The 72,089-nt window shown below is 38.8% G+C and overlaps 1 protein-coding gene across 1 annotated transcript; it reads left to right on the top strand.

Annotated features, from left to right (window-relative positions):
• The first annotated feature begins 28,323 nt into the window (after nucleotides 1–28,323).
• Nucleotides 28,324–62,319, top strand: MRPS9 (mitochondrial ribosomal protein S9). The gene is made up of 11 exons (XM_041418199.1): nucleotides 28,324–28,410; nucleotides 35,146–35,325; nucleotides 43,766–43,828; nucleotides 43,919–43,949; nucleotides 46,188–46,267; nucleotides 52,476–52,558; nucleotides 55,284–55,359; nucleotides 58,032–58,200; nucleotides 59,603–59,711; nucleotides 60,546–60,715; nucleotides 62,122–62,319. The coding sequence occupies exons 1-11, from the start codon at nucleotides 28,345–28,347 to the stop codon at nucleotides 62,211–62,213; spliced, it is 1,119 nt and encodes a 372-aa protein (XP_041274133.1). The 5' UTR covers nucleotides 28,324–28,344; the 3' UTR covers nucleotides 62,214–62,319.
• Nucleotides 62,320–72,089: the final 9,770 nt, after the last annotated feature.

Raw genomic sequence — 72,089 nt, 5'->3', positions numbered from 1 at the left:
CCAGGTTGGCAGCTAAATTTTCCCGGGGTACCAAACAAATAAGTGACTGCCCAAATCCTGATCCTTCTTTAGCTCTGCCTCTGCTCTCGTTTCAAACAAACATGGGAGAGGTGTTTCCTGCTTGCCTCGATCATGTTTCACAGCACTGGCTGTTCCCTTTCTGTCCAGACACAGGCATTTTAATTCCTGAGGAAACCACAGCATAGGATAGAAGAAGGAGGATCCATCTACACACAGGTCTCATCCCTGCACACAGCCAGATATTGCCAGAATCCACATCTGAATCCAAAAGCTTGTGAGCACTTGTGGCCCCATGATTTAGGTGTTGCTCAAGTGCTGCTAGAAGAGTAATGTATACACAGTTTACAGAAATTGAGCTTTTTTATGAGATGCTTTTCCCTTTCCATCAGTAAAGGCAATAGAGGGCTCTTTCTCCTCTGGAGTTTCAGGCCCTGGAGTTCATTTTGAAATGGTCCCAGTCTTTTGAGGTTGACGGAGTTCCAGCTATTGATTTTCTTGACTTGTTCATATTTACCATAAATATCTTGTTGAGAAAATGAAAAATAAAACCACATTTTCAAAACAGCAGAAGCTGGTGAGATAATGAACCAGACACAACTTTAAACAAGACAATTTAAGGACCATTAAACCTTTTTCCCCCTTTTAAAATTAGTGGTAAAAATTAAAAATGAAAAATAAGTGCCCCTAAACCTGAAGGGTGATAAGCAGTTTTTATGGTTGAGTTCATTACTGTGGTTATTTTGAGAGAGAATACATTTTTTTCTTAATTTATGAGCCAGACATGAGATCTTTGGAGGCTGTAGTAAAAAGATCTTAAAAATGACTGCTAAAAGATGACTTTGCTAGAAAATTCCAGCTGGTTCAACCATATCCAGATGCCTAAGAAGCTTGATTACAGCTTGACTAACTCTCACCTACCCTCATCAAAGAACAGCCAAGACCAGGATTTCCTAGGAACAAGCACCCCACCAGCAGCAGCACAGCAAGTGAAGCATGTGATGGGCTGGAGCACCATGAGCAAAGGCAATGGCTTTGGCTGTGGGGAAAGGTTGTGTTGCTGCAGCCCAGCTGGTTGCTAACGCAGAGCCCTGGCTTGCTCCTCTCCAAACTGCAGAAACTGGAGCTCAGTTTGTAGCCCCAGTGTGGATTTTGCTAGTCTGCTGGTCTGGGATCCCACACTTGCTTGTCACCATCTGCTCTGGAAATGGCAGCAAACCTCACTCACCCCCTTCCCATCTCCCCAGCCCCTTGCTGGGGAGGGCTGCTGACAAACTCACCGACAGGGAGGGCAATGCATGAAAGAAAACACAGAGCCGACAGAAAAACGAAATGCACATGGTGGGGAATAATATTTCATTTGTGCAGTAGCAGCCCTGCTCAAGCAGTGTAAATAAAGCAGGTTACTGAGATGTGAATATACCACTGTTTATAAATACTAGCCCTTCTGCCCAGAGACGTGCGTGAGGAGAGCTGGACACTCGTGAGGTCACCCCACCACATTTTATGATTTACATAAATCATGTCAACACCGTGAGCAGAAACGGCAGGCGAATGGTGCTGCATGAAGTGAACCATTCAGCCTCCTGTCACAGGTCTTAAAACAGGTAGAAGCTGTTAACGGGCCCACCAAATCTCTTAAAATGCAGAGGGGATGAGGGATAATCCAGTCAAGGAAACAAGGCATTCACCCACCCAATATATCTCAGCTGACAGAGACCTTCCTGAGCTCTGGGGAACAGAAAGCCAGCCAAAAATAGGGTGCTAGCAAAGGACAGGAGCTAAACTTATGATTAATATTCACCTTCACAGAGGGTAGTGTGTCCCACCAGGCAACTGCTCTAATGAAGAAAATGCCTGCATGCCTGGCAAAAGTGAAGAAAACACCCCAGATTTTGTTGCATGTGGACACTTCCTCCCCTTATTTACCAAGCACATTGAAAACGTGATTTTTCTGGCATAGGAATCAATATTCTGGGATTAAACGGAAGCCCCTCTGTAGGTTTGCCTTGCATCCAAGTACCTGTCATTTGGGGGCCAGAGATGAAGGCAGTGGGGACAGACGCAGGAAAGCAATGTGCAGCTTCCTGTGAATTTTGTTCAACTCCCCAACAGCGCTGTGTCTAAGTGGGATCACACTACAAAAGGCCAAAGATGCAGCTAAGCATAAAAGCAGCGGTAACAAACAATTTCCTTTTCCTTGCGATTTCAAAGTCATGGATCTCTCTGGGGTTGTTCTAATTTCAGTGGACAGTAGTCCCTTTTGGTCCAATTTGCCTGTCTCAGGAGACAGATGATGCCATCAGAGTGGGTGCCTGAAACATTGAGGATCTGGCTTGCAGTCTTTAACTATGCCCAAATTTCAGCTCTAATAACATGTAATTATGTAAAATAATTGTAAAAATTACAATCACACATGAATCGTGTATAATTATGCAAAAGAAATGTAAAAAATGTAAAAGCGGTACAAAATCCTTATGATACATTGCTGGTATATGGACATGTGCTATTCACTACTCTTAAATACAAGTTGATTTAAAAATATTATTTTGACCATAAATCAACCGTGTTCTATGCGATTCCTGTTGGTCTACAGCTGTGACACATTCTCAGAGAAGAATAGATGTAAATATTAGGCAAAATTGGGAAGTGTTCCGCAAAGTGTTTTTCACTTGAAGATGCGGATTTGTCAAAAGCAAAGCCTTAGGGAGGAAATGGGATTTTTAAAATTAAAATGCCATATTCAAATACAATTGGAAAATGTTTTTAAAAATTATCAGAATATCCTCTTTCTGTAACTTTCAAAAGAAAATATGCAATTTTCACACTGAAAGTAAGTTTCTGTTTTGAAATTTAAGTAAAATTAGACCAAAAACATCAGGAAAAAAAATACTTAAGTCAAAACACTTCAAGGCTTACCAAAAACCAACATTTTCTATCTGATAGAAACCAAGAATTTTCTATCTGATACAAATTTTTGCATTTTACTCTTTAAATTCAACTTCTGCACATGCAAAAATTGATAAATGCAAAAACCTCTGCAGATCTATAAAAAATGTGTTTTCATCATTCAGATCACAGACCACACAAATGGTCACAGACAGACCATACAAGCGTCAGTACCTTTTCCAGAGAAGTTTCACCCATCAAGAAGGCGGCGGGGGAGAATCTCAATCCTTCAGCCCTGGGTGGGTGGGATCCTTTCTTGCACAGGTGGGTGACCTCTGTCTTCTAATCTGGTCAAAGTCACAGCTTAGAGAAGCAGGTTCCTGCTACCTGAAATGAAACCCTGAATGAAAACGAAAATATTTGGGGATTAATACTGTGCCTTCCTGACAGTGACATCTTTTCAGGGGCAATTAAATGCTAAGCATTGGTCTGTTAAATTTAGTGGCAATTTCAATTGTATGTGGCATCAAGTCAAGGACAATTTCAGTTTCAGGGCAGTTTTTATTTCATGTTTTGAAACTGCAAGTGCTTTTTATTCAAGAGCAGCTTTTGTTTGAAATAGTATAGCCTAGCTGTTTCTCTGTGGTCCTGATCCTGCATCTCAGAAAGGACCTCCCTCACATCCAGAATCCTACTGATAATCAGGTATTTTCAGCAGGGAGACTGATGTGCCCTAAACACAGGCTGAGGCCTGCTGTGCATGTCTGTTTTAGTGTGGGGAGGTTTTTTAAGATCTAGAGTTTTTCTCTTTCTAAGGTCCCCAACCCACCTGTCGGCAAGACTGAGAAGAGTCACCCACAGGATTTGACTTCAGACGCAGACCCAGATCAGAGGTTTGCAAAGGCATTTCATTCAGGCATACCATTGGGTTCCCTGTAGGAGAGGGTTTGTGTACCCACTCATCCATGTCTGCATAGCCATATTTCATCTGTCTACAGGCAACAGATTCCCTGAGTTGCCTTCCTTAAGACTCAGGTTTTATATTACCAGGTAAATTTCCTTTCAGTTTGATTTGCATGGAGCAAGAGTGACATTCTGTGGCCGGTTAGATTTATGGCAGTATTTCCTTACTCTTTTTCCCATCCTATAAATACCTCGGGGTGTAAACCATCCTCTTTTGTTTTGTTTGTGGCTTCTATCATAGTTTGTGAGAAATAAATATAGAGGAATTCTCAAACACATTTCTGTGGCATATAATCCTTAGGGACTGCTTTACCGTGAATTCCTGACAAATTCAGATGTCTATGTACTGATTACTATTTTATGAGAGCAATGTCCGATTATAATGTAAGAAACCAGAAGCATGAAGAGACTATGACATGCTCCTCGGGCTCCACTCTAGCTGGCTAAGCCTGTTGTACTTGGAAGGGATGAGGAAACCATGTTCCAAAACCCCATAAAAAAATAAAGCGGAATGCTGTTAAAAACAAAGCAGTGGGCTTTTTAGGCACTTATGTGCTCCAGATAATACACCAATGACACTAAATTGAACTCATTTAGCTGTAAACATGATATTACATTTGACAGCTTCCAGTGGTAAAATCCCAGACAGTCCATGCTGAGGACAAAAGAAACAATATGGAAGGAGAAAAACTCATCAAAAAAGAAGCCACAAAAGGGCCAATGGGGAAAAAAAATACCCAACAAAACCCCAGCATTTTTCAGTGGTTACAGTCATAACTCAGTACAGACACGCATGGTACCAAAAGCAACCTGCCCAGTTTAAACAGCGGAGAGCAGGCGCTGGAGTTTATGTTGTTCCCCTGTTTATTAAAAACGGATGGGAGCACTTGACAGAAAAATCAAACTTCTGGTCACAGCTCATTAATCTCTGTTGTATCTGTCAGATATGTGTGTCTAGAGTTTCAACAAGGCTCTAGAATCAAGATTACTGCTGAGCTCTGTTGTTTTCTCTAATTTTGAATGAGGGGAAATGCTGCCAATCACCCTAGGCAAGAGGCGAGCGCAGGGCCATGGCTGCAACCCTTTGCAGCCGGCATCTCCTTGCCCAGTCGTTTGGATCTGATTTCAGAGGCAACAATTCATCTTTCCCTTCCTCACCACAGCCAGTTTTGGCTGGTTGCCTCCCCTCCCTTTCCCCTGAAAACCAGACTCATTGCCCACCACCAAAGCACATGCCTGTCAGTGTTAAGGTGATGACGAGGTAGATCTGAGGCAGTGGTGGATGCTCCTTCATCCCTGAATTCTGCTCTCATACACAAAAGCGGTAATCCCATTAATCTACTGAAGACAGTGGAGCTCCTCCTGTGTAAAACCAGGGTAAGTGATGGGCTCAGCAGGCCTAGAGTGGGCTCAGCAGGCCTGAGACGAATATGGTATGAAACAATTAGCTGCAGATGGTATAGGAATCTCGTTTTCTGGAAATACAGATTTTGCCTGGAGATTTTTCTATATATATTGGATTTGTCAAACTGATAATGACTTGAACATTTGGAGGGAGAGGATAACCCACCGCAGGGCCAGATGCAGCTGTGATGGGGAGGATGGAGGATGTATATTAGCCTCAAAATGTGTCTGTCTCCCCATCACGTTCCTATGCCGATCTATGGGGTGGGAGGATGGATGAGGCCCTGAGCAGAGCAGGGCAGAGGAGCTCACCCGCTGCCTCCCCTTATGCCATTACTTTTCTTGTTTGTTTTGGACATTGCTCATTTCTTCACTCATTCTTTTCTTACCCCCTTTCTTCCTCTTTAAATTGTCAGTGCTGCTGTTTCCAGAGACAGAAAAACTGATGGGCACTTAGAGACTGAGGCAAAAGATTTAGCAGTGGCTTCGCTTAAATGCAAAACACAGGCAGTTGTTAGAGGAAGTTTCCAGCTCTGCCTGCCAGAGGACAGGCTGGGGATTCCTTTCAATCTTGATACCACAAGCACTGTTCTTCAGGCAGGAACAGTGGACTCACACAACACAAGCATAGACGCAGACAGAAAAATAGCAAAGAAAATATGATGTTTTACCACTGCAGGTACTCCACTAGCAGACTGCCTGACCCTCACTGCTCACCAACTGTATATGGCAGTAGCAGCACTGTGTAAAAGCCTCGCTTGCCAGCTTCCTTCTCAATGAAACACATGGAGGTTTCCTCCAAGGGATGTCTCTCCTGCCTGCCAAAGTCTGCCCTCAAGATCAGCCCTGCCTGCTGCGCCAACTGCAGGATTGCAGGCATGGCAGCCACATGGTGTTTCAGATCATATGGAAAGCCATATTCCTGGGGATGTTCAGACATGCCAGAGAGCCTGTCTGCATGGCAGTCAGCTGGATTGGGAGTGGGCAGTAGGCAAATGGCAAAGAGCAGCACTTACCCTCTGTGCTGCAGCTCGCTGTTTCTGAGCACAGGCACAGCCCAGTATTTCAGCCTTAGGAGAGCTTACCCATGCAGAACACTTCCCAAGACCATTTTGAAGATCAGATTTATAAAGCTAGACCTACTAAGAAACAGAATGTCTTACTACATCTTAACAGACAGGGTGAATCTAGTTGCCTGCTAATCTGCCTGCAATGTGGTGGACCCTGCTAATCCCAAGAGCAAATTCCCATTGTTTTAATGTTAGCTCCTATCACTTAAAATATTTTCCAGTGGGTTTTTAGGAATCCGGGTTATTGGACCAAGAAATCTGGGTCTCCTGACCCGTTTATTCCTGCAGACATGTGAGTGGCTATTCCAGTTACTATAACTTGCTGTTGCTCAGACAAGACTGTGCATCTCTGTCTCTCTCTATACACATATAAATATTTGCAGCATTTCTGAAGCTTCTCTGTATTTAACACTTAATTTTTTTCAATAAAGGGTATATGATGTAGGAGTCATTTTCTACAGCGACTTCAGCACTTAAGCCTGGATCCTTTAAGCTATTCAAGCAGTTATACATATATATATATATACACACATCTCAGCAGGTTAGATGAGTAGCTTCCAGTGAAATCTGCCCCGAATTCCAGCTTCGCCTCAGTTGCTTAAGTTGTTCTCTTTGGATTTAGACACTGAGATGACAGGTACCTAAAACATGCAATAGCTGGATGACATACATAACGTAAAGATGGGTGTTTGAACACTGTCGGATGCAGGATCATCTTTAGCTGAGGAACAGCTTAGGAAAAGCCCTCCTAGGTATCCTTGGTCACAAATAGCCCTAGAGTAAAATTGTCAGTCAGTATATGCTGACAGGTTTCTTGTTACACGCTTGGGTATGCGAAATTTCTTGTGCAGATACAGAAGGCACAGCACAGGGAAAATCTCCTTGCTAGCCAGCTTATTGGGAGCCAAGTCATAGTAGTGAACCTCTACTGTGAGTAGTGCAGGTCAGCTCAGGTGTAACCGAGAGGAAAGAAGGGACCCAGACATCAACCTGGCAGAAATAAGGGCTGGTTTCATTGAAATAGTGGGGGCATTTTTAATGGCAGCCTGTCAGGAAGCTATACTGTATTCCTCAAAAAGCAGTTGTAACTGCTGCCAGATAGGGAATAGCTGAGAGGGCTTGTTGGGCTGTATCGCTTCCTGACTTTGTGCATTGGTCAAACAAAGTCACTAACTATGGACCCAGGATGTGTTATCTTCTTCCATCCTTTTAAGTGTTAATTTTTTTTCTAGGAGACATAGAGAAAGCTGAGCTAACAGATCTGCTCCAACTCTACTCCTGTCTCCAGGATATAGACAGTACAGGAGTCCTTAGTGTCCTTTACTGCATGGTGTGACAGCAGCATTCCCTTTATTCTCAAAAAGACTTTGTGTCTCCTTGGACAGAATCACAGAATCCTAGAAGGGTTTGGTTGCAAAGGACCTTAAACGGTCATCTAGTTCAATCCCCTGCAATGAGAAGTCAGGAGGTTCCTTTGGTGATGTAATTTGGTACTGCTGTGTACCAAGAATAACATTTTTAAGCAGCCACCATGTCCCTTGTCTTCACAGTTTCCTTTCTCCTCTCTTGCTGGTAATCTTTTTGCATGCATCTGTTATTTGAACAAAATAAAATGTTTTCAAGTGAGTAAGTATATGAAATCAAGTTACTTGTAGTATGCTGGAAAGGTTAGTGGAAGGCAATTACAAATGTTTTAATGCTTAGCAAAATATAGCTGAAGATGTTATTTGCTTTGAACTGCAAAATCAGAAAGCACAAACCCTTTTGTTATTTGAGAGTGTCACTAAATAAAAAAATCTTTTTATGAAGGTAAAGCAAAAAAACTCAATGATATTCTATTCAGTTACTCTGAAACTGCAACCTTTCCCTCTGCATCTCTGTTTCTACCATCAGCCATAAAAAGCCCTTCTTCTTAGCACAGAATATATCAACTGCAGGTCTCCAGTTAACTCAAGTGTGAAATGTGCTTGATACTAAATGAATGGATGATCATAAAAACAGCGTTCCTTTTTCCTGGAAACAAAAAGCAGTGGTGATACATATTGCTTCTGTTTTCAGCCAAAGACTATAGTACCAGATGGCTAACACAACCGTAACAGCTAGCTGCATCTGGATTAAAAAGTTTGAAGGGTGTGAGCTAATCTTTAAAAAATGCCAGATAACTTTTCCCTCTTTAAATCTTGCTACTGCTCACACCATCCTAGGACTGCTCAAACACGTCTTAGTCATGTTCATTAAGCATAATTAAACTGAACAAAAGGAGAATAACTATCTTGGTCAAGTCAGAGGCCATCTTTTGGGATATGATCCAAGATCCACTGAAGGCAAGGGAAGATGTCTCACTGTTTTTCGTGGCCTTGAAGCAAGAGTGTAGTGGTTATTTTTCATTGTCCACATTGATTACAGCTGCAGATGAAACATATACTAGTTAAGGTTCTTTTCCAACTTGTTTCTTTACATGACATGACTTGGCTTTTCAAACTCAAATGTACTTTTTCCCATGACAGCAAGATGGTAACAATGTTTGTAATCCGAATACTGATCAGCTAGAGAAGAAATATATCTTTTTGCTCTATATGATTATGAGATACCTGAAACAATAACTTGTAGTGATGCCCTGGGCTTAGCTACAGGTACTTGCATTGCAACAGTCAGGTACCATTTCAAATTTCTTTTATTTCAATATCTTTCATAATCAGCTGGGAATGAAATTAATACACTGTTGGACAGAAGAGTTTGCAGTGCCTTTAAGGAAAAAAGCATTTTTATTTTGTGAACAGCAAGGCTGAAATGTGTGGATGATGGACTAGATACACAGCCACAGTTCTTTTTTTCCATTTACTGTGCCAGGCTACCAAAGTTCTGAGTGCTAGCTCTTGGACCAGTTTTGCTTTTCTTCCCTCTCTCATTTTCTTTCCTGTAATGGTAGCAGCATACCTCAAAATTCCACAATTTCTCACCCTAATCTTTGCTATATTGTCAGACACTCAGTGGGAAGAGTTTCACAATTGTTTCATGGTGTTAAAATGTCATAACCATTCCAGTATTTTTTCATGTGAGAACATCTACAAAACTTCATGACTCACCCTACCAGGACAGAGAAAGAGAACAGCCTTGCAATACCTTAAGCCATTCCTAAAATGTTGGCTATCCTAATGGGCTCAGCAGTGACATTTGTCTTGAAAGCCACCCAGTAACAGCAGGAAGTTCTCATACAGTCTTCCTCACAGATGGTGAGACCTGCCAGCGGTTTTATGGCTCAGCAGTGAATGGCTCTGCAGCTGTACGGGCATACCTGCTGGAAGGCTGCCTGAGGGATGCAGACAACACGTGCAGAAAAAACCCCAGCACCACTGGTGGCTTCCTTTGTTTAATCTTCCTCCAGCAAACAAAAAGTGACGTGGCTTCAAAACAATGGGAGGGAGGGAGAAAAATAAGGGGAGAGGGTGCTACTGAAAGATTTAGTTAAAGTCTATTCTTCTCTGGTATTTCTCAGAGTAGGGGTCAATGGTTTAAGCACAACAGGCTTGATTCACTGCCTGGATGAAGCAGATGGGGCAGATCGCCAGGCAGCAGCTTCCAAATAAAAGCTGTGGAAGGCAGCTTTAACTTTCCCTGCAGACCAAAGGGCCATTATAACACTGAGAATGTGGGACCTGACCTGACTCAGCCTTCACTTCCATCTGCTCCAGAGAATCCTTCATACAGCAGTTTGGGTCAGAAGGACCACCTGGACTATCCCTTTCCTCCTCCACCAGCATCTTGAAGATCCAGTAGAGGAATTGACAGACAATCTGCACAGGAGAATACAGTGATTGCCTAAGACAATCAGCCCCAGTGTGTTGATTTATACTCTCACCTGGAGCCCACAGTTTACTGCAAGAAAAGGTGCTGCACCAGCAACTCACAAAAGGTCCTCTTGCCTGAAAGAGGAGAAAATCTAAGAATGAAACTAGAAACAGCATTGGGAACACGGACACTCAGAGGGGAAACACAAAGAAAACAAGAGCTGACATTGTTCAGCATCATACCCAGCAGCCTGACTGTTGCTGTAGGGGTTGTAGGCCTTGAGATGCTTTTAAAGCAGGGAATGAGGTAAGCTTGCAGACATCTGCTGGGAATTCTTCCCAAGAGAAAGATGAGCAAAAGGGTAAAAGTACTTATTTGGAAGTGCAATAAGTGAGTAATAACTGTGGTTTCATGGGACAAGGATGCAAGATTTAAAACAATACTAGGCAGTGAAGATCCAAGAGACTGGAAACAAGCAGCTTGTATCAAGAACCAAGATGGAAACCAGAAGAGAGAAGAAAAAATACTATGTCAATATGCAGTCTAGAAGAATTTTTTTTTTTCAGTTGAAGTCAAAATATGCTTTTGTGGCATTCAGCTTTCCATGATTTAGCTATGATGCTTATAGCTGTTTTCCAAGGCTCATTTCCCTTCTCAAACCTGGAATAGACCCTAAGAAATCCCTCAGGGACCTGATAGAGGAGTACCTGGAATTAACACACACAGACAGCTACTTCTTTTTGAGGTTTTCATCACTGATGGTCTTAGTGTCACCATCAGTCTACAGAGAAGCCTCCATTTTATACTTTTTCTAGGTTTTTAGAGACCCTGACTTTGAGCTACTAGCACCCATGATGTTTTCCAATCTTTTGTGAATCTTGAATTATGAGTGTGCATGGTGATACGCAGCTCTGATGAAAGGGTATTGTACAAATTCCTATCCCATGTATGGAAACGTGGATAAATCTTTCCATGTCTCTTTGGGCTCATGTATTATTAGCAGATAGTCTGAAAGAAAAATAGTTAAAAATAAAGCATTCAACACATTGTGTGTCCAGAATATTCTACTGTCAGTAAAGTAACACATATTTCTATAATATCTTTATTTCATTTGTTGATTCATAATGTTTTCAGTTCTCTCACACCAAACTCTGCTTGTTTCTCAAGTCTCTGAACAAGCACCACATAATTACCTTTCATATGTCCAATATCTACCACTGCCTGTGCTTTTCACAAAGTTTCCTAGACACCAAAACAAAGCATTCTTTAGTACGTGCTCAAGAGCTTTGCTCTCATACATCACTAGCTGGGCATCTAGTTCCCACATAGTTCTGTGCTCTACTAATCCTGAAGAAAACTACTCCTGCCCAACTCCAAAAGGATTTTAATTTGGAATTCCTGTTTTCCATGGGAGTTACGTATGGACCAGGCTACAGATATTCAGCCACAATGAAGAGAAATGTGCAAACTACATCTACAGGAGAAGAGAACAACGATGATTTGATTCCATAGTCCTGGGACAACAAGAATACCAGAACTAGGTAAAGTCATAATTTCTGCCTTCTGCCCTGTCCCTGTACCTTATCATCAGCATGTAATTCTTCAATTACCTGTGTATTGCAGTGATGAAACCTTGACTATTTTGACTTCAATGGATTTTGAAGAACTGGGTCAGAATGCATGTATGACAGATAATAAGCCTTAACTATAAAAGCAATAAAAATGCAGAAGGTGCTTTCTGTGTAATACAGTTCCATTAACATATCACACTTAAAATCTTAATTTTGGAATTTCCTGAGGTAATTTTAACTATGCAGTTTTCACTTTACGTTAAGAGTCCTCCTTGTATAACACCCAGGGTGGCACAGCAAGTGTAGAAGGAACTGAAACGTGGGTTTCTGAGCTTAGTGACTTTAACCTCTGCTGCCTGAGCTTAGAGATGGCAGACAGGAGTGACACAGGGTGCCAGCGTGGGTTACAGTAGCATATTCTTTAGTTTTCCGCTACTCACACCCTTGTTTTCACAGCAGAAAAGGAAGATCAACAGGCCTGAAGGAAATTGGGTGGAAGTGTTCCTAGACTCAAAATAAAATAGTAAGACTTATTTTGAGTATTAAAACACATATGCATATATGGGGGTTGGGAGTGAGGAAAAGAAAAATACTCAGCATGGGTGTTAAGGAGAGAAAAACAGTGTCTGCTTTGACAGTTAGTATTTGGTGCCCTCTTCTGCACCCATCCGTATTTTTGAAGTTCTTTAGAATGAGGAGAAGAGCATCTGTCTGTCGTCCATTTCTACATAGCAGTGCTTTGCTGCGAGGGGCAGGGGGTCATCCTAGCAGATGTCAGCCATCATGGCGATAGGAAAAGTAGAATCTTTTTTTAGGTGAGAGGAAATGAGTGTGTTAATAGAGAATAAAAGGCTGTGAATAGAAATTAAAAATATTTAACTGAGATCTCAGTTATGACAGCTAAATTATTATATTAATAAAAGAAGGTTGTATTTTGATTGTGACTGAAAAAGAAGCATACCATGTATATAAGGTATATAATCAGTTTAATCATATGCTGATCCCAGGACAATCTCCTTCCAACATTTTATGAAATTACAAATAATATATAGCACACACAATTCTTCATAGTAATTTAAATGTCACTTTGCTAAATGAACTTGAAGACAGATTTGCACTTCTTGAATGCAGAATCATTTCAATATTAATTTCTATTTTTTCCATTACTGAAAGATAATTTTATGCTAGAATTTCAAATACTTAAAACCAAATGGTTCACTAATTCTGGTCTCAGCTTTTGAGTCTCAGTTTGAGTTTCAAATTCAGTTGGAAAGTTTCCTAACTACCTTTTTCTTGAACTTTATTTTATCTGCAGATGCATGAAGCATTGCAAACATATTCTTTCAGCATTCTCTACCAGTCTGCCACAGCCTGGGCAGCTCTTATTTCCTGCAAGATTATTCATTTATTTTGAAGAGGAATGGTATGGAGGTTATAATTGTGCCAGCTCACAGCCCCTCTGCTGAGAACTGAAGAGAGCAGTATCTAAATTATAGATGTTGTTATGAAAATGACAAGCCTCAGGTTCCTGTACAACAGTCCACCTGAGCACCTGACCCTGGGCAGAGCTACTCAGAAACATCATGTGAGCAAGAAATAGCAGACCGAGGTCTAGTTTTACCCTTCCAGGTATGTTTCTGTTCCTGTTTATTGCTGGTTGACTTCATGAGAAGAAATCCATTTGACATTTTAAGATTTTCTTTCTTGGATACATAGGTTTGAGCAGCTGCTGCTAACCTCCCCTACAGTTTTGAAGCCAGTTTGTTTTCTGTCAAGTTAAACCTTAGAGCCAAAACTGTCAAACTTGGGTGACTACATTCCACAGAGAGACATGAAAGCAATTGGCCAGATTTTTGAGGATGGAAAACATTCTGAGTTTGGATCAACTTAGCACCTCCAAAAGTCAGGCCATTCATTTAAGTGAGCAAATATGTATTTAGATTCCCAAACAGATTTTTTTTTTTTTATTTGGAATAGCTGGATATTGTTTTCAATTTCCTCCAACAGTGAACTACCATTCTCAGTAACCTGTCCTGAAAACTGTTACCTTCTTTCTTATTTTCAAACTTTGGAGTAGAGAAGAGACATGTTTAGTGCAATGACTAAGTTTTATACATATGTCAGAGGATAGATAAAATGGGGTATATCACAGAAAAAGGCTCAGCAAAATACGCAGACTATTACTCTAAGCAGGCACCTGACCTCAAAAGCAGCAGTCACAGTGCACCCAGGCAAGCTCATCCTGAATCTGACATTTTATTGTCACTAAGCAGATCTGAGCAATATAAGGAAATCTTGCTATACTAGATCTGCATCTTACTGTGCAGGAGGGCAAATTCCAAATGAATGAACATCTCTGCAAAGCTAATTTTAGCCTAAATGTTCCCCAAGTTTAACTAGGGTCCCAACTTCAGCATGGTGAAGCCTGTGGCTCTAACTGGCTGGCCCACTAATGGATGCAGTCTAACAACAGATCTCCCTGTAGCAGAGACATATGTTTGCTCTGTGGGAAAACTTCAAGGGTATACAGTCCTTCTGCTCATCTAAAGAGGTCAGCCTTTTCTTATAAACAATTAACTGGGGATGTTTTGTTTTGTTTTGTTTTGCAGCTTGCTCCAGTACAGAAATCCATAGGATGCCCATCCACAACTGTTAGTATTACATACAAGCATAGCGTGGACAAAACAAACTCTGGTGTTATTTCACAGTGTGGTTGCTTTCATGCAAACAGAGCTTATACAAACAGAGTAATTCAAGCACGGATAATTCATGTTAACTCTTCATGAAGGCACATCCATCAGTGGTGCATAGGAAGTGATTTTACCCTTGCTTTGTTTTCACTTAGGTTACTAATTAAGAGAAGTTAATCTAAACAAGTATGAACTGGATTCAAAGTGTCATCCTCATGGATTTTTTTTAGTTTACATAGATCAAATAAAATTAATTAATGCAAACTTCTGGAACTTTTCTACTGAGGACAAGATTCTGTGAAACAGAAAATATGAGCACAGATTGCAAAAATAGATTCCAGAGCTTACAGCACCTCTTTTTGTGATGACTTATACTTTTATATCATTTGACCATCTGCAGCTAAGTGGAGCTGGCCATTTAACAGAGGGACTAGTCAGGTCACTGAAATATGGAGTTGCCCTTTGCTTGTATTTGGATAACTCAGATGGATAAAACATTGCTGAACATTATTCAGGAATGACATCAAACATTTTGCCTCTGTACACAAAAAATAGCAGTCTAGACTGAGAGGAGGCTTTCAGCATTCTTGTTTTCTACTCAACTTTGCAAAAAAAAATCTTTTTGAATTAATTATTGAATGAAGGCATTTAAAAATAATAAACCAAAGCTGCATTTAAATTGCAAAGAAGGATGAAGCACCTGTGGAAGGAGGAAGGACATTTCCTCCTTTTACCATGGTACCTCACAGTTTTTGAAGCTGATTAACTATTGAATGCTCTAATATTAAAAGGATTCTTAAAAGGCATTTTATTGTGAGGATTCCTGATTTAAAGAGGTGCTTCAGGAAGTAATCAGCTGTTTTACTATCCTGTTGAGATAGCTATCTCTGACACTGTAAGCTCAAGTAATATTCATATCAATGTAAGCAATGTTATGGCATACAATCGCAGATTAAACTGTGTGGAAAGCAGCTTCTAACATTGCATCATCTACACTGTAAAAATATATGCCATTAATAGAAGGTACTTACAAAGACAACAAACAAATACGATAGGTAGGCTGTTTAGGAGAAAAAGGCTTCATCACTATGTCATCACCATATTCCTCTAACCTAACAAAACAAAATAACTTTGATGAGTTAAGAACATGATTTCAGAATAAAACCACTTGTGTTTTCTTTTTCTGTGTCAGTCTGTACACAGCAGATCAACTGCCTTGGCATTTAAACTGCTTGCCTCTTGTCACACTGCATCAACCAAGACAGGCAGAGCGACTTGTGCTAAAAGTCTCTTCTTTGAAAAGGAGAAGTCTTGAAGGGGGTGAATTTCAGAGGAGTTACCTTGATTTTGGAAACCATTCCCTGTACCAACTGGTTTATCTAGGCTATTTTGTTTGAGTCTGTCCTTACAGATTTCAGAAGTTAGTTATTCTACTAGGCCTGACAACAAGGCTCTGAAAAATCCCCTTTTAAACTCAAAACATCATCCAGAATCTAAAAGCTAAAGCAATATTCTCAGCCCAAAACTCATGAGGAAAACACTCTGACCTGCTTCCTAAGGTGACTCAGCATTGATCAAAGAACATAGGTTCCTGAGGAGAAACAGTTTAATTGATCTAATTCTAAATCTATAATATTCTGCTTACATATACAGATAAAAGGATTGAGCCCAAGATCAAAAGTATCTGGTAGTTGCATACTGAGAAATTAGCTTGGATCTCATCTGAATAGGGTGAGCTCTGGAAGTGTGTGTTGTCACACAGCTCCCCAGAGCTCGGGGCAACTGTCACCTTATTTAGTGTTAACCACCTCAGCCCCTCAAGGCAGACTGATATCCCCTTCTAAGCCCAGCCCACCCAGCCTGCAGCATGGGGACAATACCTCCAAGCAGAGGCAAAACCTGTGCACAGGGACCTCAGTGTCATCATGAGTCTTAAAATCAGTAGAGGTTTTCTCCTAAATGTCCTAAAGCCAGGACACAGAAATCAGACTCACTGGCCTATGTCTATGTGATTCCTGGTACCCTCTTCCTGATCCAATATTTAGGGTTATATATTGCTAAGTTAAACAGTGCCAGGCAAAGTTCTTGGGTAGGCGAAGTCCATCAGCTATATTGTAAAATTACAGCTAGAATAGTTTAGAATAGTTGGAATAGCTGCAAGCACAGCTTTGGTCTCACCATATAGGACTTCCCCAGCCATATTTCAAGATTTAGTACAGCCCTGGTACCAATTCCAACAGCTGGTGTGGAGGTGGATGCCCTTTGCTGAAGGGTGACTTTATTAATGCAGTTGCAAGACACTCTGTGACAGCTGGCCTTAGTGCCAGAACAGGGCCCCAGGATGCTTTGCTTAACACCAAACACAGTTTAAGCACTTGCCAGGTGAAGACATACTTGCCCTCTTCACAAAATCAGGACCAGATGTGAGGCATTCTCCAAAGGTTTTGAGACACTGAGAGAATGGATGATGAAGTGCACCTCTTCAGTCACCCTCAGTACTCCAGCGCACTCTCTGACACACCTCTGGAGAGCAATACCTTTACATGGCTATCAGAAATGGAAGGGGAAGCACCATGAAGCACAGGTTTGCTGCTGTTATAGGCAATATAAAAAAGAAAAGGTTATACATCTTCCCACCTAGGTGCCCATCTCCATAGTTGTAATTTTCAGATGAAAGGATATGTCCTGTTGCAGTCTTAACTTCCAGTAAACAGAGATATGGTTTTTAATAAATGCATACTGTGGCCCATAGAAAGTACAAATCATGTCCCTTGCTACTATGCAATAAACCTTCTGGATACCTTTTATTTAATTAATCAATGCATAGTGAGATTTTTATTTTAACATCAAGTCACTCCTTAACTATTAGAGCCCACTCCCTGGAGAGAAATGTCCCCAATTATCATAATTATCGTATAGTTCAGCTCCTGCAAATTTTATATCATGCATTTAACTTCTGGCATCATGAAATGTGAAGTGCAAAGTACACATGATGTGCCCTCCTTCACAGCTGAAGAGTAGCATCACCTACTTCCTAGATCTGTGCCCTTTTTGTACTTTCGACAGGGAATTACATTAACATTAGCCATTCTTCTCTGTTGCTGAAGTAGGAGAAAACATTTCTTTGCTTCAAAACTACTTGCTCTAAACCTTTCCTCCATGATAGCAACCATTCAAAAACTGTATATTCAAGTTTTAGAAAAATTCCTGGAGAAATTTCTGAAATCATCATAACAGGCTAGTTTGTAAACTTTTATTTTGGAGATTACATGTATAGAAATTTCTCAGACAAGTTTCCTACCTACAGACACATTTGTTCAACTTGCCTGACTTTCTACTCACTCATCTTTAAGAGGTAGGAGCTGTCTCTGTTACAGTGGCACTGACATACCAGGTCTACTCCCAACAATAGTTATGTATTAAATGCTTTCCAAGAAAGAATGCTTTCTCTGCAGTGGTAGCCTATTTACCGCATAAGTTATCCCAGAAATTCACTATGTGAATAGACTTAATCTTCTGGAGTTTCTTCAGAAGTTTTTCAAAATATTTACTTGAGGAAAGGTCAAGATAGATCATAGTTGGAAATTTTAAGATAATCCTGCCATTTGAAATGTTGAGTTGCATTTTTTAATTAAAAACAATTCTTCTGCATTTGGTACTTTTTATATTAGATGCTTTGAATCCTCGGTAGCAACCTACGGATGTATTTAAGATTTTTTTCCTTTGCATTTAAGAATAAGAGCTTTTATTCTCAGTCTTGTTTATTTAGGTGCTTTGGACACATACTATAGCTTCCTTTCTGCCACAGGCTTCTGTCTCACCACCATCACCCATTTATTTTTACTCCTAAATGAACATTTGGAATTGTCACTTAAGAGAAAGCATATTTTGTCAACGTCCTTCTCTGTTCTACATTACTCAATTCTGTTTATTTTCTTGCCATATCTTCACTTACATTTCTTTAAATATTGATTTAGAAATTCTTTAAATCTTAACTAAGAAAAAAGACAGACTTCTTTATTGGTTTGTGTTAGAATTGCTCATAATGTACTATATATGCCCATGCAATAAAATAAATTTTAAAAAACAGATTTTGTTCTAAATCAAGAAAATCTAACACAAATAGAAGCATAACAGCTTGTTAGCAGACAGTGAGAATATTGCTGTGACACAAAGGTTTCTAGATTTTTCCAAAGACAAGTAAAACAATGAGACAGTGGTGTGAAAAGGAAGAATCTTCAGACATGGATTATGGAAGAAAGCTCAAGAATGTGGGTTCACTTGGAGCTACCAAAAATATTATCGTATTCCAACAGTAATGTTTTTATAGATTAAAATGAAAATGATAAGTGGCATTTTAAGGAGAAGTTATTTTGAAAATATGAACCATCTCATTATAAAATTAGTTTTGGTTCTTTAAACACATTTGGCTTCCATCTGCTACAAATTATAAAGCAAACAGCGAATAGGTACAGAAGACAGAATATTAATTACTCTTTTTACTCTTTTTTTTTTAAATTTATGGATATGATCTTGTTTTAGTATAAACAAACACTATATATTTTGGTATAAGGAGAAAAATTTCAAGTAGAAAGATGATATTTCCCTGCCCACTCCCTTTTACAGCTCCTCTTTTGGGTCAGCTTGCTCAGACATCTTCAGCAGGGTTTAAAAAGGCTGCAAGCTGCTTGTACATAACTTCTTAACTTCTACCCCAACTATGTATTGGGCAGCACCCACAAAAGGTAGGTAGATTTAACACTTAATCACTAGTATGCTTGCCATCCTGACAAAGCAGCTGATGACTTTCTGCTGGCAAGACAGGCATCAGACACAGGGGAAAAGGCGAATCTCCAGGGCTCCCTGAGGATGGTCTCTCAGCATGGCAGAGCTGCCATCTTCTACCACAAGCCGAAAGCTCCTGGCCTGAAAAAATTCCATTAATTTATCATGGAAATTCTTAGGACCCGGTTTGAAATTCCTTCTCGTGGTTCACAGCACTGAACAGTGTGCCATTAATGGCAACAGCTTTGCTCACCACATAAGAAGTTCTTTAAAGACATACAGCAGCAGAAACCTGGCCTTGGCTCACTGCTAAAATGAATTTCAAGATAATGGAATCGTCCCATTTTTGCAAATATGTCCAAATAGGTTCAAAAGTGCAGCACTATTTACATTGAATTTTCTTATAATCTTCCACCCTACATTCTCATTATTTTGCTTCACTAACCTTAATTTCTGAGGATTCCTAAATTTTACATTTTTCTGAATACCGTGCCCCTGACCAGTCACAGCACTGCCACTACTCAGTGATAGTGATAAGCTGTTCTATGTATTTGATCAGCTAAATCTAGAACTAAACCTTAACTGGGAGATTAACTGAATATTGAATAGAAGGTTTGAGAATTTGTGAAAGTCCTCTAATATTTGAAGGCAGAAGACTAATTCAGATACGTTGATTTTTTTTTTGCTAGATTTGTTCTACTACTGGAGTAAAGAAGCAAAACATCCTCTGATTTTCAGCATGAACATAAGAAGAAAAAAAAAAATATTTTTATCAAGAATTTCAAACTATTCCAATTTTGTACATCAAATATTTGCATTAATCTGAGAAAAAATTGAAGACCAATGTGTGTTTGCAAACATTCTCAATATAATTAGAAGGTGCTTAACATGCTATTAGAGTGCAAAACCCTCTTTCAATAAACATAAATAGGCAATTTAAAGTAATAGTTAAACTACATATCATTTGCAGAAAATTTAAAACAGAAAAAGGCAAAGCAAATTTTGTTTCCCCAAGCCTGCTCCTCATTGCAACACCAATTATTTTTAGTCTCCAATAAGGTGTTTAAAATTTGATCTGAGCACTATTCCGAATGTACTTTACCAAATAATTACTCATTTAATTTCATGAAACAGAAGAATTATATGTAGTTGACTCATCTCCCCTTTTATTTTTAATGTTTGAAACTGTAGTTTTTATTTTGAATAGTATCACATTTTCCCTGAGAACTTCACTCAGAAATAGACCTTCTGAGGCTTCTTGCATTTAAAAACTGTATTTGCTCAGAACCTCTATATTCTAACAGAAACTCTACTGAAATTCCAGTCTGATTCACTTTTTTTAATGTATTCAGAAGAGTGGAAAACTAGCAGTCATATCCCAGGGGACAGTGAAGTCCTTTCCCAAGAGATATTTAACAAGCTTATTCATTTTGCTGTACTTTAAAAAAATTATTTCCTTTTTAAGTAAATGGAAATAATGTAATCTGGTTAAATCATATTGTATCTATAAGTACAGATTGACCTTTCCATGTAACTTTATAAATGACGGAGAAGGCTTGGCCAAAGAGACAAAATGTCTGGCATCTTTAAAATATGCTGGAGCCTACTTACCTCCACAAGGTTCAGGATAATTTGCTGCCAGCCAGCCATGTCCGGCTGTATTGTGGCAGCACATTATAAATGACACATGACTTATGACATCAATAAGTAAGTAAATCAGTCAGCTTGTGACTATGATCACAGCAGCTGGAGTTTCCTTCTCTTTCCCTTCTCAAAATCTGCAAACTTTCTCTTCAGTATCACCTCTGATTTAGAAACAGGCTTATCAGAATATGAGAAATACAGTTGCTAGCTGCAGATGTTCAGATTTAGGCTGACATGCAGTATTATATTCTCACATGCAAGGAGGTGATGATTCAGACAGTTTCTACTGATACTGATCATAATCTCAATTACATGTGCTATTTCATGAGTGAGATCCAGACTGTATCATTCACCCTCTTAAGTGATTTCTTTGATGGCTAAAGATGGCAGAGCAACAGATGTCAAAACAGGAACTGCCTTTCTCCCTGTAGGTCAGGTTGAGAAGAGCAAGTATTCATTAGTGCTTCCTACTCTTCTCAGGATTATTTCCCACAGTTGGAACTTGGCTCAAAGTGCTCACTGTCTGACAGGTGCTCCAGAGGCAGGCAGAAAACACCTGTAAGTAAAACTACTTTTCAGGTGCCAGCTTAGTTCTCCAAGAGCAGTGTACTATTTCTGCAGTTGGGTTATCTCTTGCACTGATGTGGAATGCCAAAGAAGCTTTGCATGCTTACGTCCCTCTCCAGCCATATCCACACAGCATTTCTGTGGATTAAGATCCGTGCTTGTGCAGCAGAACAACTTCCAGGTGTCACATTGACTGGGTTTTCAGTACTGGCACCCACAGGGTAGACTGTAGGTAGTACCTTGTTGCTGCAGTAAGAGAGCAGCCAAAAACGATCAGTTCCTTACTCAGAACATCTGGGAAAGACATCTGCAATATGTTAGATAGGTGGTTTTGCTGGACACTTTATGGTCTTGACATAGATTCAATACAGGCACATTATTTGCTTGTTTCAGTAAGTTTTACAGCAGACAACTGCAAACTATTTTCTTTGTTATTTGAATATAATGGTCAGAAAGTAAGAACAGTGATTTGTGGTGCGTTTTTTTTTTCCTTAATCCAGATCCAATTTGTCATTCTCTTTCCTTGTTCTTTCTGGTAAAGATGCATTGTATTTATTTCTTTAGATTTTTCTGTGGAAGCCCTGATGACTCAGAAGCTTCTGTTGCTACAGCTGTTTTAAAACCTGAAATCATTTAAGTCATAATTTCTTGTACTTCATTATTTCAGAGACTAGTTCAAAGCCTATTTAAAGTAAAGTTTCCTTTTCAGCTCTGAATGGGATAGCATTTTATTCACTAGTTTCATCTTGAGGGCAGAAAAAATTTATTTCTGAATAATCACTCGGTCCTCTTTAGAATCTCCAAGAAGCAGGGGAAAGTGCAAGGTGCTGTATCTGCCATTTCCTGAACTCCAAAGACACTGAGAGGACCACTTCTATTATCTAACTGTTCAGCTCCCATCCAGTTCTCAGAAGGTGAATGCAGTCTTCTGTTAGACTGGTTTGTGGCCAAGGTGACCACAGCTTCCAGAACCTGGTCTGCTCAGCAGGATCAGCTGAGTGTCTGGAATCACAGCACTCTATGGGACAGTGCTTGGTCACTGACCATCATGGACCTGCATGAATTTTAATCCAGCAGGAAAGATGCGAGGCCACAGGAAGACATGTGCCAACCTTCAAAACAGAGAGCTTGCAGTCTGACAAAGATATTGATGGAGCTCACAACCTCCAGCAGCATCCATAAATTGTAGAATGGCCAGTTCCTCATGTTGTCCCAGGAGGGCATGCTCTGAAATGTATTTTCTGGTTATCTGGTGAGGCAGACAGGACTTACAGTGTCCACTCCCCGCCTACAAATGAATCTTGAGAAGCACACACAATCTGAAGTATTAATGTTTTCACCTATTTATTCTGAATATATGTTTGTACCTAGCCCTTAAAAGAATCACTAAACTGAACAGGTTCAGTAATGGGGATAGCAATATATTTCCTTCTGTGGGATAAAGGGATAAAACTACCACTGCCCTGTGTCCAGACGAGGGAGATTATTCGCATTTCTGGTTTTCTTTTGGGGTCTTCCAAGCAGCAGTGCTATACAGGGAAGGTGGCCCTAGTCAATGCTTATGTGACTTGATCGAGGTCACTTTGTCTCTAGGCCAGACCTTAGGCCTGTTATTAGAAGCATAGGCACAGCTTCTGGATATAATGTCAGCTCTGACTCAAAAGATGCTGCTAGGATCAGCAATGACTTTAGTCTAATTATATTGAGACAAAAAAATCTGATGCAAACCCTATGCTAAAGAACAGCTCCAAATGATTCTATTATTGAAATACTGAATCAGCAATAGCAACAGTGATAAACACATGGAGGCAAAGTGTATGGTAGACAAATGACAAAGACACATTACAGACTCTAAAAGCACTTGCCAACTAAAAATAGGCGTAGACACTGCATTTATATATCTTTGAGCTGACTCTGGTATTCATGTGGGATAAAACTATCTTCAGATGCCTCTTAATTACGTCCATATAAGTTCTCTTTCTTGGAACTGTTTGTAAATTCAGTGGGGTCTACCCAAGCACATAAATTATGGCAGAGCTGGAACATCATACTGCAGAAAAGAATGTTCCCCAAAATGCCTTGCAGTGCTCTATGATACCCACAAACTGTGGGGGAAAAAACCCCAGGCAGCAACCTTCAGACCATGAAGAAAGACAAAACAGATGCAGGGCTGTGATCCAAAGTGCAATGAAAATCTGGGTAACACTTCTTTCATGAAGAAGGAAAGTTGTGGTGAGGAACAAAACAGGGGGCACTGCTTTACAAGTAAGGGTCTCTGGCTACTCTTGATTGACTTTTCCTAATTCTAAGGTCAGTCCAAACTACTTTCGCTATAAAATTAAATAGGATGCCTCTGTATTTGGTGTTGTCAGGTAAATTTGCTTTATTTTTACATTTGATAGTGTTGGAATAAAGATTCTTGAAATCTCTCTCACTACAGAGTTGACTGACAGCCCCCTAAGTGCTGTGCCTTTTATAGCGTAACATAATTGACAACCCTTAGGTAGCTGGCGTATGCAGTCTATGAAACGAAGTGTGCTCGTTCCACATCTGAAGAAAAGTAGGTGCAATGAAATAGCTGTTGTTATTATTAGCCTTTTAAAACAGAATTTATGTGTTTGCATTAAAGAAAGCATGACTTCTGGATATATCAGCCTCAAGCCTTTCAATAGTGATGAGGAAGACCAATGCAAAACAATTTCTGTGTCAAAAAGCACACACATGTCATAAAAAATCTGGAAATTACTTAACTGGAACAGAGTTAAAATACTGCTGAATTGTCTGCATTTTTAACATTCATTTTGTTATTTTTTTTTCAAACACATACTGATTAGCTTCTGAAACACAAAGCTTTCTGCCACGACACTCTTCTCCAGTGCTCTCCCTAGACAAAATCTCCAATTTTTTGTTCAGCGCTGGACCTGGGTGTTCCTAAACTTCCCTGGACACAAAGGCAATCCAGCAAGTGCTCCTAATTAGGCTCTAAGAAATGTTCTTGGCATGTGGGTACTGTAATATCCTGAGATTCTGTCACCCAGTCAGCCCCTGTTGATTGCTGTCCCTTTTGGCACACGCGCCCCAGAACTTCAGCCTAAGTACTTATAGCTTAAGGAAGAAAGGTGCAGGGGAAAGAGAACAGAAAACACTCTATAAGAAGAATAACTTTAGTTCAGAATCTTTTTCTCTGTATATCTGCCCTGTCTTTATACCTCATCACAGTCTACAACTTCCTTGTGAGGGGATGAGGAGGGGCAGGCACTGATCTCTTCTCTCTGGTGACCAGTGACAAGATCGGAGGGAACAGCCTGAAGTTGTGCCAAGGGAGAGTTATAGGTTGGTTATTACAAGAATGCTCTTTCCCCTTAGGGCAGCTGGGCACTGGAACAGGCTCTCCAGGGAAGTGGTCACAGCACCAAGCCTGACAGAGTTCTAAAAGCATTTGGACAATGCTCTCAGGCACATGGTGTGACTCTTGGCAATGGTCCTGTGGAGGACCAGGAGTTGGACTTGATGATCCTGATGGGTCCCTTCCAACTCAACATATTCTATGATTCTGTAAGTACCTATCACTGGTAGAGTGAAGCCATCAGACTCAATGGATCTTTAGGCTGCCCCAGATTCTTGCCAATTTTCGGACTGCTTCTATGAGGCAGTGAGCTGCAGAGTCATACGTCTCCAGCACTGCCACTGGGATACCTGTTCCTCAAGCAACTGGTTTTCACACTACCCATACTACTAACCTGAATTCATGCTATCTGCAAATCCCATCTCTGAGTACAAAAGAACACCTCAAATCTCACTTCAGGATTGTCTGCATGTAGGCTGGTAGCAATCAGCAACTTTGGACTAGAGCTCAGCCCTAGGTTTGTGCTTAAGAATTTGCATATACTACAGATGTGCCCCTCCAGCTATCCCCAACTCATTCATGTGACAGGCTCAGCCTGGTTTCCTTATCTGCTTTCAGTGATTTTTCACTTCAGAAACCACAAGCCCCTCACAGAGGCAACCTTTTCTTTATGTCAGCCCATCCCCAAAGACAGCACTCCAAAGCTTTGAACAGTCCCAAATGATATGCTTACCCCTCATTATCTGAGTCTAAAAACAAAAGCAGGTAATGTGCTGCAGGCAACAGTCCCCAGTTCTGTGATTGCACAGAGCATGAATAGCAGGTTACACAAGGACATGGGTGATCAGGCTAACACCTGAAACAGGTCCCCAGAGCAAAACATTGCCCAGCTGGGCTCAAGAAGGACATTCCTGCCACACAAGTGACTAAAGTTCCTCAGAGGGCTTAGTGAAGCATTGGGGTAGTTTGCATGGATTAGGTAAGCATCTACAGTCTGCCAACTAAACACAGAGACAGAAAAAGAAGCCCTTTGGAGTTAATCTTGGGATAAGTAGATTAAACATGGTTTTCTTGCATTTCCCTGTCTTAACAAATTTTGACAGAGGGATGAGGTGCAGGTGGTTGAGCATGTAAATAACCTCTGCTCATTTTTATCCTACCTTCATTTGTGCTAAAAAATTATTTTGAACAGGCACACCCAGACCCCTGCCACCCAAGCAGGAGCAGAATCTTTTCACTAGAAGGAATCTTTCTGGAACATGCTAGCCATGCCTACCACAGAAGTACATTTCCTTCAAAGCATCCCAAGCAATAACTACATGTATTCCTGATCAGTCTAGAAAATGGTCACTCAGGGATCTCTGTACAAGTGCCTCCTAGGGGCAAGCAAGCACAGGTAAACTCTTTGGCAGAAGCAGGATGGTTGGGAAATACACCTGAAATTTGTGCAAAAATCTTCCACCTTGAAGGGGCAGCCATCAGTTTCTAAGGGCTGACAGCTCTAATGATCCAAGAGAAACACAACATAGCCCTTAATTGCTGGACTTCACATACACCACAGTCTCTATTCAGCAATATGCAAGAGCAATTCTGTAACCTCCAGCTGAAACCATGGGCTGTATGAACCTCAATGTCTTTGAAATCATGCTCCAGATTGCAGATGCATTTAGGATTTTTCTCACAGTGAGCACAGGAGTAGAAAAATGTAAGAAATCAAGGAAGTTGTATTTACATCAACTAGTTACCAAGAATAAGTGGGCGATATTTTATAGGTGGCCTCCTCCTCAAGCTTAATTGGTGATTAATTATATGTAGGGAATAAAACCCATTCACTCCAGCGGTGTTTTGTTTCTGTAGAGCTGACGGGGTGAGAAGTAACAATTGCTGCGCACAGTGAGGACTGAAGATCTCCTCTGCTGCTGAACAAAGCCAAGCTGCGGGGCGACAGATGGCAGATGGGATTCACCGTAGGCCGCAAAGAGGCCATACTCATCGCTGGCATTCTCCACCCCTTCAGCTCTGCTGGCTGCTCCAGAAGGTGGGTCAGTGGGACTGTGACCCTGAACCAACCCCCTTTTTCTCTTCTGAGAACCAGCTAGCAGCTAAATGCCATCCCAACACACCCTGTGACTGAGAGCGTGACTGCAGTTCCCAGCGCTTGGCCAGGTGTGCACAGGAGAGACACTTCACTGCTCTCCTTCAGTGCAGCGTTCATGGCAATCATTTGCATGTATCCATGTCAGGAAAACTGTGGATGTTTTCACTTTCACAGCTGGCAACTGCAAGAATGAATGCACCTTTCCAGGCAGCTCCTCCTTGACCTCCCTGTGTGGATGACTTCCTTTGCCCACGGCCAGTTTTCTTATAAGCTCTTTTATAACCCAGGAAATCATACTTTCATCTGAATGGGGGGAAAAAGGGCAATCCATGAAAAACCTAAAAAAAAAATAAACCTGGAAAAGCAGAGATTCATTTCCAGAATTTCCTCTCAAATAGTAACTTCTCTTAAAAAGAAGGTTCCTATAAGTCTAAAGAAAAGCTTAAATTCAGTTTTTAATTAATTTCTACTTCTCCCGTGGTAGAAAAAACAACCAACAAAATCCAATCACCTATAAGGGTATATCATATGTAACTCAGAGAAACTAGGAACATTCTCAAGCTCCAAGGTTCAGCATCCAGAGACACTGTCATCACCTTGGGAGGTGACAGGATTGACAGCAGCCTCCCCTCAGCAAGAGATGACTGCTGCGTCTCTAAAATATTTCATCCAGAGAATGGCAACAGAGCTGGTGAAAGGTCTGGAGCACAAATCCTATGAGAGGCACCTGGGGGGGCTGGGGCTGTTTAGCCTGGAGAAGAGGCTGCCCAGGGGGACCCTCTCACTCCACTCCCGCCTGAAAGGAGGCTGTAGCCAGCTGGGGATCAGCCGCTTCTCCCAAGCGACCAGCGACAGGACAAGAGGACATGAATTTAAGCTTAAACCACCGGGGGAGGTTTAGGCCGGACATTAGGAAGAATTTCTTCCCAGAAAAGGTGATTAGACATTGGAATGGGCTGTCCGCGGTGGTGTCGGTGTGGGAGTCGCCGTCCCGTGAGGCGTTTCAGGAAAGGCTGGACGCGGCACTCTGTGCCATGGTCTGGCTGACACGGCGGTGATTGCCGCGGGCGGGACCCGCTGACCCCAGAGGTCTTTTCCAACCTAGTTGATCCTGCGATTCCTTGATTTTTTTTCACCATGGGAAAAACCCAAACAAACCAGTTCAGGGCTAAGGTAAAATCTGTTTTTGTTACAAATCTCCAGAGCAGTGCTGTTGCCCCAGACACGCTGCAAGTCCCAGCGCTGCATACTCGAACAGGAGTCCTGCTTTCAGCGCTGTCCCTCCGAGACAGGAGGCTGCGCCGGGGACCTCCTGCTGAGCTGGTGGCCACTGTGAATGCAACTCCAGGTATAAACCACTCTCCCGACGGGCTGGATTTCAGGAATGCCGACGCGCCGCTCAGCCAAAAGCGGCGCCAGCTCGGAGCCGCGGCCACAGGCTCAGCGGCTGCAGCAGTGCGCAGGCGCGACCCGGCCCCGCCTGCCAATGGGCGGGCGCAGCGCCGCGGTCATGGCGGCGGCCGTGGGGCGCGTGCTGCGGCTGTGCCGCCGCTGGGGCGCGGGGCCGCGCGCGCAGGTGAGAGCCGGGCGGGCGTGAGGGACCGGGAATGGCCCCGAGGGAATCAGTCAATGGCCCCGAGGGGCGACATTGCCTGGGAGGCCCCGGTGTGCTGCTGCCCCTGCTCTTGGGCCGGCGGGGCTGAGGCAGCCCTGCGTGGGGAGTGTCGAGGGCTGTGTCGTGTGTTCCGTGAGCCGTGTTTGTTTCCCTTGATGTGGAGCAGAAGAAGCTTGGTTAAGCCTGGAATTATCAGATCGGTATATAGAGCAAAGCCAGCGCAAAAGATGGCAGGTTTTAGGTTGGTAATTTTGAATGATAAACTAAAACACGAGAAGTTCCAGCTCAACATGAAGAAGAACTTCTTTACATTGATGTTGGCAGGGACTGGAGTCTCCCTCCCCGGGGACCTTCCAAAGCCGCCTGGAAGCGTTCCTGTGTTACCTGCTCCAGGTGACCTTGCCTTGGCAGGGGGGTTGGACTGGATGATCCCAGAGGTCTCTTCCAGCCCTGACAATGCTGTGATTCTGTGAATGCTGTTCGGTCAGCAGGTGAGTAGATCATGAGGCACAGAATCACAGGAAGATTGGGGTTGGAAAGGATCTTAAAGACCATCTAGTTCCAACCCCTTTGCCATGGGCAGGGGCATGTCCCACTAGACCAGGTTGCACAGGGCAAGTCTCTGAATACCTGCAGTGGAGAGAGAAATGTGCTTCACAAGTCAGGTAATTTCTGATTAAGCAGAATCATTTTGGGGGGGTAGGGGTGTTCAGCTGATTGCCATTTAATTAAAAAGCTTAGCTGCTGTCAGTATTGTTTGTGCAGTGGTATTTGATACACCTGTATATATATTTAATCAGTGAGCAGCAAGTGGATAAAAAGGCCTGCTGGTAATGCTTTCAAGTTACAGAGTAATTTAGGATAATATGGGCTGAAGAACTGTTGGTGACTGAACTAAACCAAACCATGGGGTAACAGAAGAAAGATGCAGTAAGAAAATGAAATGTAATACCGGAAGGAGCAATTTGAGTTATTTATATTGGTTACATCTAGATTAACTTTACTCATTAGGGATAAAGACTTGGTGCCCATGTGAGTAGTTCTTTATGCAGTAGTCAGGAGTACATGCTCTTAAGGTGTGTAAAGAATGACAAAGAATAAAGCTGCAAATATTCTAATACTTGATTTCATTCTCAGTTGGAATAGTTTGTGTTGCTTTTGTTGTCGTGTGTCAAAAGTGTGATGATGATAGTAACTTGGTTTTTCTGGTGAGGCACATCCTTAAGTTTTAAGATTTGTATTGTAAATGAGAGAATGTTCTCAAAGGAGGAGTCCCAGAGGAAGGCAGAACCGGAAGGGGCCTTGAGGGATTATTTATCTATTCTTCTCACCCCCAGAGAGGGGATCAGTACCTAAGCCTGTGGCTATACACAAATTGTCTGGCTGTCTGTGGCCCAAAGGATATGAAGAGAACTAATGGGAGACAGGCCCCAGAAACCTTAGAGACTCTTCTGTCCATTAGGTGTAGTTAACTTGTGGAACTGTTTGGTGAGAATGTTCAGGATGGCAAACGTTTGCGTGACTACAAAAAGCAAGTTGAGAAACTTGGAAGAACGTTCCACTGAGCACCATTAAAAAAGAAGATAGTGGCTTGCCTGAACTGCAGATTGCTGGAAGTTAGGCAAGGGCCCTGGGAAAATTATCACTACCTGTTTGTCCTGTCCTTGTGCCTCTCATACAGGCTGTGTTTGACAACAGGGTAGAAGTTGATGTATCCATGTTCTGACCAGCTATAACCATTTCTTACGTTAACCACTTATCTTTCCTGACTGTTTGGAAATGTTTTCATGATGCTTGTCCTAAAAATACCTTGCAGTTGTTTAGTTCATTACTTCTTGTCTTAGTGAGAGAAAATGTTTGATTTCTTAACTTTAAAGTTTCTTGCATCAAGAGGCAAAATGGAAGAGGAACTTTGTAATTCCAGTTCCCTTAGCACTGACTGAGCAACAGGTGTAGTTTCCTATTCTTCCAATAAGCAAATGGCAGAGATGTAGTGCTAGTTATAAAGAAAAAAGGGTCTAGCTTGGTTGCTATCTGTCGTTTACTCTGATGTGATTGAATAGCTATTCTGAGCAGAAGAGTTCAGAGTTCCTATTTAATTTGATTGGGTTGAGTACTTTATCTAAATCACTGTGGATGTTATATGTATCAATATCAGATAAAGAGCGTATGGTACTTTGGTGACAGACTTTCAGAACCACATACTTGAAATGTAAGAGAAGCCTTTTTTGCAGTTGTTAACTAAGATACAACTGAAAAGCCTCTTAGTACCTGAAAATTTGAGCCTAAAACCAACCAGATTTGAATTCTGTTCCTTGTTCTGCACATCTGACTTTTGCTATGCATTGATGCATTTAGAGCTGTTTTTTACTTCCCCGTGATACAGCAAAATTTAATGTGTAGATTTGGTTAAACATGCACAGAAATAAGGTTTTCTGAGCAGGTGAGGTGCAGTTCTGTGGTTATCTGCCAAAGGACTTAATTTTGAAAATAAAGTTTCTTCTGATTAAATACTTTTGAAATCAAGTATAAAAAATGACATCAAATCACTTATGCATATTTGCTGACATCTTGTGATGCTTTCCGATGTGTTTTGCAAAATGCTTCTGAGACATCAGTCTGATACTGGTTCACATAATTAGTTTGTAGGCCAACTAAAATCTAAGGTTATATCAATGTTGTTTTAAATAAATCAATTAAAACACATTTTTGTGAAACAGTGCTCTAGAAATCCAACACTCACTTACTGAGGAAAAAGCAATTCTTCCGAAATTGCGGTGGCTCTAGCATTTAAATTCTGTATAATTGCTGTGTAAAAAATGATTTTTCTTGTGCGACAAGGACACAGAGGACTGTCTTGCATGTCTGCTGGGTTCAGTTGCAGCAGCTGTGCCAGTAGCTAGAGTATTGGACCATACTGATGTGGTTATACAGCTCCAGTTCCATGTCTCTTAGTGAAGTCCTACCCCAGACTTGTACCCCAACTTCTTGGTACAAATTTGTTTGGGCACTGTATGGTTTTTGAAAAGGAGGTGGTTGAAGTCTGCAGTTTAGAGCATGGAAGAATCATGAAAATGGTGCAACAGTATATGTGCCATGTCATTTGGTGTCATCTTCTGCCTCTGTAACTGTGTCTTGTTGTAAAACGAAAAACTTTCGGGCTTGAATTTAAATCTCCTGACTCTAGTCCACCTTTCCTCCCATTCTAAAAGTATGGGAAACTTGACTTCTCGGTTTGTTGGTTTGGTTTATATCCATGTAACTCCAGTGAAGCAAAATGAACAGGAGAGTAAACAGAGTCCTAGTTACTTCTCTTCTTGGAAGAAAATAGGCCAGAGAAGTTGAAGTTGTCTGAAAACGCTATTTTTTTTTCTAAGGCAAATTTAACATAAGCTGATTTTCTATAAGTTATGGTTTCCCTGTAAAGTCAGGATTTGCCAAACAGTTTCAGTTCTAGGTTGCTCGGATAGGAGTTGGGAAGGAAGGGTTAATCACAATGAGTTGTGTCCAGAAGTAAAGGCTTTCCCTTCTCCCATGTTCTGGTGGAAGAGCATATTATTTCATGACCATTGTTAATGAGCATTAATATTATTTTTAAAATGGTGAGGCTGCTGTTTCAGTAATGCTTTATGAAATGTGTGAGAAGTGAATGTAAACCTCTGTGGTTTCCTCTGCAAAGTAGAGGAGCATGCTTTCTTGTTTGACTGAAATGCCAGAAGCATTTAGCTGTGCTTTGCAGTTTCTGCCCGTGCCACCCATGAAATAGTGCTCTTATCCCAGAAGAGGTACCCAATACAATAGATATTAATTTACATAAGAGGCTGTTTTCTAATTATGAACAGTTTGTGTGTCCAGGGACTTTTGATTAGTGACGAGTTGAAACTAGGGAAGAATATGAATAGCTTGAGGGAAGAATGACAAAAATGAGAAAATTACAATAGAAATTGACAGGAATAAGATGAAAGCAATCTTTTTTAAAGTATTCTGTTTAAAGCATACCAGAGAGAAAGCTATTTTGGGCCAAGTAATAAGGAATCATATGTTCATTAACAAGAATTACAAATAATTAGTTACTATTAAGACAAGTTAGACAGAAGATGAATTGAATTCTTTCCTGAGGAGTGACTGGGAGAGAAGAATAGGGAATACATGGAGATACCTTTGCTTCCCTCACTGCTTTATAAGGAAATCACCAGAGCTTTGCCTGTGGAAAATGTGTACATTTAAAATTTTGATTATTTTTCTTTTAATTCTGTGTATGTCAGTGTTTCCTCACAGGAAACATGAATCTTAAAGAGAAAAGAAAAGGGAAGAGACAAACCAGGATTAGTGCTGCATGCAATATATATAAGCTCTGGAGAAAATGAAGCAGCAACAGGCTCTTCATCACCAAATTCTACTTTAGACCTGTTTTAAATCTTTTCTAGCAGAGGTATGTGTTACTTTCCTGAGGTTCATGCCCTGAAGGGCAGATCTTTTCAGGTAAAAGCATAGAGGGTCAGTCCTTTCTGACTTATGTGATATTATTCAAAGATTACCTTCTATATCAAACGTGGTTGAATTCATGGGACCTATCTTGCAGCCCAGACATGGGCTATATACAGGTTTAAGGCTGCATATTGTAGTCTTCATTTCAAATTGAAATTTCAAGGTGAGTTGTTATGTTTTGTGTATTGAACACTGGCACAGGCTTGGGTGGGTAAATTGGTCATGAGCAGCTTTATGTATGTGCAGCAAATTAGATGAGTTGGATCAGTTCATCCTGGACTGCCAGATGTCTAAAATACCAACTGGTTTCTGTGAAAGTACAAAGAAAAGCCATGTTTCATTTCCTTGTAATGTAGGACTTGACCGTGTAATGGAGAACACCAAAAGCTTCTTGTTACAGGAGAAGTTCTTGTAAGCTAACTGACGTTGCTAACAGAAGGTACAAATTTCATCTGCTTTTCTGTTTGTCTTGCAAATACATTTAATGTAATCTTGTTTTGATGAGACATGTGTTTGTATTGTTGTGGTTATAACTGGGTTTTGAGATTACTGTTTTATTTGTCTTAGTTACAGGAAGGTAGCAAGTATTTTATTTATATCAGCTGAGGTCAGAAGGGTGAAATCCATGAAAATTCTCAGCATGTGTAAATTGTGGTTTGAAGACAATTCTTATGACTTGGAGAACATTGAATAATTTCGGATACTACCTTTGTTCTCTTCCTTGTAATCAGAACCCTATTTCACATTGATGCATGTGTTTGGTTTTTAATGTTTTGCTGAAAGTAGACTGAGGCTGCAGCTCCCAGAGCATCAGGGGCAATTTAATCATTTGCTCAAGGAAATGAGGGTAAAGAAAGGACTCCCTCTCTACTTTCTTTCTCCCAGTTGAGTGTTTCAGCCACCTTCTTGTTGCAGCTTTGGCAATTCTCTGCAAAGTGATCTCTGAACTGCTCAGACTTAGCAGCTCAGCTAAGAATTGCCTGCCTGATGAAGCAGAAGTTAGTGTTCTGGCCTGTGTAGGCAGCTGAGTTGGCTTGCAGAGGAGTCCTGTGCCAGAGCTGGCACAGGGAGAGTAAAGGGAGTGGAGCAAAGAATGCTGGCAGGGGTGAACGGTGCCATGGGTGCTCTCTGCCTTGTGAGGCTGCACTGTCTTCTCACAAAGCCTAGCCTGGCATGTTGAAGGGATGGGGGTGAAGCCTTTCAGAGTACTGTGTGATGAACAAAACTTGGCATTTTTCTGAATCAGAAGTGATTATTTTTCTGTCTTTGCTTTTCTGTCTCACATTGCTTTCTTTCTTGTGATTCCCTCCCTTCCCTCCCACAGAAGACCACACAAATAATCAGTTCTCATTCAGTTCATAGAATAATTAAGCTGCTGAGAACTTTAATACTAATGTTGAAGAGCCAAAATAGTGCATAATATTGACACTAGGCCAGAATTGAGACATTACAGGTCTGTCAGTGAAGCTCCTGTTTGTCTGGCAGACAGCATCAGTGAAATTAGTCATCTTAACAGCTGATTGTCTTCATAGAAGTGGGATCAAACCTGTGTGCCCGAGAAGGTACCTGCCGTCTGAGTTGTGACTTGAGCTGGTACAGTGCTCAGTAGTATTGGGTGCTGGACTACCATACTAGTTTTCTAATTGGTCTACTGGAGACAGTGAAGTAGCTTAAGAGCCATTCTGGCACCACAAACAAGGAAGGAGCTTGCCTTGGCCTTTCCAGAGCTTTTAGCAGTATTTGGCTGGTGGCTTCTGAAAAGCCACTAGACAGCTGCCCTACATATTCTTATCATTCTTTGTTGTGGTGCCATCACTTTAGGTGAAGGCAAAACCTGCTTATTTGCTGGTGTTTTTTGTTTTCTTTTGTGTTGGGATCTGTTGATCAGTGCTGTTCCTTGCTTTTGCTGGAGGATGTTCCTGACTTAGGGTATGCTGTGTATCCTTCTGTCAAAAAAATCTTCTAAATTAATTGTAATGTGTGAAAATGTAAAGGTTTTAGAATGTGTTTATCTGTTCATGGACATTAAACCATTGGAAGAAAATGGTTTAATGAGTAATAATGCTTTTCCTGACTTATTGCTGTGATGTGTTGAATCTTGTTATAGGTATAAATAACTTGTTATAGTATTCATGCATTCATTTTATTTAGTGCTCACTATGCCAGAAATGTAAAATAAATCTCTCACTTTTTTTTTTTTTCTGTTAGACATTAAGGCTGATCTGTACCACTACAGCAGTGCAGAGGAAAAATGCAGGAGCCTCAGGACCTGAAAAGTACACAGAGGCATTTATTAAAAAACAGATTGAAGAGTTCAACCTAGGAAAGAGACATTTAGCCAACATGATGGGAGAAGATCCAGAAACTTTTACCCAAGAGGATATTGATGTAAGTACAGTTGCTCTGTTGGAGAAGTAATTTACTGTAGAGTTTCAGATATTGAAAGCACTTTACTTCAGCATGAGCCCCTCAGCTCTCTGTGAATTTTAACCAAACTGTCAGAATAAGCAAGAATGCTGCTATACATTGCAAACATTGCAACTGTGACTCTGAATAGGCATTCTACTGCTACCATGTGAGGTCAGACATCCCAGTATAGAGCTGCATACTATATCTTGTTAAAGCACAGTAGGTTCTTTTTAAAAGTGCTAATGGATAATCCCCTTGATCTCAGGTTAGAAGAGGCACTGTAAAGGTTTATGTAGCATTTCAAAACATTTACACACAATTTGACCTGCTGTGTATATTTAGGGTTTTCTTCTGTGATACAGTGGTTGCTGGTAACATATATTAAATTTTATAGGATATTTTATAACCAATGCACTGGTTTAGCTTGAGGATTTTAATGTAGATGTGAATTTAAGCTCATATCAGTATCTACAAACATACTGTTTTATTGTCATTCTCTCTCATGACTGGCAGATGGGTGGCCTCCTTTTTCTGTCATTTAGGCTCATGTAAAGATAAGCTCCCTTTCACTCAGAAAAATGTTTTGTTGCAAGAATGCTTCTTTTTTTTCTTCTTTTTTTTTTTTAATGTCTCACCTGGCCTTCACTTCTGTCATATCTGTCTTATTTTATCATACATCAGAGGTAGGAAGGAGAAATGTCATTTGGTGACATTCACTCTTAGGTGAAGCTGTGTGAAGTCTCATGGCTCAAGTTTTCTTTGCACAGCAGCAACACTACTGCCGTAGCCAATGCAGCCCAGTGTGCCAGCAGATCCCTTAGGATAGAGGTAGTGATGTGTAAGTGCAAATCAAGAGGTGTCCGTGGTTCAGTTTTTTCAGGGAGAGGAGATTTGTTTGTTGCCTCTCTCAGTGGCAAAATTCTGTCTGTGTAGCTGTGTCCATGTAAAAGGTTTTGGCAGTGTGCTTGTGCCAAGAAATGGTATGTAGGTTGTGACACAGGCTCATTTCAAACATGTTTGACAGGCTTCAAAACTAAGTTCTAAAAATAGGCAGTAAGGTAAAGCGATCCAGAGTAATGGCCTGTTGAGAAAAAGGCTGAAATGAGACTTGAGTTTTATCAGGTATCAGAAAATCCATAAAGGCAGCTTGAGTTCAGGTCACAAATCCATAGGAAATCAAGCTTTGTGAGTGCAAAGCTATGCACTGATACTGCATCTGCGTAGAGACAGGAATCTCTCTGCCCTTCTACAAGCAAGTGCCAGTGCAGAGGCCCTGCCAGTCTAGGTGTAAGTAGGTAAGGTCAACAGTAAAAGTATTCATTGAGGTCAGCAGTAATACCAGGCTGTTTCTTTACATTGGCTATTTTATTTCTCTGCAAACTGTAAAATTTCCTTTCCATGTATTTTCAGGTGTTTTTTTTTCTTCCCTTTAATCATGTTTATTTTTTTGAGTTACTTTCTTGTAAACTAAACATGCACCAGTCTACCGTGTCAGAATACTTCCCATGTTAATATGGTACAGAGATGATGCTGATAGTTCAGTTTGCCTGAAAGGTTAATGGGAGGAGAATTTATTAATCTGTAGTCTGACTTCCTTCCTTCCTTGACAGTGTCTAGGGGGAAGATTTCTACAAAGCAAGAAATACAAAATGACCGCATCTATGTAGTGGTTCTTCTTTATAAAGCCACAGCACTATGATCATTTGCACAACATTAACTAAGCTCCACCATTAGTAAAAGCAGATTCATTCTGGAAATTAGCTTTTACAAATGCAGTGCAGGTGACAAGTGTGGGACTGCTTTGCAGACTGCTTCTGAAATGATGGAGAAGTGAGGCCAGAAGAGTTGTTTTGTTTGGTGATAGCAAATATCTGCAGTTTGATTTCTTCATATTCCATCAGGTGTTGGAAAGTAATTAGAGTGTGTAATAGTGTCTGCTATGCATAATTAAATTTCTGTTATAAAAATATAAAAGCTCCTTAAGCACTGGCAGGAGAATTACCAAGCTTTACATTTTGAACAGCAGTAATTCTTTCTGATGAGTACTTATATACCTCCATGTCTTCTGCTGTTAATCAGTCTTTGCAGTGTATTTCAAAAGTAGACATCCTAGGATTCTGTCCTTCACTGGAGTTTTAGGTAGAGTTTAATAAAAGCTAAACCTTGTGAAGTTTTAAAAAAGGAAAATAAGTTGACTTACTTGCTAATCCTCGGATGTTGTGGAAGCAGAATTGCCTCTTACTGATGCTTTTATTTAGGAATGAAAAGTTAAGCTGTGCATTACAACAGTATTTCTGGAGGAGAAAAAAAAATCCAGCAAATTGATATATAACTCTGCACAAGTCTACCAATTGCTTTTTAATTGGTATTATAGACCTCACTCTGAAGCTAGGATGTTTTATTCTCCTATGTGTGAATATGTGCTATGAAGTTTTTCTAATTGATTTGCTTTGCCCATTCCATTTGATGTATCATTTTTCACAATATTTCATAATTTGTGCTCATTTCTAATGAACAGAGTCGTTAGGACAGGCATGTCTAAGTACAACTGACAGCTAACATTAGGTGCCAGATGCAGTTTATAAAGCTATGTAGAACTGCAGAGAACAGTTTAAATAAATTAGCACCTGTACATTAGTCTCACTTGCTGGTAATTTATAAGCGAATCAGTAGAGATGACATTTAGGTAAGTCATTGATCAAGTTAACAGCTGCATACCCACTGCCCAGCTGGGATACCTAATTAATAGAGATTGCAGTCCTGACCTAGTGCTTTTCCCTGTTTGAGTCTGTAATCCTTTTATTTTGTGATTTAACTTCTAACTTACAGTTGTAGTAAACAGCCCACAGCCATTTTCCACTGTCAGTTCTGTGATATTCCACTTTGAAGCCCAGGAATCTAAGTAAGATTAATACAAGAACAGTGTCTTAAGCTTCATGACCTATTTATATGCCAGTATTTTTATTATTCATTTTTATGCAGTCACTAAATGCTCTCTCAGATACAAGCTCATCATGAAGCAATACGCTTTCCTGTAAGAGTTAGTAAAACTCAAAAGCTAAAGATCTGCATTCATTTTTGCTTGTTGTCTGTCTTATGACTTAATAGATTGTTGTCAAGCAGATGGAATAATTTGAACATAAAATATATGTTTTCCTCTACTAGCATTTATACTGTTGGAAAAATACCAGTAAGATAGTTAATTGTGAAAATGTTAAATGTTGAAAGGCTTAATTCCTCATCAGGTTTCTTTCAAAAAAATAAGGCTTCTTTCATGAAAAGTTGCCTGTATCCAGTTGCTTTTAAAGGTGACTCGGCACATCTCATTTCTAAATAATGTTCAAATTTTAGCAACACAGAGTATTAGAAATGAGTGAATATTGGCAAATGTGAAATGTCAGAAATGTTATTCAGAACAAAATGTGTTTCAGAACTGCCTGTTGTTTGCAAGAAGAGTGTCTTGTCCAGCATTGTCCTTACAATAAATAATGGAGTTTGGATTTATTTAAATAGTTGGAGCTAGTATGCTTTTCCCAACTCTTTATTTTTTTTTCCCAGTGGAAGCAAACTCTGCATCAGTATTTTTTTACTTCTGCATCAACCTGAGCTGATGACTGCTGTATTTTTTTTTTTACTCTTTCTAATGCTGTTCCATATTTTGAAAAAATGAAATGAAGATAGAAATAAAGACTCTTTCTTTCAACAGATTTTTTTGGATTTTTTTCTCTGCAAGCTCATGACAAGACATTAATTTTCATTTTGAAAGTGATTACATAGTATAAAAATAATGTAATATTAAAAAAAGGTAGGGTTTTTCATATAATGACTGTGGATTGTTTTCCTTGTTTTGGTTTTTTTCCAATGATAGAGTTAAAATGGTATGTCACTTTGGACTTGAAACTTCTTTCTGTACAAGCTAGAATTTAGCTGTACATGAACATTGATGGGGGTAGTTTCAATAAATTTTAGTTGTTAGAGGAGGGGTTTGTTTTGCAATATAAACTTTGTTGTGTCACTTTTTTTTTTGGTGGGGGGGCATTGTGGTTTGTTTTGTTCTTAACATTTTCTGTCCTGTTAAATAAAAAAGAGATGTTTCAGAGTTAACATTTTGTGTCCCATTTTTGTTTCATTCATTCCTGGGTTTACCCCAGATATTCTAGATTTTGGATGCTGAAAACTGTTAAAGAATACTGCTAGTGTGGTTAGAAGGAAAACAGCTGTTCCAGAAAACATTTCGGTCTGAGAGGTGATGAAGTACAGTGACTAAATGATGTGATTCAAGAGGCACAGTTTAAGAAGGGAAGTGGCTCTCTTATGATCAAGTTGAGGAGTAGAAGCTGAAACAGCTTTTGCTCAGGTGTTTCATTAAAATGTTATGGCATAAAGTGTCACTTCTCACTTCAGTGTTTTGATGATTAAAATTTCGTGTATATTTAAAAAGGAATGAGCTGGTTTCTTGAGCCTGCTGCCAAAAAGGGTGCTGCTGCAAAGGAGCCCCAGGGTAGAGGTGGTGTTTGTTGGGTTTTTAAAATTTTTTTTCTTCTTTCCTTTTCCCTAAAATACCTTTCTTCTCTGGATGCTACTTAGATAATTGTCTTTGCACATGTTTTGAGCAGTGGGAATAGTGGAATGTTTTGTGTTTGAGCCTCAATAAAAGTGAGCGAGATCAATTGGAGAACTGAACTGTTGAAGTCTTCTATCCCAGTATGGGTCAGTCAACCCTATTTGAATTAAAGTATTGAATTCTTAGTTTCTCAAGACATTGGGTAAAAGAAAAGAAAAAGTAACTCTTACTGACCCAGCTAAACTTGTTTGATGCAGAGTTAGTCTCTGATGTGCGAGAAAATGAGCAAACAACTTCTTGGCTTGTATGGAGGTGGTAGAAAGGAAAGGATGATCAGAAGTCAGAATGTGCAACATCCACAGGGAGGAAAAAGGGTGAGGATGTGGCAGGTACACTGAATTTACATGACGTACACATGCAGTGTGCTGGACAGATTATTTAATTAATTGGTTTGTGTGTTTGAAGGAATGCCAGATTTTTTGGGTTTCTCTGGTTTTTCATTTTTTTTTCTTAATAGGGATGGAAGGTTGTACTTGTTATTCCAACTGGCTTGAATTCAAACTTAAAGCTGCAAGTGAAAGACATTTTCATCCTGTGGGCAGTATATTGACTCTTCTGGTCCCTCAACAAATGATGATATTAACAGGATTCGTTTTAGTTTGGTACAGGAAAGTTAAGTTTACCAACAGTTCAGTTTAAGAAATGTCAGATGTAAACAAGCTATCTTGTTACTAAGGTGTTCATTATGATCTGCTGTTTTTAAAGGTGTGACTACTGGCTATTTTCCTCTTCTCTGTGTGGATCAACAGTGAAATTCAAAATGAAAGATTTTCAAATCCTTAAAAGACATAATTGAATTTTTTTAGTAACTCGTAGCAGAAGCAGACTGTAACCATGCCATCTTTTCCAAGTAATTTATGTAGTTATTTTTGGAAACATTGTTGTGTTATTAAATGCCAGGATTTTTAATTGGGATTTTGCTGAAAATAATTATGGATGTTTCACTTTTAGAAAGTTGTGGTTTATTTCCAAAGACAATGGCAACAGTGTGGTTTATCAAACAGAATGTGAAATAGCAGCCCCAGAACCTGTGGAGTCTAGAATGGGGGAAATATATCTTCTATAGCTGACATGATCACACTGAGAAAGTAGTTCTTCACATTCAGCACAACAGTTTCTTTAATCTGGAGTTCAAATCCAAATAAGCACTAAAAAAAGGGTATGGGCCAGGACCCTTGTGGTGAAAACCACTTCTGGAATGGGAAACTGCAGTTAAATGTACAGGTTTCTTGGGAACTTTACTGCTAGCATTTACACCTTGATTATAAAATTTTAAGAGGGGCATTCACCTGCTTTTTTCTGTTCAGGAAAATGCAACTAACATGCAGTTAATTCTCTACGGAATTTTGGTTTGAGAGTGGAAATTCATGAAGGGAAACCTATGTTCCATATCCGAAGACATTTTAAAAAGATTTCAGGAAAATAATTTCATGGTTATGTGCTTCAGCTGCAGTTTGGAGAGACTAATTCTCATGTAATTCCTCAAATTGATCCACCATCTTTTTATATTGCTAGTACAGGATTTTTTAAAAAGATTTCTTTTCTACAAAAATGAAACATTTGCATAGACAAAATCAGCTTCTGTAGATGAAGTTCCCAAGAAGCAGTCTGACTTTCTATGCAGTTGGTAAAGTACAGCCTGAGAACCTAGCTATGTAAAATTAAGAAGAAAATTCTGAATGAAGCTGAACTGAAATCTGTTGCATTCCAGGATAGTTCATCCTTGATTACTTTCCCATAAAAAAGAGAGGAGTCAGGAAGACTATTTATTTCCATTTTGCAACAACAAAAAAATAAGCTTATAAAATGAGCCATTCTTCTTTGGTTAGTTGTTGTGTGGAAATCTGAGAGTAGATGTTAGTATTTCTTAATACAGTGTGTGCTCATGCTGTAGTGTGAAAGAAATGCGTATACACTTAGCAATAAAATAAACTTTCCAAGAAGGAGAAGGTCTCAGATGGCAGCTATTTTTTTCATTGTAAATGTTAAATTGTTGTGTTTGGCATTTATTAAGGTGTCACAGTTAGAGTAACTGTTTTGGCTGAGATTCTGGAAATGCTTGTATAAAGATTATGTCTTAAATACACACACAGTCAGTCTCAGGACCCTGTAATAATTCCTTTTAATATATTATATAAGGTGTTGGTTTAACATCATTTGGCTCACAGTAGATTTCTCTCTTGTCATCATAATTAATCCCCATTTGTTCATAAATAGGTGTTCACCTACTGTGTGTATGCATAAAATGCCCATTGACTAACAAATGGGAATACAGTAGTCACTAAGAGAAACAAAATTACCATTTTATAAAATCAAGTTAAGCCTTTTGTTTGCTTCAGAATTCTGAAAATTTCTGTTCAGAATGCCAGTAGGGGATTAATGAAAGTAATAGGTTAGGTCTTTTTACACTCCATGCATATTAAATCTGTTGAAGCACTGACAAAGCACTCCAAGTCTATGGAAAAAATTATCAGTAAGTAATAGCCCTAAGGTAGCCTAACTAACAAAGAGCCATTCTTCTTGAGAGAAGATTTTAAACTCAGATTTTATTGTAATTCTATTTTTCTGTACTGTCTAATGGAAATATAAATGAGACCACTGCCAGAAGGGTTTATTTGGTTGGTCCATTTTACTGTACAAGCACAGTATTTCTGTCTGAATCTCTGCTACCCACTGTCTGAAGATGGCTACGCTTGCCAGACTCCTACATCTGGGAGCTTTTGGTGGCTGGCTTTTTCTGGTTTGTTTTTACAAACAAGTTAAACAGCTCTGACAAATGCATGTTTTTGCATTATTAAATTATGGTTTAGTTACATTGAAGAGGAAGAGTAAGATGATATTGAACAGAAATGTGTGTCAGGGCTTAACTTTGTAAGTTGCTTTGCCTTACAGTTTGGCCAGAATGATTTGGAATATTGATACACTAACTTCATTTGTTGTAGGCAAATAATGCTCATTTTATATATCACATAAATACAGGTAAATATTGATTAAGTAAAAATCAAGTATGTACCTTGTACTCAGTGAAAAGAGTAAACAATAAGTGTGTACTGAATGTCACATTTTTTTCTAAAGTGTTTTATCAAACCTTCAGATATCTAAGGGAGAAAAAAAAAGATGTCACTTGAGTCTTTCTTCTCTGGGCAGTTCAAGTTCAGCAAGACTTTAGTGATTCACAGTTGTTTCCAAATGCAGTGATCAATGAAATGCTTATTTAGGCTATGTAAAATAGCTATTACTGCCACAACAAACATGGCTTTTCAGACTTGAGGAAACTATGTCTGGAAATTGTAGAAAGTGGGATTCTAAATGTTTAAAATTTGGCTGTTGCCTTAAATAAAATTTCTATGCTTGGTCTGTCAGTAGGCACGGATAGCAAGCACTGATATTTTCAGAAAGATAAATAGATAAGTGTTGTGATTTCCTCTGGAAGTCACAGCACTTGAAATTTTACTGGAAAATCATTGCGTATAAAGGTGGTCTTTTCACTTGAATAGTTCTGGTAAGTTATGATAAATGCATTCTATAAAAACTAAATTTGACAGAAGAAAGTTCACTCATTCCGATGCAGTAGAGTACAGCCTTTAGAATGAGGTTTTACTTCTGACGATTCCAGAGGAAATGATCTGCTTTTCTTTTCAGCACATCACATATGTGTCATATTTTCTTACTGATTTGGTTGCCTACTGTACCAAAGTTATGCTATTTTTTGCATAAGAAGGTACGTAAGAAATGTTTTTGATGATGCTTTTGTGGGAAAAAAGTCACATACGAGATCTTTCTTCTTGTTTTCAGAGAGCTATTGCCTATCTCTTTCCTTCTGGCTTATTCGACAAACAAGCTAGACCTCTGATGAAGGTAGGATTTCTTGTTACATTTCTGAGTAACTGTAGCATGTTATTTTGAGTAACTTTTTCCTTTTGCTGATATTTTTTCATTTATTTACAGCACCCTACTGAAGTTTTTCCAGAGCAGAGAAGTAAGTGTTCTTAGATACTTATTTTATTATTTCTAAGTATTAGGATTGTTGCATATGTAGAATTTCTTATTTTTATGGATTCTTTGGCTCTTTTCCATATGTTCCTACTGACTGATAAGACATGAGCAGTAAAAGTCTATTCTGATATTTTGGGTTTTAGGATGAAAGTTTTTGGTCTATTATCAGTCTATATCGGTTCTGATCTTCTCAGAAATTGCGTTTACTGACTAAGATATACGTTTTTTATTGTTTAAAAATAAGCAATAAATAGAATGATGTGTAGAATCTCTTGAAGTCATGGGAAACCCTTTTGTTACATTCAGTAGCTTTTTGTCAGAGCTGTCTATCACCTCCATAAAATATTCATTAATACTATTTTAAACCAAAAGTTTTCTTTGTAACTTTGCTGCTCTACAAGATTAAAAACTACAGGTTCGAATTTTTTCAAATAATAGGCAGAGTGGAGCCACTCCTAATCAGTTATTTGACCTTAAAGTCCTAACTCTGCATGTCTGTCCATACTGTCTTTTGTCTTGCTCCTGAGACACTGTACAGAGTCTCAGATGTCAGTGATATGCAGTATGTTGGTCAGTTCACTAAAATCAACAATTTAATTTTAAGTAGAACATTAAAAAGATAAGGTCAAAACCTGTTGTCTGTTTTTGAGTAGTATTTGGTATGAACTAGCATGGGTGTGAAATTCTACATTCACTGAGCTATCAGGTCCCTGATAAGCATTTCTGATTATCATTAAAATCTTAAAATTTTCCTTCTTTTTTCCTGGTGCTGGAATAATTGATACTTGTTTTTTCGGGGACTTTGTATCTTTGGAAAGCAGTCAAAACTATCTGAAATTGTGGATTTTCAGCTTTTAAATGGTATCATGCCTTATTTTTCAACTTCCCTATATTGTGAAGTAAAAAAGTAGAAAGTGAAAGGGTAGGAGAGAGTTAATAATGTAGTAGTTTTAAAATCCAAGGGATGTTTTATGGAAGAACTAAGCTACTCTTCTATATGCTTTCAGGACTGAAGCATTATTTGAAATGCTAGCAATATCCTGAGGACTGTAAGAACAAATTAGTATAAATGTTTAGTTTTGTATTTATATCTAAAAATAACACATTCAATAAGTATCTCTTAAGGCAGCTTTGTCTCTTCAATGTATTGCGTCTTCAATAACTTTGAAGTACAAAAACTTTATACTTTGAAAAAACTGTTGTGAAAACTTTCCAACAAAATATGGTTTCACAACTGCATACATGGAAAATCACACTAGTAGTATATGTGGGTAAAAGTCCCCTGTATTCTTTCTTTTCTGCTAAGTTTTGCATCTTTCCATTCAGCTTCTGAATGTATATATATCTTGATGTTTCAATTGTGCTTATCAAACAGGTTTCTGGAGTCTTATCTTTGCCTTTAGTTTACAGATAGCTTTAATTAACTTCACTGGATAAAATGGCTGTGGCTTTCTCTACAGTTCAATTTGTAAAAAGCTCTGAGGTCTTTATTTTTGTAATTTTTCTTTATTTGAAAGAGATCTTTGTTATGTTATCTAAGTTTGCCTTTTTTTTGTTCCAAAGTCTAAATTTGACTTTAAATAATATTTTGCAATGAATAAAACACGCTGGATATGCTGAATTAATATGAAACATTTGTTTTCATGCTGAACTAATTCTATAAACTGTGGGATAGGTCTTTGTATTTAAATACCCCAAATGTAATAACACAAATGATTTCCAAAGTCACCCAAGTTCTGAATATGGTTGTTGCCCACAAAAGACAAGTGTACACACACTTAGTTTAGCTTAGATGTATTATGTTAATAAAAACATTCTTTGTTTCTGCACTGTTTTTTTCAGAGCTGCTAATCTTTCATTTTTCAATGTAGATTTCAGTTGTCTCTTTGTACTTCTTTTTACACTAAAATGTATATTTCTATTTGTAATACCACCTATACAATCTTTTAGAGTTGTAATCGAGGGATTGCCTTATGTAAAATATTATTTACTATTTTAATGTTAATTATTATTTTATAATTGCAGAGGGGGATTAGCTTTAAAAAAGATTGTCTAAACTATTAGATTTCCAGGCAGATTGAACACCTGTAAAATGTCTTTGTTCTCTGATATTTAAAAATACAATCAGTGTTATGAAAGAGGTTTATAACTGCTGTTAGATACAATGGATTTTTTTTAGTGATTGTATATTGCTTTCTTGTCTAATCTTGTCTTCCATTAGAAATCCAGTGGGGAGAAGATGGCCGACCATTTCACTTCCTCTTTTATACTGGCAAGCAGTCGTATTATTCATTAATGCATGTAAGTGTGTTATCTGGAATAAATAATGTCAGCTCCCAGTCAAGTGCATGTTATTCTAGAGGAGCCACTCAGGAGTTCCTGGGTTTAGTTATGTTTTTACAGTAGGCCATAATATCACCATTGAAGCTACAAACAATGTATATTTTTGTGTCACAGTATTCATTATTATGGACTTTTTTATGTCACATTTACGAGAACACACTACGTAACAGTTCTTCCTTTAATTTTTGGTTCATTTTACAGTTTTGACTATGGACTGGTTTTGAATAGTCTGAACACTTTCCTGTAGGCTCTGTCTACTTGGTAGCAAAAGATTAGTAGTGGAGAATGCCCATACAACAAAAATGGCTAGTTCTAGCAAAGTTCATTGTAGAATAAAAAATAGTTCTTTTTTTTTCCTCTGTGAAGGGCAAAGCTATAGGAAATGTTATTTGTGCTGACATTTAGTGTGAAGAAAATTTGCATTTAAACTGCTTAATTGATTTTTCTAAGATGGTTCCATTCATGCAAACTTAAGGCTTTTTCTGATTAATACGGTTCCAGGAGTAAAGGATCTGCATCTTTTACCTTTACGAAAAAAGCTGTATCTAATGGTATACCACTAGACCCTCCCTGAGTCTTGACATGGGTTGTGAACAAACCTTTCATATCTGTGACCGTCAGTAGAACAAGCATTATCTGCATCTTTAGAAGAGTCTATGGGAAAACATTAGTGTTTCTCACATGTACTTATAGAAGACAAAAGCATTAATAATGTATAATGTAATAATGCAGAAGTATTTAATTGGATATGCAAATCAGATTTTGTTTCCTCATTAGATAGTTTCAAGAAGTTGGTTCTGTGGTTAGTCAGTTGTCAGAAAAACAAACTTTATGGTCACAAATTCAGTGCACAGCTTTACTGAGTATAGTGTTTTTATTAGAGTGATCTGATATTTATTTGAGTTCTGTGTACCCAAAGGACAAAATCCTCTCTTGTCAGGTACATTTATTTCTCTGGGAGAATAAAAATTTGTTGTTGTTGACCTTGGGCAAATGAGCTTCTTGCCCTGGCAGAAATGAAATGAATGATAAATGTAGAGAGTGTCTTTGCTGAGTAATGGAGCTGCAGCATAGGCTTTCCACAGAGGTTTTCTCCTGCACAGCCCGAGGCAGCCCGAGGACCCCTGCTGTTCATTTAAATAGGTATGTCAAATCTGCCTCCAAACGCCGCTGGTTTGATCTGTGGTAATATTTGTGAAGGTTCCATATGGACTTGAGCCCCCTGCAGTGCTGAGAAATAATGTACAACGCTTCATGGTGCAGACGCAAATTTTCTCTGAAAAGGGATGCAGTGCTGCGTTTTAGCTGTCGGAGAGGATGATGGAGCTGACGCGCTAGGCCTGTCAACTTGTTACACGGATGGGTTGCACGCAGCAAGGCTGTGGAAAATCTGTGCCTTTTAACTTTTCTACTTAATCACGGTTGTAGCATTGCCTTTAGACTGTATGCTACATTAATTCTCTTCCTGCCTTCTGCCTTTCATCCCAAGTTTCACGGAAAAAAGTAAAGCATGCAGGTCTTGTAGAGGAGCCTTATCAAACAGCTGTCATCTGACAAGCCATTTGCATTTGTTTTGGCTGAAACAGAGCAACCCAAGGGCAAGATGTTTTGTTGCATTCCATCATAATGAAGAAATTACAAATTTTACAAGGAGCACAAGTTTATTTTTAGCTCTTCCTAGCAGTTAGAGTGTGCAAGCTTGGCTTGGAAATCTCTGAATGTATAGTGCACGTTTTGTTTCTAAGAGCGTGGCAACCACCTTCAAACAAATGGCCTTGACAAATGCATTTTTCATTACTATAGGATACTTGAGTGTTCTTGAACTGTTTCTGAATATTTTCATTAAATAGGCTTCTATAAATGTAAATCCATTAAGTGAGATTTAACAGGGTTTTTTCTAAGTTGGCCAAATGAAAGCAAAAATCTGCATGAAATTCCCAACATTGTTTTAACCACTTATTAAACTAATGTGTATTTAACAAAATGTGTTCCTAAGTCTCAAAGCTAATTAATTTGTTCAGAAAAGAGTTGTATGTTAATACAGCCTAGTGTAAGTAATCAATCCGATTTGAAGATGTCCTTTAAGTTGCTACATTAAATCTAATAAACAGGATAAACATATTATTTAGCTTAAACTTGTATGCCATTAATTACATAGGCTCATGTGGAACTTGAATTTTATTACCTGTTAGTTATATAACTGGGCATAGCATTATTGTTTAGTTAGTGCTTATAAAAAATATTGTCCACTTACTGAAAATAAACTAACTTTGTATATATTATAATTGCCAATATACATGTTTGGCTTTCAATATGAAATGAACTATCATACAAGATATTTGTTACATGCATTATTGTTTTTGTTCTGCTTGTTGAATAAAGTTTAGCTATAGGGAAAAGGACAATTTATTTTTCTTCTGATAGAGAAAAGACTGTTTATTGCATGAAGCACCATTTTGCAAATGTTTGATAGTGCATTTTATCATCATTTCACTTAAAAGTTTTTTAGAATAATACAATTTTTGTAATGTGCAGAACAAGACAAAATGGTATCTTCATACCATTGTGCACAGGAAAATAGTAATTCCATTTAATCATGCATGTACATTTTTTGGAAATACCAGGGTTTATGGATTGAGGTAAATACTCTAACAATTGAGCATTTTAACTCTCAAAAATATTCCAAAACTTAAAACCATTCAAAGTGTATGCTGAACTCAAAACACAAGAAACAAAGTAAAGTGCAAACTGAGGTAAAATGTGGGCTCTGCAGCATATCTTAAATATAATGTTAATAAATTTTTTTCCCCATAAAAATCTCTTTTAGGTATTCATTTGCTGATTTCTTCCCTATTTTTTAATGCAGAGTAAAATATTTTTTTGTTATTTTAAGTGTCCTTGTAGAGATCTGAAATTTGATCTCTCGATTAGAAATGGAAGCGTTTCAGTGCATAGTCAATCTTGTAAAATCAGCTATTTTGATTGTGTAATAGCTGAGTTTACAAGGCACACAGATGTGTACAGTCATGAATTGGACTATTGAATCCTCAAGTGATTAGTAAAATCTTCACCTGCCAGCTTTGAAAAAGCAAGTGTGTCTTCAGAAGCTTTCTTTAGCCGTTGGGGAGTGAAGATTTGTCAGATAAATTATTGGGCATTACATGTGATTCCTGATTTTGCAAAGGCTCATCCACATACTTTACTTCACACGTGAGTGGTTCTTTCAGTCTGTTGGCTTTATCTCTATACAGAGATAAGATACATGCATAAATTTTTTTTTTTTTTAGTACTTCAGACCAAAATTTTATGAGAGTTGCAAGTCCACTTTCATTGCCAGAAATATGTAGGAAATTATATTTAACATTGCTTTTACGCTTGGAATTACTTAAAAATGCTACTTTTCAATGTTGCTTGACTTCATCTCCTGTGTAGAGGGTTCTTTGTCTGAATAGACATGATTGCTGTAATTTAACCAGAACAGTTTAAAGAGATAAATTTAATTCTTAAAAGTGCACGTTCTTAAAATTTAAACAGGCTGTGGAGTGGTGGTGTTCTTTGGGATTACCTAGGGAGGGTCTTGAGGAAAATTTTATTGTTGCTGCTGTTCTAAACCTTTTTGTTATTGTAAGTGACAATTAATTTCTTAGGCTAAAAAGTGGTAGATGGTAACCCATATCTCATTTTATTTGGCTGTGTTTATCAATCGTTTCCAAATGTGACAAAATCTTTAAGTCTTCTTCTAACTTGTGTCATGTTACCTGAAAATACTTGAGTTGCTGTTTAGAAGTAATTCTGACTGTAGTCAGTCTGTCTTAAGGTCACAGCTGTGATTACCTCCCTGTGTCCTTTTCTAAGGAACTGTATTGTAGCTGTTTTGAGCTCCTGTTCATGTATTTTTGCTGACCATACCAATAAATAAATATGTATGCCAGAATGTGTTGGAGGAGGATGGGTGATTGTGAGGAGGCAGACAGGAGACTGCTTTTGCAGGTAGAGTGGTGACACCCTCTGCCTTTGAAGGCAAGAGGTAAGTCAAGAGTAGCAGTGAGGTGAGAAACCTCCATACACATTTATAAGACCTAATAACCCAGTACGTCTTCTAACCATCTGACACCAAAATATCATCTGTGTCCCTGGCTTGACTTCTTCCAAATGCAGAAACTTACGGAGCTCATCAGATTCAATCTCTGACTGTTCCAGCTGAGCTCTTCCCAGTTTGCTGAGGGACAGACACAGCCCTCCTTCCCCTTCTCTTCCCTCCCTCTGTGGTCCCAAGCAGAAGCTTCCATACTCATTCTTTACCATGTCTTAACTACAGATACCTAAAAATTGCTTGGTGCAGATGCACCTCATGCTCTCTAACCCAAACTGTGTCTGCTTTTAATGTATAGGCAATAATTTTTGAAGCCTAATGGTCAGCTCTGAATGGAGTTGTTAAGATTACTAGAGTGATGTGACATAAATTTTGCCCACAGTAGTGATACTGTATCTTGTTTCCTTAGAGGACTACAGTTATATTTGTGAGGTTTGGAAATACTTGAAAATAGGATTTCTGCTGTTTTATGCCTGTGTTTGTGGATAAATAAACTTTTTTTAAGTTGAAAATTTTTCCTAGTTCCTATCTGACACAATTACCTCACAAAAGATAAAGGATTTCTGAAAGTATTACTGCTATAATATATGAATTCTCATGCTGTCTCAAAAGTGAACTATTTTGTAATTAAAGATTTTTAACTGTGGAATTATTTAAAAAATATTTTGTTCCACTGTGCTATTAAAAATATCATCGGTGACCTACGTCAGAGACTTCAGTGAGTTGTCCCTATTTAAATGCTTTGAGTGCAGCTCAGATAACAATCTGTTCTTTGTTCATACATTTTTAGTACAAATATTTTTAGTGTATGTGCAGGTGTATTTTATATTAGTGAAAAAATGAACAGTAGGTGTTTATAACTAAGCAAGGGGCTTCTATTTTTTGGTTATTTTTAAGCTGTTGCAGATATTTCACTGCATCCTGTTATAAATCCCAGTTTTATGTTAAGAACTAATATTTCATTAGTTAATATCTGACGGCACAGAGATGTCTCATGTTTCTTTCTTTACTGTTTTTTTCTAAGTAATACAAATAAAAATGCCCAAACTATTGTTTCTTGTTCCCACTAGTTCCCACTAATTCTTACGCTATTGTTTCTCTGTAGTATTTGCTAAAACTCATATCAGTGCAGTGTAGGAAAGTGACTATAAGCTTTCTATTTCACTCCTAAATGAAAGTACATTATTTGGCATAGAAGTACTTGGTTGCAGTACAACTGTCCTGTTGTTTCAATATAATTTATAATTATTTCTCCAAACAATCCTATTTACCTTAGCATTTGGATCACTTTTGTAATTAAGAGTATTGTAAGTTATATTTTAGAACAAGTGGTCTTCATAAGTTTCTGAACTGAAAAAAACCCTAAAAATACTTTATTTAAAATGTGTTTCTTCTGTAGTATTTTTACTGTGACTTTTTTGAATATTTTTCCCCTTTTTTTTTTCTTTTTTCTTGGAGTACTAAATCACTGTCACACCATTGTTTGAAAATTATAACATAGCTAAGAATTTTGAGAAAACTATTTTAAAATAGTGAAAATTCAGAGTAGGTCCATTTGCATAGTTAAAAGAATGGAAATGCTTACTGTGATAAATGTGCAACTTTGTATCCATGTAGACATGCCAGGGTAAGGTAAGACGTTCTGACTGATGCAGACCACCAGTAAATCTGACACTTTTGCATGTACAAAAATCTAACTAAATGAAATGAAATACATCTTAAACCTTGTCAGTATTTTGAGGAAGTCAAACCAAAATGTGAATGCACTGATGAAATTATTGTGCAGTATGGTTTGGAGTTGCATTCATTATACAAATATAGTTGTCTTTCTGTATACAGTTGAGATTTTTTTTTATAAGCACATGTAAGAAGGCAACAAACACTGTTGCAGAATTCAAAATCAATCATTTTGAATTGCACATGATTTTTTATTCTCAGAGCTCTGCTTGTTTTCTGATCCCTGTATTTTAAGTGTTTGAAGAATAAAGCTGTTTAAACATGTGTTTTAAGTAGCAAAATTTAAATATTAAATGAAAAAACTCTATTTAAATACTTCTTCCATTTACATTTAAGGAAACATATGAAAAATTTCTGAATGTTCAGAAACATCAAGACCAACTGACAGCTCAAGGCCTTCCTCTTCAGAAGGAAAAAAGGTAAGCTTCCAATTAAGAGTGAATATTGGTAGTAGTTTCCTTAATGTGCTTTCATATTCTGTTTTGGCACTTCTGGTAGTTCCCCATGCTAGCTGCCTTCTATTCCACAAACACTTTTTCAGGCTTTTGCTCTATTCCTTGTGTAATATTTGTATGGTAATTTCATGTTGAAAAGTTTTACCAGATATGTGTGGTGCACTCACTTCTCACTGTTAGAATAGGGAAACCCCATCTATTTCTCTTACTCTTTAAAGTCTCTCTCTTTCAATATTCTTTGCTTTATAAAAGCTCTGAAGTGTGATTTGAAAATAAACATAAAATATCCAAAATTCTATGTTTCATTATAAAACATGTATTCATATATATGAATGTTTTATATATATATATATATATATATAACATATATTCTGTACGTTTTTTTCTAATTATGTATTTTATTAAAGCATTTAAAAAAAAAGAGGTAAACTTTTTATAAAAAAATATGGGCTTTTAAAGTACCAACTACATTGTTCCTGCTTTTAAAGCCTCAAGACCTTAGGCTGAGCTCTTTAATAGTCTTTAATTACAGTTCTTGAATATTTTAGCTTACCAATATTTAAATATAAGAGTCTCAAAATACTTAATTTCACTGTTCTTCTTCTAATGGCTTTGAACAGAAATTATCAAGAAATTTTAGAAAAGCTCATTTGGCTGGTTTTCTTTAATTATCGCCGCTGTTAGTAATTGAATTTAGTGTCTGTTTTTTTCTGTTTAACTTCCCTGGTATGCACAGCAAGCTCTTCCTCTAGTTAGCCACTGGACAGAAAAGCTCCATGCCAACCAGAAGCTATGGAAAATCTACATTTGTTGGTTTCTAGGTGTATCCAGTCAGGATATGCTTTTAGGTGCTGTTTGCACCTCTTAGACATAGTCTTGATTTTTTTGAGATTTCTGCAAGGACTTTATATTAGAAAATTAAGTTAAGCAAGTATTTAAAAGAAATACTTAGCTGCAGCTAAGAAGTTTTGGTTTAGACATTTACAGCTTTTCTGTATAGTTACTTTTTTCCCAGTCCCAAGTTGTTTTTAATCTTTGTTCTTGATGTGCATTTTCTAGCCAGATTTATGCATTGCTCCAGGAGCACATCGTGTTGGTTTGTCACTGCTTCATTTCAGCCATTTATTATTTATGTTAAGGAAGAGAAAGAATTAATTTGCTGAGATTATTTCAGTTTCTTAAATAACAGAAGTTCATGTTTCTTCATGATATAAATAGCATTCTGTGACCCACAGAATGTTTTATTATAGATTTGTGTTAGGTTCTGAGCAGACAAGAAAACAAATGAATTTAGTTTCTTGCTGCATACTGCTGAAAAATAGCCTGACTCCTTACAGAGCTCAGCCAGTGGATTTACTGATGTGAAAAACGACCTAAGCTAGTCAGAGATTAAAGGCTTTTTCCCTGTTAGGTTTGTAAAGCTCAGAGAATTTAAAGAATTTTTGATACTTACTTCTCACCTCGACATGGTACTTCCTCTGAGATTAGTCCGGATAGGATAATTTATCTCCTAAGTATAGGTAGAAGGTTGGTGGGAAGGGCTGGGTCTTTTTGCTTTGAGAGGCATGGAGTTTGGAGTTTAGTTTGGGGTTTTTTTCCCAGAAAATAATCTATTGTGAATGCATTTTGTAATATTAACTGTAGGGTTAGGACCTGATCTGAACTACCGAGCTTTTCACATGCAAGAAATTTTTGCCAGCTACAGTGGCAGTAGCAAGTAACAATATGTAAATCTATGTATATACTTGAGTCTGTCAAGATTGGAAGCTTTTTAAAATTATTGTTAAAATCTGACTTGTTTCTAAATAATCCTTTTTCATGTCCTGACTCAGAAAAGTATTAATATGCATGCTTGAGAAGTAGTACTCCTTAAAAACACCTTCAGAAGGAGTGTTTTACTGAATCACAGCTTCCTCCATGCTGCTGAAAACACTGTTTCTAAAAATCCTGAGGAGTTAAGAAGCTAGTTACATCTTTGCCTTAAATTTACCTAATAATGTTATATATTTTTATGGCTGTTTAGTTGGTCACTTCATATAATATATATTTCAAAGATTTACTTCAAGCATTGGTTTTTCTTTGCTTTAGCATCTCTGTATGAGGCTGTTTTCTTAGAAATTTCTGCTTTTGCTATCATCAGTGCAGTCACTGTGCTGAGCAGCTCAAGATTACACGGTAGATAGAACACAGGGTGTCACTGCTACGTTAGTACTTTGACTATGCTTACTGCTAGTGCCGTTCTTTATATTGATCAGGAAAGTAAAGACCAGTGGCAAAAGAATTTGATTTTAACATTCTGCCTTTGATTTTGCTCTTTGCTGCTAGTAAACCAAATTTTTCCTGGCAGCAGCCTTTTAAAAGTAAGTCATACACTGGGTGGAAGATCACTTCCTATTACAGTGTTACTCTAACTCAATGTCTGACTTCAATAATATGAATAATGCATAGCTGATACTCGTAATGGTCATGTGGTTAATTCAATACATGAAGTTACCATACCTTTCAAAAGGCAGGAGGTGTTTTAAAATCAACGTAGGCCTTCTCATGTTTACTATACAAATGGGATCTGCATTCATTTGTAATGGAAAATGTATTTCTGAATGAAGTGTGACTGAATGTGTGGTCTTTTGTGATGTAACTCTAATTGCAAGGTTAATTAAAGGAAGAATATATGTGATATTTTAAACAGAAACCTGGCTGGCAGCAGATGGCTGACTAAGATTGAATTGGAAGAAGTGTTGTTAGAAAAAGTGTCAGATGATGATGTAAGTAATTAATCTTCCCAATCTTAAGGAGGCTTGTGTCTTAAAAGTATGGACTCTGGGTGCATTTTTGGATACTGGAAAGGTATTATACAGAAGGAGGTGCTCTTCAAAAGAGTTTTCTGTCTTCTGATGAAGTCTGTATGTGTTCACAGCACTGTCACATTCATGTTGTTTTGTAGTGACTTGTTCTGTATTGTGCGAGATAAAAAAAAATCGCAACACTCTTAAGGACTTTCCATTGTTATTACCATAATTTAGTTGTTCTCCTGTCAACATTGTGAGATCTAGAGCACTCATTCCTTGTTGTCTAATTATGTGGTCAGGAATGGGTTATAAGAATTTATTATAGAAATGAATAGTCATTTATTGTGCTTGCAGATGAAAAATAGACAGGGCTAGAGCTGCTGTTACTAATTGTAGACAAGGTGTAAATATGCAACATGGGGAGATGCAATGGATTTGTACAATAGTAAATCTGCACAAAGTTATTTAATGTTAAGGATGACATGGTAATGATAGAAAAATCACAGACTGGCTTACTGGAAATAAGGAGCCCTTTTTCTTAGTGACTGACTACACAATCAAATAAAAAAAAAAAAAAACAAGACAAAAAGCAGTATAGATCTGTTATATTTTCCTTGGTATGAATATGGTGGGAGAGAGGAGAGTTTGCAGTTTCCTCAGTGTCTGCAAACTGTATCACTCTGTAGGTTTGGAGTCATCCTTTGCATCTATCTCTGGGGGTAAGACTATTCATCCCAATAGTCATACACTTCTTTTTCATGCAGAGCTTTTCCCTACAGTGCCCTGTAGAGCATTAGATTTTGTAACAGCAGGTTCAGTCTATGTGACCAGCTTTTGGAAGCTTGAATATGACAGTACCAGAGAATGTAACTCTATTTGTCTGAACATTCCAAGTGTTTTCTCACCTAGAAGCAGTGTTCCTCAATCTTGTCTGTCCTGTGAACAACAGCTTTGCAAAAATAGCATAACAGCAGCAAGCATGCCCTTTGCTCAGCTGTCATCTGGAGCAGTGGCATCTGATGGCTTCCTTGTCTGTGGGGGTTGTGAAAAGGTCTTGAGTCAGATTGTGGTCCATAAGCATAAGTTATAAGTAGTTGTTGTAAATTCTCCATCCTGATAATACCCAGGAGACTTTTTCTACTTTACTCACAGTAGAAGCCATTAAGACTTCAGCATTTTCAGTAGCTCCTTCATCTGGAATTTTTCCTCTCTAAGTGGCTGGTCTGCTTGTACAACCAAACAGTTTGGTGTTCTTCACTGCTTGGTTTTAGTACATTCTGTACATTAGTACATTTTACCTCTGTAAAAGTACATTGCAATAAACTTAGAAAAAACCCAACTAAAAAAAACCTACACTAAACCCTTCTATATACTGGCCTCTCCCATGTAAGACCACAAAGCCTGAGTCTATAGTAAAATACATTGTTTAAATATATTTGAAATGTCTCAGTATGAGCTGCCATTCTTTCCTGCTCAGATTCGTACCTTTTACCACTGCAACAAAAATTTCAGTGGTGTTTACATTATTAAACAAAATCAGAGTTACTGAATTTTTTCCACTTGCACTCTCCAAGTGAAAACTGTTGGAAGCTTTCTACTTCTATAGTCTCTATAATTTCTATATGGTTTTATTTCCATATTTCTGCTCTTCAAAGGCTTTACCACAACTCTGTGTCATATTGTTAGGTAAACATAGTTTTCAAGTGGAGTCAAAGTTCCAGGGACTACTATTAAGTTAGAAGAAAAGTAGTAATTTTGTGCTAGAGAAAACCCCTGTAAAAAAGAGAACAAATACTTCCAATAACTGCTTGTGAGTAAAAAAAATCTTGAAAAATCAGGTCATGATATCTATATGGAAAATCCATTTTTGATGGTATGATATCTTTATATCTGGTGACAGCTGTCTGGAGCTCCTGCCAGTAACACTTGGGAACAGGACATCCCAGCTTTTGGTACAAATGGGTTAACACACTGGTGTGTACTCTTTAATCACATGTTGAAGAACTTTGGAGGGAGGTATAAGGGGGAAGGAGAACCACACAGTAGCAAAGGATAATTTATTTCAAGAGGTTGCCCTTTAAGTCAAGTATCTCTTGAATTTTTAAACACCTTGATTGTTCAGTTTTAAAGGAAATCATAAACATTAAAGTAACTCAGCTTGAACAGCCAAAGATAGGCATTTTTTGTATATGTTATGAAATATAATCATTTATGAGATTCAGTTCAGTCAAATAAAATTATTTCCAAATCAGTCAATATGCTGGCTTACTAAAAAGCAAGTGAAAATCTTTTCCTATTTTAATAAGACAATAATAAAATAATTAAGATATCCCTCCAATGTTTTTTTCCTTTTTTTTTTTAAGTGAGATGAACTTGATTCTAATACAGTAATCCTTTGTTAAAAAGGGGTTGGCTATGCTTTGGAGTAAAGTTTAACTGTTTTCTGAAGAAAGAGCTAGATGTCTTTAGTCACACAGAAAATGATGCAACTGCATGCTGTTCTTAAATCAGCATGTAGGTGCAAAAGTGTCATCTTGTCAGAAATCATCAATAAAAAAGAAGTAGGAAAGATCCATTAAATAAAAATAGAAAGTTTTCACAAATGCAATTACACTTGCATACTTTAATGAAGTCTTGTTGTCTTACAGTATTCAAGATTTATTCAACTCTTAGAAAAAATGGTGGCATTGCCATGTGCTGACATCGAGGAGAAGTATATACAGAAGTTTTCCAAAGAAATTCCTGTGCAGATGCAGAAAGTGGTTATTGAGCCCTTGCAGCATGACGAGCGAGGAGTTGCCTTCAGCACTGGGGAAGGTAATCATTTCAAGGTGATTTGTAACGATGCAGACTTTTTTCCTCTTCACACTGCTTTCTTTATATAATGTACAACACTGCTGAAAATGTCACTACTTCATTTTATATGCTCATTTATATGTATACTGCATGTATAGCTGTTAGTGATGTTATGGAACACCAAGTTGAGACATGGACTGGTCAGAAAGTACAAATTTTTGGCCCAGACTCCTGTCATCTGTTTTTTAATATGTATTTTTATGCAGTGATAGCTCTGTGAAGAGGACCCCATTGGGTTACAGGTTGTAGGATACAAAAGGACTTTGATTTTTGGGCAGAGCTGACTGCTGAACATAAAGAGTGGAGGACTGCACAAACAAATTTGAATAGTTCCATGGATGTAACAGTGTTGTTGCTTAGTATAAAAATGGCATGCTTAGACTAGTAAGTGACCTTTATCATGCCTTTTGTAGGCAGTCCAGCAAAGGGGAACTTTGAAGATGCAAAGAATAAATAGCAAGGCATTTGGATATTTACAAACACCTAGGAAAATGTGAAGAGAAAATTTCTAAATACGAGACAGAGATGGATAATGGGATATTGATCATTCATTCCGAGATGCAGGGGATGTTAGACAAAAGCCATGAAGGTCTCTGTATTTTCTAAACATGGGCTGTTATGTTTTCATTGGAGAGACACACAGCTGGAAAGCAATATAGGATATAGGACATGAGTGATTGCATAGAAAAAATGTGACAACAATATGTGTAGAAAATACTGATGATTTTCTGGACAAAGCATGTGTGCACACACACTTTATGCTGTGTATTTAAGAGGAATCTTAGAGATGATGGGTATTATGCAGCAGATGATAATAAGAACAAAGTTCACAGAGAATTTGAGGGGCAGAATGGCCAGAGAGCTGCTTTACATGGTTTGTCTTCAAGATTACATGACAACAAAGATGTGAGAGCAGCAAACCATGATTTAATTTGCACTGGTTTTCAGTAGTATCTTCAGAACAGTAGTTAATGAAGTTTGATGAGCATGCAACCCATGTGATTTAAGAAAAGCCACCAGGTTTAATAAGTTCAAATCCACTCTTGTTTGTGCCCCATCACCCCCAAAATGAAGAAGAATGTCTTATTTGTTTCATAATTCCTTTATCAGAATGATTGCTTCCTTCCTTTGTGCTGAAGGAGATTGGTTTCCCAACACAGACTTCTCCCCCACTTAACAGACATTGATTAAAATATATTGAAAGATAGTTGTTCTTTGTTTGCATTTTTTTTTTCTTACCTCAGCCTGTAAAACCAAACAGCTGGCACTGTATGAATGTGGTGAGATTTGCTTAACTATTTGGGCATTTGAAGTTCTGGAGAATATTGAAGCCTCATAAAAGATTTGGTTTAATTCCTTTAAGGTAAAAGAAAAACTGCCAGAGCTACTGCAGTAGTTTATGACAATGGGACTGGAAAAATTACAGTGAATGGAATAGACATTTTACATTACTTCCCAGTGCTGCAGGACAGGTGAGAGCACTATGAAATGCTGTATTTTACTGTAATTAAATTATTCCAGCAAAAGTAATGCCATACAGTTACACATTGATGCTATGTTGATTCTATGTTCTTGTCTCTGTATAACTATCTGTTTCATACAAATGTCTCTTGCATTTCCTCCTAATTTTCAGGAGTTTACTGATAGACAAGCCTTGCTCTGTGCTCCTTGCCTCATGTTTTCTGAAGGGATGCGAAAACCGAGAGCATGGACTGTTTTAATAGTTCAAATTTTAGTCCCGTTAAGGCTTCAAATTTATTTTAAAAATTAATAATAAGCATTATCATTTCTAAGTGTTTCACAAGACATTTGCAAATTGCATGCATGTGTAATTACTCTGGTATACAGTAACACAGTGGAAGCAAACAAGGTGAGGCTTTTTATATAAAGCTTCAAGTTTTGGAGGATGTCGCATATAGAGAAGACTTCTCATTAGGCTGGCATAAAGTTTCTATTCCTAATGTGATTTTTATTTTTATTTTGTATTGTGATTTTTAAGCTCAAGAATAAAGGGAGAGGTTGCTCAGTTTCAATATCCAGAGCTGACGGATCTTGGCTTCCTTAGAGAAGTAGTGGAATAAAAGTAGTTGTAAACTGAACTTAAAGTATGTACCACTGGCAGTTGGAATATGCTCCTAGCTGCTAATCTCCTTTTGATTTGGATGAGATACGAATGTCTTTCTGGATCTCTGCCCAAAAGTTAACTATGTTTTTTTAATATACAGTGATAAGAAATGTGCATAGCATAGAACTTTATGCACATGAATTTTTTTATGTTTTATTCCTTTTTTTTTTTTCCCCCTTAGGGAACAGTTATTGTTCCCTTTCCAGTTTCTTGGCAGAATTGGAAAACATGATATGGTTTGCACAGTCTCTGGTGGAGGAAGATCTGCACAAGCTGGAGCAATACGTTTAGCCTCTGCAAGAGCCTTAAGGAGTTTTGTGACAGAAAAGGAGGTGGAATTCATGAGGCAAGGTAGGAATTGAAATTATTTCAATGTTTCTTAATGTGTTTCTGTTAATTAACAGAATTAATACAAGGATCATTAAGGATCAGATTTGAGTAAATAATCCCAGTGAAACCTTGTATATTATATGAAAGGGATCTGCATTGATTTATAGACTGTTTTCACTTGTTTCCTAGCATCCTCTGTGTACGTACTGGATGACTTCTCAAGCATTTTTCCATCTGTTCGTGACCTCTTTTAGGTCTATTAACCAGCTTATATTGCCTCAACATAGAATCACAAAACATGAGTGTGTATTGACTACTAAATAAATCTGGACCAAACATTAGTGAGCTGTAAGATACCGAGATTGTGGTTTGTTTTATTTTGCTGGTCACATCTTGTTCATGTTTTTAAAAGTTTTCTTCTCCAACATAAACGCTGGAGGGTGTGCTTTGAAGAGAGAGTAATGAGCAATGTTGGCTTTGAAGAGAGAGCAGCATACTGCACACAACTAGCCAAACCAAGGGAGCTTCTTTCCTCTCTTGCAGCATTTAGTGTTTACAAGTTACCTAGGATGATAAGATAGGATTTATTTAGATAACTGATAGGATTTATTTAGAACTGATGCTTCTCAGTGATGAGATGTCTATGCTGTTTCAGCCAATACAGTGTTATGGGCAGTGAGCTTTTAACTATGCTCTTTCTGGACAGGAATACCTGCCTGTATTAGTGGCAGAACAGCTGTGATTTTTTTCACTCTGTTGCCAGGCATGAAACAAAAGCTGTGTTCATGCTTTGCAGCAAGTTTCTTTGACTGTACCTTTTCAACACTGGCAAGTATAACTTGCTGGGAAAACCCTTGTAAATAGACCTTGTAATGAGTTTGGTATCTTTACTACGATCAGGTAATTGTGAACATGTTTGGGACATTGCCAAATATACTTTTAAGTATATTGATATGTATAAATGTATTTGTACTTACATATAAATACACCACATAACAGTGGTCTTCAGAATGGGAAATGTGCAACTGATCCATTGGGATTCAATATGAATGTGCTGTACATAATTCATAAGTGAATAAATACATATATTTGGGAGTACACACTCAAAAATACTGTTAGGACTGCATGATCAAAAAAGTTTGGAGACCACTGCTTTCAGGGCCGAAGGAATATGGCTAGATAAAAAACAATGGGTGGTTATTTTAGTGGTGTGTGAAGGAAAATATGGATGAAGTTCAGTTACTAAAGAGAAGTTAAAATGTTAGAGGATCTGATGACACTCAGTGTTTTGTGGTTCTGAACGTTTAGCCCTCTAGATCATACAAATCACGCTGTTAGTGAAAGTCAGAGTTATTTACTCACACGTAGCATACCTGTAATATTAACTAGTGGCAGTAAATAAATGGGTGCTTTTCTGTGTTTTGTAGCTGGATTACTAACAGTTGACCCACGTGTGAAGGAACGAAAAAAGCCTGGTCAAGAGGGACCCAGACGGAAATTCACCTGGAAAAAGCGATAAGTCTTGAGTATTTAAAGAGTGACAAAGTGCTACCACAATTTCAAAGCATACTGATTTATGATTTAAAAGTGTATTTAGTAATAAAGACTTTTTTTCCCCTTTATAATTATTATGTCTTTTGTTTAAAAAGCAACAAACAACTGTAAATTTCTTTAAAATTGTGGAAAATCATGGTGCAATTTGATGGAATGCTAAATCTAAAATAGTCGCCAAGTGCCAGCTTTGCATCTTAACTTCAGTGAAGTCAATAACAATTTATAAAACTGTTGGTGGATTATAACTTCTAAAAATCAGTCTATTTGTTTAATGATTTGGCAGTTTAAATTCTAAAATTAGGCAGCTCCTAACCAGGTATTTGGAGATCTTCAATGTGCCTCCCTTTGTGCCTTGCAGGTATCTGAGCATAAGCAACAACTTCCTGCCTAAACTGTGGTGGAGTTGAGAAGCCAGTGAGAATAGTACTGACAATTGAGGGGATCTTGAGAGAGGAACTGTCACAGAGCATAACCTTTGCCTGTGGAATCAGTTGTCTCCAGGATGCTTCCCCAGGTTAAGTAGGGAGTGATTCAGAGCAAGTACCTAAATTTAGTTTCTCTGAATCATCCTCTGGAGGAGTCAGTTTTTCTGTTCTTCCCCCAAATGCAGAAAGAGCTGGAGGGATTAAGCTGAAGTTGTCTTTTAGAGCACTCTTCTCCACCCCTTAAATCTCAAAGGGGCCTGTTCAAGGAGGCGTGTTCCGAATATGGCTAATGCACAAAGATAGCATTGGACTCTTTGCCAAATACAGTCATAACTTTTCTGTTTCAAAATCAGAAGCAGAAGGTGATGACAGTGCTGCCCACCTTCTGTCTATAATTGTAGCCTTCCAAAATAGATTAGTGGTTACAGCGCTCACCCAAAAGCTTAAGGTTTTGGTTTATTGCCAACTTCCTTCCTGGGACAGAGGTCAAATACTTTCAAGGAAGAGCATATCCTTCATCTGTCCTCTAGGAAGTGGGCCACAGCAAAGAAGAAGATAAAGGTTATCTTACCAGGAAAAGCAGAAATATACAACTTAGTAGTTTTAACAACAGGGCACTTTGCAGCTTTCTTTTAATTTAGAACACTTCAGTACATGGAATTCTTTCTCCCTGCCAGATTTTTTTAAGCACTAGAGTACCTGCTCTGCTTCTTGCTTGCTATAGGTCATACCAAAAGCCACGCCTCAGAGGTCACATAAAAGGTGCCAGCAGGTCACTGCAGGTGATAAGAAACTATAAGTGATGTGTACAGGTCATTATTTTCCCAAGCAGCATTCGCGGGAGGGCAACAAATAAATAGACCTCATCAGCTGAGCAAAACAGAGGAGGTCAGAAACTGGGTATGCATTCTTGACTGACATGTTTGTGATTACTCTTCCCAAAGCCTGTACTTCTTTTTTAGTTTTGCTCTATAAGAATGCTCTGTAAACTTGGACAAGATTCCTCATTGCTAAGGTAGTACATCTTAATCAGAATACCTGAGGCTAAAATTACCTGAAAGGATGTTGTAGTAAGTTGGGTGTTGGCCTCTTTTCCAAAGTAGCAAGTGATAGAATGAGATGAAGCTGCCTAAAGTTGTGCCAGGGGAGGTTTAGATTGGGTATTAGGACAACTTTCATCACCTAAAGGATTGTCTATCACTGGATCAGGCTGTCCAGGGAAGTGGTGGAGTCTCCATCTGTGAAGGTATTTGTAAGACATGGGAATGTGGCACCTGGGGACATGGTTTAGTGGTGGACTTGGCACCACTGGGTAAATGTTCAGACTCTGAATTTAGACATCTCTTCCAATGCAGAAGATTCTGTGACTGGTTGAATTGAATTCAATAGCTGAGGCAATTCACTTGTCCCTTTGGAAAAGAAATGGGGGTTTTACATGAGAGGTTCTACACTAAGGCAAATAGAGAAAGGCTTAAATAGCATTTCTTTAAATTTAAATCTGAATTGTTTTTGTGTAGCAAAATAACTATGTCATGTATCAGCAGAAGTTGTGATTTGTAATAAAAACACCATGCTGGGACAGGTACCCAAGGATCCTTTTGCTGTGCTCACTTGATGAAATGAACATAATCACATGGTCTTGAAGGTGCTAGCTGAAGAAGATTCTGGAGAAGATTAAGTAGTAGAATTTGTATCATAATCTCAGATGAGAATTGATCAGTTTGGCCACATTATCTGCCTCATTACTAAGCAAGAAGCTACAAGTGCCACAGCCTATAAAACATGCAAAGCCTCTTACCATGTTTTAAAGGAATTATTAGTGTTTTACCTCTCAAAAAAGTATGGCCATGGCCTTTGATGTTTTAACTGAGCAAAGGAAATGAGATAAAGTTTCAGAATTTACCACAACTTTTTATGAAAGTCACTATGAAAGTCACTAGTTAGTGCTGTGCAGCCAGGTCACTTGCTTAATAGCTACCAGCTCAGGCTTTCAACTAAATCTGAAAGTGAACCAAAAAACATTTTAAAAGAGAAAAAAAAAAAAACAACCTAAAATTGTACCATTTTTTTCTTTTCATTTTTCATATGTATGAAGTTCCTCTCAATCATCTGCAATACATGTCAACATTTAGGAGTTAGGAAGTTAAATTGTTGTATTAAGAAAGATTACTATTATCTGTAGTGTTAAAGCTGATGAAAAGGTGAAACTAGCATTTTTTTTCACTCATTTTGCAGACATCAGTACAAGTATTATGTGGGAGAACCAAATTTATCAGGGTTGTTAATTGTTGCTTATGACAGCAGCACAGAAGTAGAATCAATTCATCAATTTGAATAATCTGTTTTAACTTCCCGCTCCTCTTACTCCATTGCTTTTCCAAAGTTACTGAGAGAAGCAGCCCTGAACACCTGGCTTCTGTGTTCAAGCCAGGTTTCTTAGGTCTCAGTTTTGAACACTTGCAATGTGGACCCACCTATCTTGCCAGCAAGATTTCTTAATTTACTGTCCTGTGACAGGTGCCTACACACTGAACATTAAAATGTTTTCTGAATGTGGGCAAAAAGAAATAAGCCCTCCATGCTTTTTGGGCAATGTATGTTGGGATTCATCCCGGCTGGTTTTGTTTTTTCATTCCTCTCCGGCAAACTGATGGTTTTGCTGTAAGATACCAAGTTTTTCTGTAAGGCCGATGCCGATGTGAGTGCCGGCGCTTTCTGGTGCGGTCCCGTTCCCCGGTGCGCGGGCAGGGCTGGCCGTGGCCCCGCAGCGGGCAATGCTGCCGCGCTGCCACCAGGTGGCGCAGTTCGCAACAGAATGCGGAGCCAGGAGTGTGGGATGAGGATACTGGGGAAGGAAAGGAGGAATCTTCCTCATAAACACTGCTTCCATATCCACAGGTTAATATGGGAATAAATGTATTGGGTGTCAAAAGGGTATTGTCTTTCCAGTACTTCTTTTTTTTTTTTCTCATGACAAAAGAAAATGTTTTAGTGAGAAATAATAAATGTCAGTTAATACTAGTTTTCAGCAATTAATTTCGGTGTGTAATACCTTCAAATTAATAGTACATTATGCTGAGAAAGGCCAGCTGCTCTTTGAAGCTTGGAAATGGTACTGTAACATTGTGCCAGTCGTCAAAAATCACAGAATGGTTCTGGTTGAAGGCAGCTTCAAAGATTATCTAATTCCACTCTCCCTGCCATTGGCATGGACACCTTCCACTTGACCAAATGGCTCAAAGCCCCATCCAACCCAGCCTTGAACACTTCCAGGGATGGGCAGCCATAGCTTTTTGGAGCAACCTGTTCCAGTATCTTACCACCCTCATTGTAAAGGGTTTCTGCCTTATGTCCAACATAAACCTACCCTTAGAAATCAATCACACCAAATGTATACATAACATAATAAATATAATTATTTAAGTAAAATGCCAGAAATCAATTTTTGCTAAAGGGAGGGAGTGTGGTACTGAAATTGTGTTTTATCTGTACAGTTTCATAAAATTCTTGTAAATATTGGAATTAATTTTCTGAGTATTCTCTGATATTTTATATGGATAAAATTTCATGGGCTGGTATTGAAAGTTTTTGGGTTTTTTTAATGCTGTGCTAGCACGCAGTGGATATAGGTTGTGGTATCTTACTAAATGTCCAGACAAACAAGTAAACATAAATCACTGCCCATGTACCTGCCCACATAAACAGCGTGGGAGCAGAACAAAACAAGCAAACAAATGGGCAGTAATGGGTTTATATTTCATGGTGCTTAGTATCTGCCCTCAGCCACTGTGTCAGAAATCACCTTCACTGATAGTTCTCAGTATTAAATACCCAATTGTTGAAGTCTGGTGGGCAATTCCAGTCCACCTGCCATTTCTCTCCTAGTTGCCAGACCCATCAGCTGTGATGGATGCTCTGCTGGGGACTTGCTCCGTTTGAAGGAAGGAAGAAAACCTTGAGTGCTCCACTCACAACACAGTGTATTTCAACACACTAAATCGTTGAGGCATTAAAGGTGTGTCCTGACTGTTTCTTCATCATTTCAATAAATGTCACATTCAGATGCTGATGACACTAACATAATGCAAGCAGAGTAGTATGTGCTTGTCACATGTCCTGAGCAGACTAGTACATCACAGAAGCAATTTCAGACTGAGGGATAATTAGCAGGAGATGGTTAAATCTTTCTGAAAGTGCTGATTTTCCTCTGAGGTCAACAAAAACAAACTCTCCTTGGTTCCAGAACTGGTCCTGACACTTCCCTGCTGGCCTGGTAATACTTTACCTTAGTAACTGTTGTAACATAGTACTAAGAAAAAAATTATTACACTAACAGTACCAGGGTAGAAATTATTACAAAAAAATTACAACATGTCTTGGTACAGTTCTTATTTCAAGTCCCAGAATAGCCCTGCAGGATTTGGATTGATGGCACCACTAAAACTTTGGCAATATGTACCTAATTCCTTGAGTGCTAGATTGCATATGGGCAGTGGCATCTTTTGTGCTGGTGGAGATATCAACAATATATTTTTATTGGTTTAAACTCATATTCCTATTACATCAACTGAGGTTTTAGAAGAAAATATTTTACAAAGCAAGAATAAGTATAGATTATCCATTGCCAGCAATAAAATGGTAAGAATATTGTTACAGACTGCGTAACAGGGAAAGAAGAGGTCGCTGCTTTGTAAAGGACTTTGTGTCTCACAAAACTCTTCACCCTTGGTCTGAGCACGGCATGCCCGTTGCTACAAGTGTGAGGTGAGCCAGCAAAATCCTCACAGAATGCTCTTAGGCAGGAGCAGCAATGCCCTGTGAGAAGGCTGCGACATGAATACTGACACGGCTGTGTGAGACAAAACATCTGCTTCTTCAACTTCATTGCAAAAGGAGAATGCAAGCACATGGTTGCACAATATCCTCCTTGCTCAGCTCACAAATAAAACCACAGGGCAGCTGGGCTCTCAGGATCTTACACCTTTCTGCTACGTGTCATCCATCAACCCAAGCTGGACACCCCCATCTCAGTAGTGAACTTTGGGGACAGCTGAGGAAATCCCCAGGCAGCTGCTGCAGGGTGTGTTGCAGCTCAGGCACACTGTTGGTGGGTTTGCTGTCTGGGTTTGCTGTGAGAGGGAAGTGAAGCTCAGAAAGATCTCACTGGGGCTGGAGTGTTCTGGTGGGGAGGGACCCCAGCAATGCTGAAGCAAGGACTGCCCCTGCTCATGTAATAGAGATCTAGGAGCTGTTACTGCCCATGGATTACATCACCTGCAAGGTAGTGAGGAATTTGCTGTTCTCCTCACTCAGCTGCAGTTAAATTCTTAGGAATTAAAAAGCATGTTCTTCAGTGACACCTTGACATGCATGCTGGCATCTCTTGGATGTTTTTGACCCAAGGCTACAGGGGTACCTCCTGCATCTTTTATCTGAGATATCTCTGATAGCTATTGCTTCTGCTAGGAGAGCTGACACAGGTTTAACATTCAGCTTCCCTGAAAAAGTTTCCTTCCCTATGAGAAAGTCACTTTGAGACCTATTCTAATTCCTCCCCCTGTATTACCTCTGAACTCTGTGTAATTTCAGAGGTTAAGCAAAGGGGCAGATTATTTTCTTCTCTAGGTCATGCTTCCAAAGCTGAAAGACTCATTTGTACTCATGTTCTGAAGATCCCTTAATGATTTTATTTGACTAAGGTAAAATGAGAAAGGAAAACAATATCTAGAAAATCTCACTAGAAAGACATTTGCTTCTTTGTTTCTCTAACAGCCAGATTTCTGTGTGATCTCTGCCTTAATTCATCAGGGATAGCTGGTTGCACAGGTGTGCTGATTGAGCTGGTATTGATGGGCTGAATGCAAAGCATACACTTTACCCTCCGGAAAACTCCTGCCTCAGACCAGGAACGTGCAGAATAGCTGCCCCATGAAGATACTCCAAAATATGAAACAAAAACTGGGCAGGAGACAGAACAGCAGAGAGCAGTTGCAGAGAGTCAGGGGCAACTGAACTTCCAAGAGCACCAGGCCAGCCCTGCCAGCTGCTGAAGTCTGGGGAAGCCCTAGGAAAGGAGCCACGTCAGGTGGTGAATTGCAGTTCAGAGTGGAAGCCGTGGCACTGACTAATGCAGTGATGGTGTCTAGTGCTTCAGCTATTTGGGATATCACCCTTCATTCATGAAGGATGGGGTTCCAGATCTCCCCCACCGGCAGCTGGGCTGCTCTCAGGTTGGCAGGACAAAGTCAGGGAAGCATTTCACTGTGGGAGGGAGGAAGTGCTGGCTGAAACTCACATTGTGTGGGGGCAGAGGATGTACCCCTTCCATACAGCAATGCAGCTGATTTTATTTTCCAATAAAAAGGGGACACTGGATGTGTTTCATGATCCACTGTGAGCTTATTTTTATGTTAAGGAACTTATAATTTAATGTAGCATGTTATGTTAGCATAAAGTTTATCAGATGTTTAACATCAAAAGTCAAGACTTCATCCACTGCCTAAATTTGGCATAAATCTGATTGGTTTATTTTGTAGAAAGCCAATTTAAGAATCAATTATATATTGTGATGGGTGTGAAAACAGCTCTTCTTTGGTCATTGTAGTAGATTGCAGCTTGTAGTCTGACATCACTTGACTGCACAGCAAATTGTTTGAAAATGAAAACTCCTATTAGGACACTTAAAACTTTTCTGTTTCAAAATGACTACTTAACAACCATTAAAGCGTCTTTATAGAAATGTCACTACCCTCGTTACATCTGTACCTTTGGTTAGTTTCCTTCCCCCTTTCTAATTTTCTCCCGGCATCTTGCAGCTTGACTATTATTTGGATGTATAATTAGAAATCTATTATTATGTTTTATGGAGATGTAAAGAGTAGGAAGAAAGCTGCATAACTACTTTTTACATACAGCATGCAAATTATCCACCTTGTGTATTTTGGCTCTGAATGTTCTGCAGATGTAGTTTCATTTCCCTTGGATCTTTGTTTACCCATTTTTATTGCTAGTCATCAAGTATAGAAGCAGAAAAATCAAAATAGGAGGGGAGGAGGGACCTTTCCAAAGAAGCAGCTTTGCATGCCCCCATCACAGAGCAGTATCAGAATTAATGTGCTTCACCTACACACTTCTGTGCATGGCCATTATTTATAATAGATGGTCATGGAAATGGTAGGGGTAATCAAAATCTCATGAGAAAATGGTCACTGCCAAAGCTGAATAGTTGGAAAGTGCTTTGAAGGATAAGGTTTAAAATGTTCAATCCAGATGCTGTGTGTGTGCTGAGAAAGGATGTGGGATGGGGCTTTGGATGTACCCCGCAGCTCAGGATGAGCAACGCCCCTTTCCTCAGCCTGGCTTTTCCAGATGAGTGTTGTTGTGGACTTGCCTAAGGATGATATCCCACTGTGTGCTACACTCAGGACCTGATCCTAAGTCAGTGGAACCCTTTACATCAGGTCCTTATATTTTTAAGGATTAAAGATCCCTCTGGTGGACTCCTGTCAATGCCTGTGGCACAGTGTGGTTTATGGGCTGCACTCCTTCAGGTTTTCCAGTTCACTGGAGAGAGAACGAGGTGGAGGTTTGTCCCTTCTCCCTCTGCATACACCAGATAGAAATGTCTTGAGCCAAGAGGCTCCTCCATGCTCTGCAGCTGTTTGTCAGAAGAGTCTGATGGGGCTCTGAAGGCTGGCAAAGCCTCTGGAGCGGTGACTGGCCATTGCGATGTGGCATCGAGCCCTGAGCGCCTGGAGAGAGCTGCAAGCCTTGCTGTGCCTTCTGGGGTCCCCTGCTGCATCCCTGAGAGCGTTTCCCCAGGTGGGAGGATGCCTCAAGGCAGGGAGGCCTCCGTGCAATGCCTTTAAAGCAAAGATTACTTTAAACTGGCATTGGACATTGGGTCTGATACCAGTTCATGAGCATGGCTCTTGGAGAGGGTATGAAAACACGTGATCTTTCTTTTCTGGGGGAAAGAGGAGGATGCCAGTGTTTGAGAATGAGCTGCCTTTGTGACAGCAGGAACCGCCCTTGTGGGGGTCTGACATAGACCTGTGATGTGTGAATTAAGATTACACATAGCCTTGGTGTTGTATGGTTTAGTGGGTCAGTGTAACCTTTGTACATTAAAATTTAAAAAGAAAAAAGGGCAAAGTGCACCTAGTAGGTATGCACTTTAAGAAATACATTTTATTTTATTGAATATAATCTAATTCGTTTAGTCACTGACTGGACAAAATGAGATATAACATCTTTACAATATACAGGTTTTTCCCTATTTTGAGTTACTGCTGGTATGGCTTAGCTTTTAATTTATTATAAATGGCAAAAGAATAAATTGCCCAAGAGTATCAATCTCTTTTGGTCAGAGTAGAAGCAGGAAACAAGTTGTGGTCAACCAGATGTTAACACCTAATAATAAAGTAATATTTGATCAATGTATTCTATGCATGTATACATGAACACACATTTGCATCCAGGTATTGCACACTTACATCTATTAGAACTAGGGAAGATACGTAATTCTTTCTGATTTTAATAAATAAATTATTCCTTGAGCTAATTTGTTAACTGTGCTATGGTTATGACTTAGCTATAAGGACTGGAACAATTCAGAATAAAGTTGCAGTTAGAAGGCTGTTATGATGCTGGGCAAGTATATAGTTCAGCTCCTGCTTCTCTCCAGAGCTTGTACGTGACTGTGGAGAAATTGCTTGATGCCTGACCATGGGCTGCAGGCAATCCCTGAGCAGAGGCAATGGCACAGACCTATTTAGCTCATTACAGAGTTCAAGCTTTCAGAAGAAAATCCGGAAACGAGCATGCTAATGTCAGTCACCCTGGCCCTGTCTGTCCATCCTCATGGCTTCTCTCAGACAGCCTGCAGCTTCTGCTGCAGTCCTCATGCTGTGTCCTGAGCTAAGTCTTTGTGTCTGCTGACACCAGAGGTGCTGCTCTCAGAGAAGAGAAGCACAACCTCCTCACCTGCCACAAGACCCCTGAGGGGGGTTTTCAGTTCCACTGGCTTTTAGGACTTATTGAACCTTAAATGACTACACAGCTTTTCGCTGGTGCTCAAAACTGGCGTATGGATTTTTGGAACGGTAGATGAAAAAGAATTGTGTTTCTAGGATGAGAAGCTGAGCTACAGAAAGGAGGAAAGGTGGGGCAGGAGGCCAGGTCAGACCTTTTGTTTCTGCTGCCATTAGCAATGCTGGAGATGCCTTGAATGACCACTGCTTGGGGTGGCAGAGTATCATTCCTCAAAACTGAATTATATCCTTTCTCTGCGTCTTTCCCTCCTCCCTGATGTCAGCACTGGTGCCCGAGCTGGCTCTGTGTGCTCGAAAGAGGCACAAACACCGTGGCCAGCGTGTTGCAGTGAGAGGTTTCCTCCCACAGGTGATGCCGTGCCT

This window comes from Onychostruthus taczanowskii, unplaced genomic scaffold, assembly GCF_017590055.1.
Source record: "Onychostruthus taczanowskii isolate IOZ18803 unplaced genomic scaffold, ASM1759005v1 scaffold58, whole genome shotgun sequence".
Taxonomy (NCBI): domain Eukaryota; kingdom Metazoa; phylum Chordata; class Aves; order Passeriformes; family Passeridae; genus Onychostruthus; species Onychostruthus taczanowskii.
The sequence above is the reverse complement of the archived record's forward strand: the minus strand, read 5'-3'. Positions and strand labels throughout refer to the sequence as shown.

Bases quoted from the DNA above. Each gene is read 5' to 3' on its own strand.
- MRPS9 (XM_041418199.1), top strand. From the start codon at position 28,345: ATGGCGGCGGCCGTGGGGCGCGTGCTGCGGCTGTGCCGCCGCTGGGGC. The intron at 35,326-43,765 runs GTAAGTACAGTT...TCTTGTTTTCAG, and splicing joins TTACCCAAGAGGATATTGAT to AGAGCTATTGCCTATCTCTT. The intron at 60,716-62,121 runs GTAGGAATTGAA...TGTGTTTTGTAG, and splicing joins GGTGGAATTCATGAGGCAAG to CTGGATTACTAACAGTTGAC.